At 37.7% G+C, this 72,089-nt stretch overlaps 3 protein-coding genes and 1 non-coding gene across 4 annotated transcripts; 1 reads left to right on the forward strand and 3 right to left on the reverse strand.

Moving 5' to 3' along the window:
• Window positions 1–4,908: 4,908 nt before the first annotated feature.
• LOC110913550 lies at window positions 4,909–6,351 on the reverse strand. The gene is made up of 2 exons (XM_022158371.1): window positions 5,803–6,351; window positions 4,909–5,736 (listed from the first exon to the last, which is right to left on the reverse strand). The coding sequence occupies exons 1-2, from the start codon at window positions 6,349–6,351 to the stop codon at window positions 4,909–4,911; spliced, it is 1,377 nt and encodes a 458-aa protein (XP_022014063.1).
• Window positions 6,352–15,255: 8,904 nt separating this feature from the next.
• On the reverse strand, window positions 15,256–19,047 carry LOC110911287 (phosphatidylinositol 4-kinase gamma 7). Its single transcript, XM_022155890.2, has 2 exons — window positions 18,750–19,047; window positions 15,256–17,794 (listed from the first exon to the last, which is right to left on the reverse strand). The coding sequence occupies exon 2, from the start codon at window positions 17,519–17,521 to the stop codon at window positions 15,548–15,550; it is 1,974 nt and encodes a 657-aa protein (XP_022011582.1). The 5' UTR covers window positions 17,522–17,794; window positions 18,750–19,047; the 3' UTR covers window positions 15,256–15,547.
• A 3,949-nt stretch (window positions 19,048–22,996) lies between these two features.
• LOC110913549 (protein FAR1-RELATED SEQUENCE 5-like) lies at window positions 22,997–23,707 on the reverse strand. Its single transcript, XM_022158369.2, has one exon. The coding sequence runs from the start codon at window positions 23,705–23,707 to the stop codon at window positions 22,997–22,999; it is 711 nt and encodes a 236-aa protein (XP_022014061.2).
• A 47,858-nt stretch (window positions 23,708–71,565) lies between these two features.
• Window positions 71,566–71,672, forward strand: LOC118487739. Its single transcript, XR_004882682.1, has one exon. It is a non-coding gene; the product is annotated as a small nucleolar RNA R71 (small nucleolar RNA).
• Window positions 71,673–72,089: the final 417 nt, after the last annotated feature.

Here is a 72,089-nt window from a genome sequence, read left to right on the forward strand (position 1 = left end):
ACAAAAAGGAAACTGAATCTATTGTATTCATTTCAGACGAAGGCGATGACGAAGATCAGCATCATTCCTGCCATCCAAATCTCTGATTCGTGAAACTGCTCAATGATGACGAATCTAGGCAAATGTTTTTATTGGAAGATGAACCAAAATTCAATAAAGACGACATTAAACCCGATTAGAAAGAATATTTATTTGTGCAAACGATTTTTAGGGGAGTTACGTTTCAACAAGACAAACAAGTGAAGATAAAAATGATACAGATTGGGATGTTAGGCTTGAAATGCCAAACACGTGGTAACGACCCAAAATCAAGCGAGATGAACCATGGAGGTAAACTATTTGAGCTTATCAAATCAATAGTGAACAAGGATCATATATTTTATTTACTAGATTATTAGACCCGTGTACTACACGGGTTTAAGGATATAAATTTATAAATTATTTAAATTTATATTCTCTTCAAAAATTTACATAAGTGATTTTTTTACCATAGATAACAGAATAATTGGTCATGTGTAAAAACCAATTCTTTGAGAAACACACCAACTTTACTTAGAAATTGTTCTATACTTTTATTTATCGTCATGACAAAACATAAAGCGAGAGAAAACTGTCTTTGTTTTTCAATTTAAATGGAATCCTTCTATTTCGCGGTATTAAACGAAATCTAGGGATAAACGTTCAAGTGCAAGTATTAGTTCCGGATAATATGAGTGTCTCAATAACCTGGTCACCCAGTGATAGAACCTGTAGTCGAGTTCCATTACATAAACCATTCTTTCGATCAATATTTCTTGATAACGTCACTGGAACACTGAACTTTGGTAATTATCAATGGTTTAGCAAGCTTAAAAATATAACTCCATTTAGGACATCCGGTGAGTATAGACTTGCTTCAAAATTATTACGAAGATATTCTATCCTTAAACCCGTTTATTACACGAGTCTAATAACATTAAAAGTGTTTTCAAAGCACGGAAGTAAACCGGTTTTCAAATATCGGATTAACCCATTCTTTACCATTTTTATTATTATAATATAAAATTATAATTTATTTAATAGATGTTTTAAACATATAGTAAAAAAATCATTTTAAAGAATAAGAAGATGTTATCACATTGACATTATTTGAAATTGTTTATTATATAATTTATTTAATAGATGTTTTAAGCATATAGTAAAAAAATCATTTTAAAGAATAAGAAGATGTTATCACATTGACATTATTAGAAATTGTTTATTATAAGTAGAGTTACTAATAATTAACTATATATTTTAGATAAGTCAAAAGTAAATAATCATTATCTAAGTATTTGTTAGTATTAAGTTGTTAAGGATTTTTTTTATTGTTTTGTATTAATTAATTAATTAGTAATAATAGTAGTAGTAAATTGAATGAAAGAATGCCATGTGGCATTAAGTTGCTCTTGTTTTAGTATAAGAATGCCATATGGCATTAATCATACTTTTTTATTAGTATTAGATTTGAATTTCTTTTATTTATATTATTGAGTTTATTTTTATCTTATATTAGAGCTGACAAATCATGTCTTAGCAGGTTTAACAGGTATCTGATAACGCGAACAACAAAAATTTTAAACATGAATACGACTCGTTTAACTACTTTATATCCAATATCTATAAGAAAGATGTATATTTTATGCACCTAGAAGGAGAAATAATGGATCCTAACTTTAAAATTTTTATTATTTTTAAAAACGTAAAAACTCACATGGTGTACTTTTCTGTTATCGTGTCTTAGCAGGTTACCTACAGGTTACCTATTGCCAGCCCTATCTTATATCCTAGAATGTAGGAATTTTAACTGTTATATATGTATTGGGTTTTGGGGTTTTGTAAAATGAAGTTTGAATATTTTTATCAATAAATTCTAGTGTTTAAATATTTTGAATTTTTTGAGTATGGCTAATTAGAGGTGCACAAAAAACTTGTAGTCGAAATTAGATAGATTTATAAACTTATTTTTCTTAAACTCGTAAAAACAATTAATTATTCATTTAGTTGATTATTTAAAAATCTAAAATTTGTTTTATAAAAGTTATTTTGTTAAATGATTTTTATAAAGTATGCCATAAAGATTATTCCACTTTTATTTAATTACACTATTAAATTTATTTGATTAACTAAAATTAAATAAATTTATAATTTTATATTTCTTTCCTTAAATTCTTAAAACAATTAATGAACTATTTAATTAACTAAATGCTTATATATTCCCCAACTTTATTCAAAATTGCCAAGATCCTAATTAGTCTAGAAACCTAAATACAAGTTTGCTTATTAAACCATATTCCTAAATTTCAAATAGGATAATCCTTTGGGTTTTCTCGTCTCTCCACCTACAACCCGCTTTCGTATGATTTGCTTAGCTTCTAGGTGAGTTCATAATTCCCATTTTAGTGTTTTTTTACACTTTTGGAATGTTACATGTGCTTACTATCAAAACACATACTACTACTTTTTCATACCTACTTGCACAATCCAACTTCATGGTTGTTTGTTATCTTATGTGCAATTGTGTGCTTACTTGTTAAATACCTACATACCAATGTACATTTATTAACTCCGTACAAGCCAAACCGGAGTATATGATAGATCTATTGACCTGGCACATCATTCCCAATCCTTGGCCTTTTTAGGGGGAGTTCCTCTAGGAATGATAGAAACCGATTTTGATACAAGTCAACAAAGATTTGAATGTACAATTTATTTGCTTGTCTGAGTTATACAGTTGCATTACGATACTTACTATATCATGGATTGTGATTTTACTTACAATGTGTATTTACCCTATGCGCTCACCGACTTTCAAAGTTGACCTTTAATTTGCGCATGTGATAAGAAATAATGCTTAGGGACGCTTTCAAGATTGCTGATCACTTAGGATGCTATCGGACTTAGAATAATTGCTGGATTTGTTTCGTTTATTTGAACTATTTGTCTTTTTTCGTTGTAATGAATAATTCAAGTTATTTAATGACTATTTGAATTTTAGTTTTTTTTAGAAAGGGCGGAAATTTCATATATAAAAAACCTCAAGCAAGATGCTCAAGGCATAGTACAGTACATGAAAATAAAATTATGACAGATACATTAAAGTGGGAAAGCCGAAAAATTGAAGCCCCTCCATTTTTCCCAAATTAAATCTGAATGACCAGCCCGGTTCTTGATCCATACATACGACGTTGCCTTAATGTCGGCCAACAGTTTACCAATTGAAGGGGGTTTTTGTTTGAAAATCTTATCGTTCCTCATCCTCCATATACACCAACAGGTTGCTGCCACTGCTACCAGAACTGCCCTTTTTAGCGCTTTTTGACATTTGTGAGAGGATATGAATTCCAGCAGCTGAACAATACTCAAAGCATGGAAGTGGTATTTTCAGCCACTAAAAGATCAGAATCCATGTGTTCTGAGCAACTTCACAACTTACAAGTAGATGGTTTACCGATTCTATCGCGTCATTGCATAATACACATGTCGTGGAAGGAATTTGAATCTGCCGAATCTAAAGGGCCTCCTTCATTGCGATCCGATCCTAAACGACACGCCAAAGAAAGCAATTCACCTTCTTCGGTATCCAGTGCAGCCAATTTAGAACTCTTGTCTCCCGTATAGTGATGATATGATCTAGCTCCGCCCTTAGATTACGAACAAGGAATTCTTCGTTTGAAGTACCAGCTTTCCATAACCATACATCTGCATTCAAGTTCAGCTCTATGTTTTTTAAGAGATTGGTGCATGAGGCCCAATCAACTATATGTTCAACCTGGGACAAGTTGTTCCCACTACCCCAGAACCAAATTACACTGCCCTATATTCGAGTGTAGTGTTCAGTAAGTTTGCAGCGTTTTTCACTTTCAAGCGCATACAAGTTGGGGAACAGATCCTTTAGCGTGCAGTTACCTACCCATCTGTCCAGCCAAAATAATGTTTTGTCGCCTTTTCCCACCTTAGGAACCAGTCTATCCTGAACATTAATGGTTTGGTTCTGTGATACTCGACCCATGTTAACTATTGCCTTCTATACACCCCCAATAGAACTTTTCATGGGGATATAGGAATGATTTCTCACCCCATCGTGTATCGTCATTCTTGTTCTTGCCCACAATGTTTCATTTTCGTTTTTATATTTAACACACCATTTGACCATTAGAGCTTTATTTATGGAAGCTAAACTCCCCACCCCCAAGCCACCCTCATCTTTAGGTGCTATGACCTTGTACCACAGTACCCAACACACCTTATTAACTTCCATGCAGCCACCCCATAAGAATTTACGCCTTATCCTTTCTAATTGTTTAGTCAGTTGTGATGGTGCATTAAAAAGTGAGAAGTAATACGTTGGAAGGTTACCTAGAACCGCCTCAATAAGTGTTACTCTACCACCAAAGGATAGCATGCATGCCTTCCATAAGGTTATTTTTTGCTCAAACCTTTTAATCACAGGTTTCCAACTCCTTACTAAATCCATGTTTGCGCCAACCGGGAGTCCGAGGTAATTAAACGGAAAAGTTCCACTTTTACATCTAAGGATGGAAGCCATATTTGCGATGTCTACGTTTGATACACCAACCCCAAATAATTGACTTTTTGTAAAGTTGACTTTAAGTCCGGAAGACAAATGAAAGTATCTTAAAAGTCTTGAGAGGTTGTTAAAATTCGATTCGGACCACTCTCCCACAAACAATACATCATCCGCATATAATAAATGTGATATGGTCGGTCCTCCGTTTGGCGTAGTAAACCCTTTGAAAATACCTTGTGTATTTGCACACATCGTAGCAACGTGGAGTGCTTCCATAGCAAGTATAAATAAGAGAGGGGATAACGGGTCACCTTGTCGAACACCACGCTCCATTACGAACTCACAAGTGGGAGACCCATTCACAAGAATGGATGATCTTGCCGATGATAGTATACCCATGACCCACTTCTCCATAACGCGGGAAACCCCATTTGTGAAAGAATGGAATCTAAGAACTCCCAACTAAGCGAGTCGAATGCCTTTTCAAAATCTACTTTGAACAATAGCATCTTGCCTTTTGATTTCTTCGCCCAAGACACTAGCTCGTTCACTATTAAAGATCCTTCCAAAATGCTACGCCCTTCTACGTATGTCGTTTGAGTATCAGTTTTTAAGTGGCTAATCACCTGCTTCAATCTATTGGCGAGAATTTTGGAGATACAACCGATGAGGCTGATGGGTCTGAATTCGCTGATGTGTGGAGGGTTATTGGATTTCGGTGCAAGGATAATAAAGCTCGAGTTACAACCTCTATTCAGCGTGCCGTGAACATAGAAGTAATCTAGGACAGTGACAAAATCCGGTTCGAGTGTATCCCATAAATGTTTAATGAAGCTGAAAGTAAACCCATCAGGACCCAGGGCCTTATCTCCACCACATTCCCAAACGGCCTCCTTGATTTCTTCTTTAGAAAAACATTTCACCCAAATGCTAGATTGTTCAGCAAAGAGAACCTTGAAAGCATTATTTGAGAAAAGTGGTCGGTTCTTATTAGTTTCCTTAAAGAGCCCTTCAAAGTATTGCTTTATTTCTTCCTTTAGCATGTCGGGTTGCGAGATCCAAACACCGTTAAAATTCAACCCATTAATTCGGTTATGCTTTTGATGACCTTTGATGAACCCATGAAAAAGGGCCGAGTTTTCGTCGCCTTCCGTCACCCATTTGGCCTTTGCCCACTGTTTCAAATTCTGAAAATTGGTGTCTTCCAATTCAGCCACAGTTTTCACCTAAATATCCCTGTTCCAGATTTCAACCTCTGAGAGTGCTGCAGATTCGGCTTTAAGGTCAAGTTCTTCGACTTTCTTTGATAGGTCAGCAACTATTTCACAATTCCTGCGATTGATATTTCTGCACCAAGGTTTAATCACGAGTTTGATGGCCTTCAATCGCCGACCCATCAACTTGTCTGGTGGATTGAAACCTCGAACCCCTGCATACATGTTTTTTACAATACCCGCTAGCTCCTCCTCTTTTAACCACGAGTTGAAAAAGAGAAAAGGAGGAGCAGCAAAATATTCATCAGAACAAACCAATAATAAAGGTTGATAATCAGACCTGTATCGTGGCAAACCCGTGAGTTTGGCCGTCGGCCAGTTTGATAGAAACGAATAGCAGACCAACGCTCTGTCAATTTTGCTGAATCTTTGACCGTCATCCGACCTGTGAGTAAAAGAGTAACCAAACAACGCGTACTCCAATAGACACACAGTACGGATAAATTGATTGAAGTCCTCAGCTTGTTGCGGGTTGAGTTTAGAATTTTTCCGCTCATTGGGTTCACGGACGCAATGGAAATCTCCCATAAATATCCAGCACCCCGTGTATGTGGTTATGCATTGTAATAGTTCTGACCATAAAATTCTTTTTAACTTTGAGTCTTGAGGAGCATAAATATTGACCACATTAAGCTCTATCCCCTTATTTCTGAGTTCACCTACTGTTGCGAGGAAGAACCTGTTTGAGACCAATCTTTTCTGGGTAAAAACTGTTGGGTCCCAAACATTCAATAGACCGCCTGATCTGCCACAGGCATTCACTGAATCAGATTAAAAAATTGAATTTCCCCAGAAACTGTTTACCTATATGATCGCGGAGTCTGTAAATTGGCTTTCCTGTATGCCAATGAAGCTTAAATTATTGGTCCTCATCAGCTCTCTGATGTGCTCCGCTTTCATGGAGTCACCCGCCCCTCGAATGTTTGATGATAGAAAATTCATTCTGGAACAATTGACTCCTGTTCCTCATAGACCTGCTTCCTCAGGTCGCCATCCATACCGGCCATATTGAAACCGACACACTCACCTACTTCTTTGGTCAGAATAATTTCTTTGTCTGCATCATTGTTCTCCATTTGCCTATTCACATCATTTTGAATCGGGTTCGAGTCCTCTGATGGAACACCCGATTTGTTCCTGTGTTTCGAACACTCACCGTTTCAAGTGGCCCACAGAGTGTATTTCATCTTCATCGAAGGGAACCTGAACTTGGACTTCTTCATATTACCCTTCTGATTAGCCGGTGGCGATCCCTGTTCGGCGGCCGCTGATGGTGAAATTGGGGGATTGTTTAAATCAATAGGGTTCACCCCATTTTTAACCTATTTTAATAATTCTCTTAAATTGAACGGATCTGGGGATTCCTCGAATCCCACATTCTGTAAAATGGGCTGGGACAGGGAATGTTTTCATTGGGCTCATGAGGAGGAGTCTCCCCAATACATACGTCCTCCTCAAATAATTCATTTAGGCCCAACACCGAATCTTTGGCCCAGAGTTCCATAGGTCGCACACGTGGAGGGGGAGGTGGGGTATCAAAAGGGCCCATAGAAGAATGATTCTCAACCGAAGCGGTGGCCCCCATTTTTGAACATTTACTACTAGAGGGAGATTTGCATGGGGAATGAAAACTAGCCGCCGATTTTAGTGGTGTGGAATTAATTGCACAACCCGACTGTTGGCTACCCGATGAACAGTCCACCACACCTCTGACCAGGTCCTTTGACGTTCCCGCTTCCTTCACCAGACCTTTGTCCGTTTGAACTGCCAACAGCTTATACCGAAAGTCTCCTACTTTGAAATGTTCCTATTCATAGATCCAAACCGTGTATTGGTTATTATCCCAATGAATGTTTAGTTTACAGTTTATTCTCCCCACCGTTGATGTAAGTATGCACAGATTATCATTGGAGAGATCAAAATCTTCAGGGGAGGCCGTTGAGGGAGACACCACTTTTCCCAGCAAGTTGCCAATCTGGTTAAACACCACCGGATCCCCAAGTTGTAATGGAACACCTTTAATGGATAGCCATGCCAATCTTTCGAAGGCCAAGAATTGCCCTTCCCAAGGAGTCAGTAAGAAGAACCATTCCGACCATTCATCTAACTTGTTGTTTAGAAAAACCATTGAACATTCTGGTGAGGGGAAGGTGAGTAAGGTTCTAAATCCACCCATGTAATGCATGGAGAAGCCTGTTAGACCATCCGACTCTAGTAACTCACCAAGGTGCTTTAGGTCATAGGGATTTCTTACTTCACGAACCAAGGATCTATGTCTCCAGCGCTCAGATGCCGGCTCCTCCTGCAAATGGAGTTCCAATTCAACTTCTGTGGCTTTCATAACCTGTAATTCTACCTCCCTGGCCGTAGGTTGCTGCTTTTGTTCACTTTTGCCCAACATCGGCGGATTCAATTTCACTATTCTTTTACTAGAAGCCTCCACGTTGTTTCTATTGATGTTTGTATTGGCCGCCTTCCAGACCTGAGTTGATTTTGGTTTACCTTGCCAACTTTTGTGCTTGTGCATTTCTTTCTCGAACTTGGCCAAACTCGCAAAGACTTTCCTTTTGTCCACTCTTACAGTCCCCAAAACCTTCTGCAGCGCCAAAGTGTCCCTGACCTCAGCGAATCTGATGAAGCCAAAAGTATTTCCAAACTTGTCTTTCTTCCTCGAAACATAAGCATCAGTCATTGAGCCAAAAAATTTGAAGATCTCCCAGAGAAGGAAACTGGAACACTTCTCCGGGAGATTTCCGATATAGAACGTTGTTTCATTGACCTTTCGTTTTCCTCTATCTGGTTGTCCGCCGTCACCTTTGAGTAGTCTCCTTCCTTTTTATCTTGCAATGTGCCATGGTTCTTCTTCTCTTGGTCTGGTGTCATAACCCCAGTCTTCTTCGTGTCCCCAGTTATCTTCGTATCCTCATTCCCCATCATTCCAATCTTCAAATCGCCGTCCCTCTCCTCTCCGCTGGTCCTCTCCTCTCCCCGCCATGCAACCATATTGAAAGCTAACCGAACCCCAAGAGGCGAATGGATTTGAGCAAAACCCAGTTAGTGAGAAGAGTTTAATCCAGGTTGCAACCAATATGCATACCGATAGAACTCCGCACTCTAATCAGAAGTGATGTCCCAATATTTTTGTTATTGGTCGTTGTGTTACAATATTTATTCCGCCTTGTCACTCACTATTCCCGGTGTACTGATTTTGAAAAAGAAGGGTGTCTCTACGACTCTACCAAGTACCGAAAAAGAACGCATTTAGAAAAAAAAACAAATAATAAAATATTATATACTTTTAACACCCAAAAAGGTTTCATTTGAACAATAAATAGATGCTACATGCCTTTTTTTAAATTCAGTTTTTTTTCTCTTTTCTTGGCTATGTCTCGTTGTCTTCTGCCGCTTGCGGTCGTTGCTTCTGGACGAAAAAAATTTTAGTGAAGGTTTTTACGCATATCTTTTTTTGAATGGCTTTTTAGTGGTACCAATTTGAAGGTTAGGTTTTTATGCATATCTAGTGGTACCAATTTGAAGGTTAGGTTTTCAAGGAAATAATACACCATATAAGAGCATTCACATCCGTTTCACCATTTTTATCATAAAATTATACTAAAAATCACTATAATCACTTTCAAAATTTATTTTATTCAATGAAATAATACCTTTATCATTATCATTATCTTTTTCTCCCCCCCACTCACAACCACCTTCAAAGTTTATTATAAGATTATAAAATTATAATCAGTAGCATTTTTCTATCTCCTCCACTCACATATGTTTGGTGGAAGGGACCTGCTCCCCCGTCTATAATGACATAGAATTATTATTACCGGTTTCACTAATATTAAAAAGTGTCAATTTCGTTTGGATCAAAGCAGCTTTTAACCAAGAGTGGCCAACTTTGAAATCAATCATATTTGAAAAGAAAATGCATCAAAACTTGTCCAGCCGCTATATTTGTGGTGGTGACACAATGACCGTAGGAGAGGGGTGGTGGTGGTTATGGTGGAGGTGATGGCTGTAGAGGTGGCAGAGGGGCAGCAGAAGAGGGGCGGTGACGATGATTGTCTTGGCTGCGGTGGTGGAGGAGGAGGCAAGGGTGGCGGATATAGGTTGAGCTTGCGATGCAGTGGTTGTGAGAGACGAGGTGGTGGTGGTGGGTGTTGTTTACCTACTGTAAGTTTTTAACCCATTTTTAGTTAGCAAGGTCTATAAGACAGAGTGACAAAAAGGTTTACACATATAAATTGAATAGACGCAAACTAGTTTGTTGTACAATTTAATTAGACCCAAACTGGCTCGTGGTATAATTTTAGTAGACCCAAATAAAAAGTTATCATTTTATACCCAACTCAACTAGTAAATGAGTGAGTCATAATTATCAAATGTACATTTCATCAAGTTTTCAAGATACGAGTGAGAATTATTTTTACCGGTTTTCACCTTCAAAATTAACTAAAGAATCGAACAATAATGCAAACTTAGTATCAGAATTACACACGGTATTTAACTCATGTTAAAAGACTTAAAGGTTTATAACTTTAAGAGTAAACTATCATTTTGGTCCCTGAGGTTTGGTCACTTTTGTCATCTTAGTCCAAAACTCAAATCTTTTAAATATGTGTCCCTGTGGTTTCACTTTTATTGCCATTTTGGTCCAAAAATCAAATCAGCTCATATTTCTCAAATTAATTCATGCTATTTTGTCCTTTTCCTCAAGGGCAAAATGGTCCATTTGAATTTATTATAACATAATATTAATCAAACTAATTATATTAAATCCTTTACCCTAGTCAGATAAGTTCAGCTTCCCCAAATCTTCTCCCCACACCAATCGATCCCTCTTTAAGCCTTCATCATCGCACCCGGTCATCTTTATTTGAGCGTTGCTTGAACCGTTGTCGGACTTTGACCGTCACCCAGTATACTCTCCTCCACTTCTTCTCCACCTCTACCACACTCCCCTCTCTCTGTACATTTACATATAGAGAGAGAAACACAATCTCAATCCCACACACAGTAACAATATGCAATCTGAGTTGACTTACCGGCGCCCGGAGTCCCAACCAACATCGGAATCTTATTCTCTGAAGCCAAACAAACCGTCAATCGCCTAGGTCTGAATCCAATCGGTGAAAAAACATACTATTATCGACGACCATTCTATATGAGAAATTGGAGCCATCGGTTCCCGTTGGCCGCCGATTGCTGAAATTTTGCTGCTGCATCTCTCTTTTCTTCTGGTTTGAATCTGATTATCGGCGTCACCGAGGGGTTGATTAACCTAACCTAGTCCCACACACAGTAAGATTCTGATTATCGCTGCTGCATCTCTCTTCTCTTCTGGTTTGAATCCAATCGGTGAGTTGTTTATTTTAATTTCGGTGACTTTATTCCGGTGGATCTGAAGTGGATGATGGTTGTAGTTGAAGTATAGGGGAGAAAAGGTTGATGAGACGAAGGTGGATTGTAAGAGTTTACAGATTTGTGATTTGAAGTAGATCGGCTGGCTGGATTAGGATATTAGGGTTTGTTGCTATCACACCCCAACCGATGGCGGAAACATCGGGGTGAGGCATTGAGCGAAACAGATTATCCAAGAGAAATCCATAACAACTAATATTACCAAATATTTTTAAGTCATGTCCCATACCACAATATATTCAGCAAAATAATTATTACAGACCAATTATCTCATAGACAAATAAAGGTTGTTCTGACAACTCCTACTTGATTCCCACATAGCAAGCATCCTAGCATCTCAAACACCTGTCACATATGTTAAAATAGAGGTCAATACACATAGTGTAAAGGTGAGCATACAAGTTTATTAGTAGAATAGATAGCGAAAATTGTTTTACGCATAACAAGCATGTAACATGTAGCAAAGTGAAGCTAGTAGGTTATTGACAATGAAATATGCACAGACGTGACTGCGAGTTGTAGAATGCGCAACACGTATCACCACTGTGACACGTGAAGAAAAGCCCTTAATAACCCCTGTCCACGACAGGTGCTAAGTCCAAACTATAGTACTATCGTTGCTAATTTGTCAGGCAACAATCACTGTGTAAACACAACATACAAGCATCCATCGAGTAACACGTATAACATGCAATAACGGTCAGCGTATAAAAGTGTTTGCGTTGTGTGTCGATTGTGATTTGAATAAGTAACGTATGTAACACCCAAAAGTGCGTAAAGCAAAAAGGGATCGAGTATACTCACAGATAGCGTTTAATAAATAAACACCGTCTTGGATTGAAGGGAGCGCTGGAAAGTTAGCCTGATTACAGAACGATAACATAAGCGATGAACGGCGCGTTAAACAGTGTTGAGTGACTGAGTGACGAATGGTCATCCGATCGGATGACAATCCGAACGGATGGTAATTCGATCGAATGACAATCCGGATGGATGGTCATCCGGTCGGATGGCCATTCGGTCAGATTGGTATTCGTTTGGGAAGGATGTGTTTGTGTATGATGGCTTTGAAGTTTTCGTTATAGCATTTTGAAAACAGAGAAGTATCTCTACCTTTCAGGTCGTCTGGTCGAACGGTCGTTCGATCGGATGGCGATCCTTCTAGCGAGACATTTCTCAGAGAACAAGTTCACAGCAGGATTGGTCATTCGATCGGATGGTCATCCGATCGGGTGACAATCCGTTAGAAAATGATGATCTTTGAAAATTGTAAAAATGTTTAAGTGTTGAAGATCATGGGCCATCCGATCGGATTGCCGTTCGATCGGATGGCAATCCGATCGGACGGTACTCCGTTCAGTGACTTGCTCGTTTTGAAATTTGTTAAGTTTGAAAGTTTGCGGTTTGATCGAGACGATATGACCATGTGTTAAAGAACGGGAACTCCTCCAAGTCCAAGTTATCCGATCGGACGGGAATCACCCTAGTCTGACCAGTTAACCGTTCTTGACGGTCGTTCATGTTCAACCCGCTGAGTCGGTTATCTCGTTGATAGGAATCAGATCTCAGACCGACACATCACTAGAGAATGAGTGGAAGGCCTGAATGAGCTATGATTCTATCGGTTTTGTGTGCAAGAGTGTAAAAGAGTTGAAAGAAAGTTATGAAAACATTTCTCAATCCTTATAAATCTCAAAAATATTTAGATTTATGCGAAATTAGTGTTTAAACATGTTGAAATCCTTTAGATCTGAGTTGTTCTTGGTGTAATGAGGTCAAATCTTGAAGTTTTTAAGAACCCCATGATGACATCATCCTAGAACACCTCAAATCAGCCGATTTCATGGTTGAAAGTTAAGATTTGATGGTGAAAAAGATGAAGGAGTGTGTGGATCAAAGATGTACAAGATTTGAGGTAGAAACTTACAAGAATCGCGAGAAATCGAGAGGAAAGGCGGTGCAGTGTGCGGATCGGAGGGCAGTCCGATCGGATGGCCATCCGATCGGATGGTCATCCGAACGGATGACCATTCGATCGAATGGTCATTGGGTCGAATGTCTCCGGCGAGTTTGCGTTTTGACGTTTCGTTTCGTGCGTTGAACGTTGCGATGCGTTGCGAGTAAGCGATGCGATACACAATAGTCACACAAATAACCTAGCTAACAGTCAACAACATAAATAAACTTGCGTTTCCAGTTCGCGATGAGATTACGTTGCGACAGAGTTGCGATTGCGTTTTCGATTAATCACCACAAACATATAAAAACATGCACAAGTAACACATAAATAGCACACACACGTAAAACAATATCCAGAACATGCGATTCGAGTTGCGATGCGATAGCGATGAGGTAGCGATAGGTCGATTAGCGATAAACTGCGATTATTAGCATTTACTCCACATAATACAACTAAAGTACATAAATTAAAAGATTCGATTACAAGTCAAGAAGTACAATCAATAATTAAGCAATGAGTGACAGATCGCATTTAGCAATCTTTTCTTCCTTTGACTTTGACATTGACTTGTACTTTGACTTCAAAAATGCGGGGTGTTACAGTTGCATTTGGGGAAGATGAAGGGTATTAGGGTTTGTTGCATTTGGGGAAGATGAAGTTACTCTGCTTTTAGTGAGAGAGAGAGAGAGAGAGTACAAAGTTTGTTTTCATTTAAACATTTTTCATTTATAAAATGACCATTTTGTCCCTGGTGAAAAGAACAAAATAACAGGAATTAATTTGAGAAATATTGGCTGATTTGATTTTTGGACTAAAATGGTAATAAAACTGAAATCACAAGGACCCAGTTACAAAATGTTTTAAATTTAGACTAAAATAGCAAAAGTGACTAGACCTCCTGAAACAAAATGATAGTTTACTGTAACTTTAAAGTTTCCCCTACTACTCTTTCTTCACATGGTGTTACTCGAGTATAGGTATATACAACATATAAAGAAAAAAATTTACCATATCACATGACGTGATGTTTAAGAGATACTTTGAATATTGGTATAAAAGGTAAACTCTTTCATCAAAAATCACATGTCAACATCATATAGATTTTAATGGTCAAAAGTCAAGGTTTCTCCCTAAATATTTGCGATAAAGATAAAAACTTCATTGTTCCAAATCTGTGGTAGTGTGGTGGGAGCCATATCATATGATTTACCATCATTGTGGCCCACTTATGAAAATTGAAAAACAAAATCAGTACAACCGTCCATATATTATGTTGAGATATAGGAAACCAATTCTTTCAATTTTCCATTTTTCCTATAGCATGGGTTATGGTTACAGCTTACACATTAAATGTAAGTGTCTCTTTGATGACAAACTTTCAAAATAATATATTTTATTATAAGTATTTAAATAAATTTATACCAATTTGGGGCATATTGGTTCTTTCGGTTTGTATTTCTATATAAAACCAAACCTTTTGAGTTTCTATAATAACGAAAACCGACAATCCATTAGGTTAGGTTTTCGTTTAGCTTTCGGTAGTTCTAGATTAGATATAACTTTGGCGACGTTCACATGCATTATCCTACTACTTAATCCATGCCATCGCCAACAGTCGGATTGTGTGTCGTCACTCTAAATGAGACCCGACATAATTTGATTAATTTGATTCGAGTAAAATGCCATTTTCGTTGTTCAGTCAAGTAAAGTTTATGTCATACCATTAACTATAGTTTTTAAAAACCAAGTCAAATTGTTGGGTTGCTTAATTAGTACAGCCACCAGCCAGACCTTTATAAACAGTTCAGTTTATCCTCAAGTTTATATTTTTTTCAGTTATTAGTTTCTTTAAAACATTAAAATCGATAAAATGATTCATACGTATGGTTCGCTTAAAATATAGTAATTACCTATTACAAGAACAGAAAGTATGTGTAGCAAAAGTTAAACACTTTCAAACCGTTGAGCCATGAACCGAACCATATAACTCTCAAACCATTTGTGGTTCATACTCAATTGCATAAAAATACACAACACATGTAAGATGAGAATTATCATTCACCCAGACGGTCATAAACTATTTAAATAATAGCTATATTTACAATATTTTTTTCATTTCTTTTTTTGATTTTTCATACTACAAATTATTCATTAAACAAGTCCGTAAGTAGATAAATATATAAGAACTCATTTAACAACTAAACCAGATCTCCACTCAACCTGCTCTTCATCAATATTTACAAACATACCCCTTATTCAACCTCATACTCATAACCCATAACTCATACTCATAACTCATACTCTTGAACTATATCGGTTATACCTGCAGACTCCCTTTCAAAACTGGCAAGAAGTACCCAGCCTCTGTAGCTGCTTCTGCCCTACACTAACCGACTTGCGGTTTGCAAAAGCCGGGTACACGAGCTCTTGAAACTTCTCTAGAAAAACACACCATTCGTCTTCGTTCATGTCTACAAACTTCACGAAGCTAGCACTAGCGGGAAGCTGCTCATTTGCACTCCTATGACCAGATGATGAGTTCACTCCTATGTTCCCGTTCTCGTTCCCATTTCTGTACCCGTACCCGAAGCCATATCCATACCCATTGTTTTCAGTCTTTGTCTTCAGACTCTTCAGGTTATGAGCCGTAAACGAGTTGTTCTTCGGCAACATTGACAGGTTTGACACCAAACCGGACTTTCCCGGTGCATCAAATGCAACACCGTTTTCTTCTTCTTCTCCGTCCTCTTCTTCAATGGTTTCTTGAAGTTTGGAAAGTGGGTTTCGCCCAAATCCAAAGTGGGAAGGAGGAGTCGGGCACGTAAAGTCATCCATGAAGTCAAAACCAGAATCATCACAACCGTCCATTTCGAACAGGAACGAATCTTCATGTCCTTTGGATTTAGGAGATGATGATACGAACACCCCTCTATCACTTTCCATCTCAGCAACTAGCCTTCTTGCATCCATGCATATCAACTCGAGCTCACTGGGTTCTTCTTCACCACGACGAAATTCCCGACTCATCATCTCCCCGATTTCAGCAAGCGTAAGCCCGTAAGAAGCCGCTTCTTTCAGGAAAATTGTGCAGAGAATCAACACACGGAGAGAAGCCTCCCTGATCATCGGAAGCTCGGTTTTCAGCATGTCTGCATCGCGATACGGATTAAGATCTTGAATGTATTTGAGTTCTTCTTCAGTGAACGGGATCGACGCTTGTGGCCAATGGATCCATTCGAAATACGGGTCCTCTAAATTCTCAGGTAAGCAGAGACCATGATCGATGGGTATGAGTTCCACTTGACTAAACCTATCAGCCCCATCGTCATTGATCCTTTTAACAAGCAGATTCCCCGCATGCCTATCCGTGTTGAAAATTCTTATATCTAATATACCGATACGATGAACAGCAGAGACGGGGAAACTTGACGTTCCATGATCACTAGCATCGAAGTCGTGAGCAATGAACTGCTGAAGAGAAGCAAGCTTGCTAAAATGTTTCTTCATCTTCATTGATTTGTTGTTCCCGCTTACGTTATCGTTAATATTAAAAATAGAGTGCGTAATTTTGACGAGTGCAGTGGGTGGCACATTGGCGAAGTGACCATAGTCAAGGAGGTATGCAGCAACCTCTCTGTAGCCGGTTTCACCAACCCGAACAGACCGTTTCAGCCCTGGTTGACCTAAAGCTCTACCGACAAACCCTTTAGGGTTATTCGGTGCGAATGGCTCTTCATCTGTTGGTTTCACTATTGCAACACTCTGACCTCTACTGTTTCTAAAATAATACGCACCTCCAAGTCCACTCTGAACCGGGATCGGGTCAACACCAATCTTCATCGCTTTCACAATCTCCTTAACAAGCTGTTTAGTTTTCTTGAAGCTATTAGAATGCCCCAAGATTTCAATAGGACCGCTCCAATCTCTATGTTGTATATCCCTACCGGTTGGAGAAAGACAAGGAGTTGAAGAGCTTCTGTGCATGAGGTTTCGTGTTAAAAGAAGAGGAGAATCGTTACGAACGGCACTCAGGTCGTTTTTCAGAACCGTATCTCCAAAAGTCAGAGAACTTTCTTCAACCGGGACGTTAAGTGCAACCTGTAACCTCCTTTTAACCGTGTGAGCATTGTCGCTTCGATCTAACTCCATCCCCAACACGCAACCAGATTCAGTTTGAACAAAAACGCGTCTCCTGCCTGATGGTTTCGCCACTTCCATCCCATCGTTGGCATGGTATTCCCTCCCTAAGGGACTGTTGAAAACCGCTACAGCCATTTGAGTTTTGATTGGGCTGTCTAGGTTACTTGACATTAACAAAGGGAGGCGGCAGGGGATGATGGATTGAATCCTCTTCACCCGATGACAATCAAACACAAATCTTCTCACAGTCCACTCAAAATATGGTCAAAAAACGATCATGAATCGCAAAACACGCTTCAAACTAATCTTGACACAGACAGATCGTGCGTCTAGAACACTAGATGATACGTGGAGGCAGAGGAGAAAGTAGCGCGGTTGGTATTACACTATCACTACATCAAGAGAGCCATCCGATTGGTCCAAATCAGTCTCTTTATGACTAATCTGTTCCAAAAACATGATAAACATACATAACAATCAGCTAACTGCATCAAACTTTTCAAAACATTTCATCAAACACTTAACAATCATATGAGCAAACAGATGCTTCATCTTCTTCTGGATATGATCAAAAGTCTAAATGTATAGATTCTAGCATAGACTTAGGATCTTATAAAATATAAAAACATCAGTAATTTACACTATTAAGATCAAAATCAACCATATTTATGAACAAAATATGAGAGAATATATATCAAACTCTCAGAGATCCAATGCGAATGCCAGAGAGTACAAACGATTAACATTCTCATCAAATAATTAACACATAACACACACAAAATACGACAATAGATTTCGTAAATCAATCCGTACAAGTTTATCACACAATCAAACAAATTTAAAACTTAAACGAATCGTTAAATCGAATCAATAATCAAAATCATTTTACAATTTATACTCTCAGAGATCCAGTATTAAAACTTAAACGAATCGTTAAATCGAATCAATAATCAAAATCATTTTACAATTTATACTCTCAGAGATCCAGTACCAAAAAGTACAAACGATTAACATTTTCATTTGATAATCAACACATAACACACACATAATACACCATTAGATTTCATAAATCAATCCGTACAAGTTTATCATACAATCAAACGAATCGTTAAATCAAATCAATAATCAAACGCATTCACAAATCATACTCTTAGAGATCCAGTACGAGAGAGTACAAACGATTAACATTTTCATTTGATAATCAACACATAATACGCCATTAAATTTCACAAATCAATCCGTACAACTTAATCACACAATCAAACAGATTCAAAACCAAACAATCGAGCCAAAACTCAAACGAGCCGTTAAATCGAATCAATAATCAAACAATTCAAAACCTAATTAACAATAACACGAATCACTATTGACAAACAACAAATTAAACCGGAAAACTTACCAGATCCGTAAACCAACGATCAAATCACACAATGCAGATCCGAGAAACAACACGAATAAAATATCCGAAAAACAGTTTCACCACACCAAATCGAACAATTTCTTCACCAAATTTCAAACTAAAATGCACAAATTCAGAATCACAAAACCTAATTTCTGTTCGTTCGTCTTCCTCGTATCAATTGTGCACTTTTTGGCTCGCTCTCTCTCTAGAAAAGCTCACTTTCTCTCTCTAGCTCTGTCTTTGTCTTTGCTGGGGGTGTATTGTATGTATATGTGAATAAAATCATTTTTAACTGCGGTTAATCTGCAGTAAAGAACGCGTTATGTGCATGGTTAGATAACTAACCCTGGTTATATTGAGAACTTATGGCTTTCGAAGTGTCTGGAAGATGGTCAATCGACCGTTGATTGGAGTGATGTGATGTGATCTGGACCGTTGGATTGGTGTAGGGTACGTGTAAGTAGATGCTTGACTGGTGACGTGGCAGATGGTCAGAGGCATGGGATTTTTATGTGCACTTTAATTTTGGGTCTTTTTATAGGTTCGGTGCCCTACAAATGAAACAACCAAAATAAATGGTATTTGTTTATGAATAAACTTTAAAAAAACTAATTTAATAATCTCAAAATAAAATAAAAAACTAATTTTTAATAATCTCAAACTTTGAGTTGTTCCCTGAGGGTGTACGGGGCACCCTTCGGGGACCCCTTCGGTGACAAAATACACCGCTCGGCAAAGCACCGCCATTGATGCAGAACAGGAAATCGGTGAGGTGGTTGGGGGTAAAACCGGTGGCGGCTCACCGAAGAGAGAGGGAGGAGAGAGAGAGGGGCGGTCCAATCACAGCTTTTCTTTTTTTTTTTTTTTTTTTAAAAAACCAATTCACCTAAGAGGGGAGTGCCGCTATCAAAAAGGGGTATTAGGGGAGTGTTAGAGGGGAGTTGACGTGGCTTATTCTGGTTGGTTACGTGTAAGAGGGGGGACTCACCTATTAGGTGAGCACCCCTTACACCCTGAGATTGAGATTAAGAGCATCCACAATAGGATGTATGTTGATGTTTTTAAAGAGAGGGAAAAGTGAGGTGGATGAGAGAGGGTGTGAGGTAGAGCAAAGAAGGTGTGGTGGTGTATGTAGGAAAAAACATGTATTTGAATAGAGAGAAAGGTGTTGTGAGATGGAAGGAGGAAAGATGAGAGAGGAGAAAGAGTGTTGTTTTTTGATGATAAATATGGGGCAAGAGAGATGATGTGTGTGATTGGTGGGGCAATGTCACCTTGGCACAATAAAAACATCAAAAAACACCCCTTATTGGGGATGCTCTAATTGATGCACGAGAATATCAGTATATCTTATATTTATTTAAAATTTAAATTTCTAATTTTGTTTTATCATAGTTATAAATTAGGATTTAGGGTTTATCGTTTATTCAGTTTTTGATTGATTTTGAATTGAAAGAACATTGTTCTTGGAATCATTCGGTTCGTTTTTGTCATCATTGATTACTAATTGTTCTTGAGCCATTTGATTGCACGCGGAACTGCATCATTAATCCTAACTCAAGATAGCAATCTCAACTTTAAAAATATTTTTCTACAGTGATTATATACTAATTGAAAGTTAATCAAATAGTTTTTAGATGACATGAACCGTCATATAAGTAGTCCACGTCATAAAAAAATTACCACATTAGCAGTCTATGTTATCAAAACTTCGACTTATTTGCTATATAAGTAGTCCACTTCATCAAAAATTAATTGTGTTAACTTTCAGTTGGTATAAGACCGCTCAAAGAAAATATAGTCAAAACTAAGACCATCTAGAAACATTTTTAAGTTAAGATTATTCCCGGCCAAGAGGTTTTGAACATTTCATCAACCATAATACATATGCAGGAAGAGATCAGGTACAATTAAAGGTGAACATGTGAACCATCCAGATAACCAAAGTAATTTTGTTTGCATTAGAGTAATTAGTATTGCGCTACTTTAAAATTGTAGCGTAATAATAATTATTGCATTTCAAGCATAATTACTCTAGTTATTCGTATATTAATTGAAAGTTAACCCGTTAGTTTTTACTTGGCATGGACCGCCACATAAGTAGTCCACGTCATAAAAAAATGTCATATAACCAGTCTATGTCATCAACACTTTGACGTATTTGCTACATAAGTAGTCCACTTCATAAAAAAATTAACTGTGTTAACTTTCAATTAATATGAGATCGCTGAAGGAAAATATGTTCAAAATTAGGACCTCTGTAAACATTTTTTGAGTTAGGATTATTCCCGGCTAACAGGTTTGGGATTATTAGAATCCAATTTTCTTGTTATTTTGAACATTTCATCAACTATAATAAATATAAAAGAAGAGATCTGGTACAAATAAAGGTTAACATGTGAATCGTAGTGATAACTAGAGTTATTTTGTTCGCATTAGAGTAATTAATATTTGAAATTGTAGCGTAATAATAATTATTGCAGTTCAAGCATAAAGACTCTAGGTATTTGTACGCTATGCACGTTAAAAACTATTTGTATTTGATAACTTATATACAAATAAAAACTGTAGAAATAAAATGTACATCTTTTATATATATCTTATATATATATATATATATATATATATAGAAACGGGATCAGGAGAGAACGGTGAAAAGTGTGAGAACGGATCCTGGCCCAACACATGGCAGGGGGCGCTAATTGTTATGCGGGGGTACGATTGTCCTTTTATACGTTCCCTCCTTATTCGCGTTATAAATCTCTTTCAAATTAAAACTCTAAAGATTTCTTGTTAGCTGTTGCCTCCTTTGCAAGCTTTCTCAGATCTATGGCGTCTAACGCGGATTCTGTTCAACAAAGTAAAATTCGTTGGCGTTTTCTATTTTTGTTCCAATAAATCATGCAACAGATATGGCGTTTTGTTCTTTTATGCTTGTTTCATTGTTTTTTAATAATGTGTTGTATGATTTTCAATGGCGTTATTCAATTATGCAATTTAATCGTGTTTTAATTGGTATTTAAACAATTACTAAGAACTGATAATTGGAGTTTTCAATATTAGTTTTAATTGTCGTTTACGATCTAGTATATTTCTTATGTTTTTACGATCATTGGCGTTTTACATCTATTTGATTAGTTTTGATTGTAATTTAGTAGTATTTGTAAACATCAGTTATTACTATTTCTTAATTTGTGTAAACATCAGTTTTGTTAATTATGGCGTTTTCATTATGATGTTATATTTTGTTAATTATTCATCTCATGGTGTTTTCATCATGTCGTTTTTAAATTATGTGTTTATTATGTCTGATTTATTATTCAATTAATGGCGTTTTAATCTGTAATGTTATTACAAGACATTTTCTATTTTTAGTGGCGTTTTTCTGATTTTTCTGTTCCTCACTGTGTTTTCTCAGACGAAGTTGCTTCCTCAAGTCAAAAGCTTTGCCCCAAAACTGGATTACCATTTATCATTCCTGACGTCAGTGAAGAAATAAAGCCCACAATAGACATGGTATTCTCAAGCCTCGAGGATTGTTATTCAATGTATGTCAAGTATACCAAGGAGTGTGGGTTTTTAGTCAGGAAAGGTACTACAAAGACAAACTCTAAAGGTGTGTTACATATTAAGTATTACTTGTGTACGAGATCTTGGTTATACAAGGACAAGAAGGTTGATACGTTGGACCCCAATCAAAATGAGCGATTAGTGTGACCCACTTTTCAAAGAGGACTGATTGTGGTGCACTGTTAGGTGTAACTTTTGAGGATGGATCATGGAAGGTGTATAAATTTGTCGAGGGGCACAACCATTATCTTGTTGAACGTCTTGATAAGCAATTTCTTCCAACTGAATGACACCTCACTCAGCTCCAGAAGCATGTTATACACAGCATGTCTAAGCTGAATTTGGGTCCTGTGAAGGCGCTTAATGTTATGAAGACTTGTTTTGGCGGTTTTGAAGATGTGGGTGCAAGTAAAGTTGAATTTAAGAACTATAAGAGGCAAATTAACTTGTAGTGATGATTGTCTATACCAGTGAACGGTACAAACACCATAGAGTATTTGCATATGAAAACGCCATGTGAACTGAAACAATAAGAAAACGCCATTGCATGTAAACTTATAAAACGCCATTGCATGTAAACTAATTAAACGCCATTGCATGTAAACTAATAAAACGCCATTGCATGTAAACTAATAAAACGCCAAAAAAAACAAAAGAAGTTGAATAATAAAATATTACTTGTTGGACCGATACGTGGCGTCAAACGAAATCACATCACCAAACACATGGTAATTTCCTTTGGCTTGATCATCACACCAGAAAATTCCCTTCAAACGATTCTCTTCATATGTGAAGTAATCATACGAGAAATTAGGCTGAGAATGTTTTTTTTCATTCAAATGTCTCACAACCATATCGGCGTCATATTCCCCTATAAACAAGTTAATTTGCCTTTTATAGTTCTTAAATTCAACTTTACTTGCACCCACATCTTCAAAACCGCCAAAACAAGTCTTCATAACATTAAACGCCTTCACGGGACCCAAATTCAGCTTAGACATGCTGTGTATAACATGCTTTTGGAGCTGAGTGAGGTGTCGTTCAGTTGGAAGAAATTGCTTATCAGGACGTTCAACAAGATAATGGTTGTGCCTTTCGACAAACTTATACACCTTCCATGATCTATCCTCAAAAGTTACACCTAACAGTGCACCACAATCAGTCCTCTTTGAAAAGTTGGATCGCACTAATCGCTCCTTTTGATTGGGGTCCAACGTATCAACCTTCTTGTCCTTGTATAACCCAGATCTTCTACACAAGTAATACTTAATATGTAACACACCTTTAGAGTTTGTCTTTGTAGTACCTTTGCTGATTGAAAACCTACACTCCTTGGCATACTTGACATACATTGAATAACAATCCTCGAGGCTTGAGAATACCATGTCTATTGTGGGCTTTATTTCTTCACTGACGTCAGGAATGATAAATGGTAATCCAGTTTTGGGGAGCTTTTGACTCGAGGAAGCAACTTCGTATGAGAAAACACAGTGAGGAACAGAAAAATCAGAAAAACGCCATTAAAAATAGAAAATGTCTCGTAATAACATTATATATTAAAACGCCATTAATTGAATAATAAACAAGACATAATAAACACATAATTTAAAAACGACATGATGAAAACGCCATAAGATGAATAATTAACAAAATATAACATCATAATGAAAACGCCATAATTAACAAAACTCATGTTTACACAAATTAAGAAATAGTAATAACTGATGTTTACAAATACTACTAAATAACATTCAAAACTAATCAAATAGATGTAAAACGCCAATGATCGTAAAAACATAAGAAATATACTATATCGTAACGACAATTAAAATTAATATTGAAAACTCCAATTATCAGTTCTTAGTAATTGTCTAAATACCAATTAAAACGCGATTAAATTGGATAATTGAATAACGCCATTGAAAATCATACAACACATTATAAAAAACAATGAAACAAGCATAAAAGAACAAAACGCCATATCTGTTGCATGATTTGCTGGAACAAAAATAGAAAACGCCAACGAATTTTACTTTGTCGAAAAGAATCCACGTTAGACGCCATAGATCTGAGAAAGCTCGCAAAGGAGGTAACCGCTAACAAGAAATATTTGGAGTTTTAATTTGAAAGAGATTTATAACGCGAATAAGGAGGGAACGTATAAAAGGACAATCGTACCCCTGCATAAAAATTAGCGCCCCTTGCCACGTGTTGGGTCAGGATCCGTTCTCACCGTTCTCACACTTTTCACCGTTTTCTCCTGATCCCGTTTCTATATATATATATATATATATATATATATATATATATATATATATATATATATATATATATATATATATATATATATATATATATATATATACGGGAGGGTATAAATGAGAACGCTAAATATCGCGAGAACCGTGAGAAGGAATCAAAAAACCACGAGAACTTTGTCAAAAACAAATCAAATCCAAAATTTCTTTTTACACTTCTCATTATTATTCGAATACAATATTATAAATTTCATTGATACATTTAAATTTACGTGAATTCGTAAATAAAGAAAATTTACACATGTGTAAGTTTGTTATTTACACATGTGTAAAAAATTCTAATAAAAGTGATTTTGAGAGAAAAAATGAATTTTTTGATGTTGTAAATTCTTTTTTTGATGTTGTATTTTAATTACAATGAAATTTGTATTAAAAAAATTGGTTTTGATTGGTTTTCTTATTCATTCTCACGGTTCTCGCAATATTTAGCGTTCTCAAGATAACCCTCCCCAGCATATATATACATACATACATATATATATATATATGTATGTATATATGTATATATATATAGGATAAGGATCATGTGAGAAGTAGTAGGCTAATTGAGAAACTTGAGAAGCATTCTGGGCCACACATTTTTCTAGGCCTTTCGTAATATACACATATGTATAGTTTAAAATACACTATATACATATATGTATATTGAGTTATACACATATGTATATAGTCAATTTTAAACTATACATATGTGTATATTACGAAAAGCTTAGAAAAATGTGTGGTCCAGAATGCTTCTCAAGTTTCTCAAATAGGGTGGACTTCTCTTAGGATCACTACCCTATATATATATATATATATATATATATATATATATAGGGGAGCGCTAAAATGAAAACCACATCCAGTTGTAAGAACCGCGAGAATCACTCTCAACCAATCAGATTATGCCAACATAAATGGTATTTTTGTCATTTACCCAAAATGTCAAATCTTCCCTCTCTTTTCATTTAATGTCACTGACTCTTTATATACCTCTCCCCCCTCTCCTCTTTCATCTCTCATTTACATCTCCTCTTTCATCTTGTTCAAAAATCTTCTGCAGACCCCAAATCAAAACTAAAAAATCTTATGCAAACCCCAAATCAAAACTCAAACCAACCACCACACACCACCATTGATCACCACCGTACTCCTCGCTGGCTACCACCATGGCAACAACCTTTTCCGGCTACCACCAGCCAAACCTCCCTGTTTTCCGGCCAAACCTGCCCGATTTCGGGTGACAACCACCAGCGACAACCCACCCACACCCCTCGGTTCCCCTGTTTTCGGCGACAACCACCAGCCAAACCTCTCATCTCTGATGGCGGTGGTGGTGAGTCGGAATGACGGCACAGCCCCCTTTTTCTCGTTTTTCCGATGATGGGTGAGGTTAGATGAAGGTGATGATGAATCGAGAGAGTTTGAGCAGAGAAGAAGATAGAGGGAAGCGGCGGAGCCGGCGATGGCAGCGCCACCGTGACGGCGGCGGTGGTGTTCTTGTTTACTACCAGCTTCCGGTATCACCCCCACCCGGTTCTCTTTATTTTATTTTATTATTTAAAAAAAATGATGATGGTGTTGTTGATGATGTTCACGACGACGGCGGTGGAGGTCCGGCGACCTCCCCGTTCTTCCGTCTACAGTTGCGACAGAGGTGGCGGTTATCATCTTCAACTGGCTTTGTTTTGATTTCTTTTGGGTCAGATTCAAGTTGGTTCAGCTTCAAGTTTGGCGGTGATTCGAGTTACGGTTCAGACTAGTAATCGGGTTTTACGGGTCTACAGTCAAAGTTTCGGGTTTGGTCAAACCTGGTCAAAGTCAGGTTTGACTGGTTCGGGTCAACTGGTCAACGACGGTCAAAGCCAAACCCGGTAAAAGTTTAAACGGCGCGAAATCTTATTAGTTTTAAATTATTACGATGCAAAACGAGCTTGAACAGAATAATTTGATGAATTATTAGTTAAAATTTACTTGGATTTACTAATTATTTCGTTTATATAAATTGATCATACATACATATTTGTTGAGTAATTGTTGAATTTTGAAGAATAACGACAACTTATGTTGTCGGGGCGTTCAAAAACAGAGTAAACTCTGCCTATTTTTTTGTAACGAAAAACGTAAACTTTTTTTACGTAAAACGTAAACTTTTTAACGAAAAACGTAAAATTTTTAACGTAAAACGTAAAACGTAAACTTTTTAACATAAAACGTAAACTTTTTAACGTAAAACGTAACGTAAACTTTTTAACGTAAAACGTAACGTAAACTTTTTAACGAAAAACGTACAACGTAAACTTTTTAACGGAATACGTAAAACGTAAAAAGTTTAACGTAAAACGTAAAACGTAGAACGTTTTACGTAAAACGTAAAACGTAAAAAGTTTAACGTAAAACGTAAACTTTTTTAACGTAAAAAGTAAAACGTAAACTTTTATGTAAAAACTATTTAACGTAAAACGTAAAACTTTTTCTACGTAAATTGTAAAACGTAAAAAAACCGTGTGAAAAAACGCCATGAAAAAATCAGGACGTAAAAAACGCTGCGTTAAAACGGGACGTAAAAAGCGGCGCGTTAAAAAAACGAAGCTTGAAAAAGCCGAGCGTAAAAAACGGCGTGCAAAAACGACGCGTTAAAAAACGACGCATGAAAAAGCCGGGTGTAAAAACGGTGTGCAAAAACCGGCGCGCAAAAAAAATTGTTTTGTTACAAAAATTTGAATTTAAAAATGCTTTTAATAAAAAAATTTTGTTTAAAAAATAAAAAGTAATATAATAAAACAAAAAAGTAATAAAAAATAATAAAGACGAAAAAGAGTAATTTTACTAAACTACCATTTTGGATTAAAATATTAAAGACATAATAAGACAAAATGTATTTAATATTAATTTTAGTTATTTTTAATCTCATCCAATCTTGTTGATTTAGTGGCTAGAAAGTGGTTCTCTCGGTTCTTACAACTAGAAATGGTTTTCATTTTAGTGCTCATATATATATATATATATATATATATATATATATATATATATATATATATATATAGGTAGAGGATCCTGTAAAAAGTGCTCAAAGTGTGAGAAGTGTATTATAACACTATATATAATAGTATATAACACCATATAAACACCGTATAACAATATGTAACACCATATAATACCATATAACACTATGTAACACTATATATCATTATATAACAAATATAACACTATAGGTTGTCTGATAGCATGTCTATGATAGATGTATAGTGTTATATTTGTTATATAATGTTATATAGTGTTACATAATTTTAGATGGTATTATATGGTGTTACGTATTGTTATACGGTGTTTATATGGTGTTATATAGTATTATATATAGTGTTATAATACACTTCTCACACTTCTCACACTTTAGGCCCTTTTTACAGTATCCTTACCCTATATATATATATATATATATATATATATATATATATATATATATAGGGGATGGTTCAAATGAAAACCACTTTTAACGCGAAAACTCGAAAACTAACTAAAAAAAGCCTAAAAAACACACAAAAATTTTTTTTTTTTTTTTTTCAATTTTTTTAAAAAAATCGCTAGTTTTTATATATAAAAAAAACTTTTTTTCAAAAAAAAAAAAAAAAAAAAAAATTTGTGTAGTGCACATGTGTAATAATACACATGTGTAGTACACAGACACATGTGCAGTATTACACATGTGCACTACACAAAAATTTTTTTTTTTTTTTTTTTTTTTGAATTTTTTTTTTTTTTAATAAAAAAACCTGCGAAAATTTTTTGCATGTTTTTTTGGCTTTTTTTAATTAGTTTTCGAGTTTTCGCGTTAACTAGTGGTTTTCATTTGAACCTTCCCCTATATATATATATATATATATATCTACTATAATAAAAAAACCAACTTTGGGACACGTGTCATTCATTGAATGTATTCTCAAATTTATACTCATCTTATATTAACTAAATAAATTATAAATTCATATTAAATTTTATCATACTTTAATAAAATATTATCCTCAAATCTAAATTATTAATTTAATATATTTTTAAGGGTTATTGGATTTAATCACCCTCAACTATTGGCTATTGACCGCTGTCACCCTCAACTATCACTTTGACGCCCATTACCCACTACTTAACACTTAGTGTGTTCTGTTACCACGCCGTTAACTGATCACTAACTTTTGATGTTGTTTTTATACTTTTGGAGATGTCATGGGGATCTTAGGAAGGTTTTAGGGATCTTTGGACACCCCCAAAAGTATAGTAACAAGCTCAAAAGTTAGTGATCAGTTAACGATGTGGTGACAGAACAAAGTAAGTGTTATGTTGGGGGTGGCGGGAGTCAAAGTGATAGTTGGGGGTGGCAGCGGCTAATAACTAATAGTTAGGGGTGATAAAATCCAATAACCCTATTTTTAAAACAAATTCCTCTCTTTCTTAGTTATCTTATATTAAATATATAAATAATAAATTAATATTAAATGCTATCCTAATTTATTAAAAATATAACTTTTTTATTATTTGGTATACAGATTTATATTTATTCAACTCGTGTAAAACGCAGAGTTTTTAAAAATGTTTTTTATTATTATTTACTATTCAAAGTTACATTTATATAACCCGTGTAATACACGAAGTTTTTTAAGATATAATTTTTTATCATTTGCTATGTAAAATTAGATTTATTCAACACATGTAATACACGAGGCTTTTTAAGGATATAATTTTTATTATTATTTGGTAGATTTTTCAACCCGACTATACACGAGTTTTTTAAAGATACGATGTTTTTAGTATTTAATATACAAAATTACATTTATTTAATCTGTGTAATACACATGGTTTTTAAAGATATAACTCTTTTTTAAATCTATTCAACACGTGTAATATGTGGGGTTTTTAAGGATGTAATTTTTTTTATTATTTGGTAGATTTATTCAACCCAATTATACACGGGTTTTTTAAAGATACGACGTTTTTAGTAGGGTGTACCTATCTACACACCATTTTGCCTATTTATACACCAAAAATGTGTTTTTTGTCCTTATATGCACACCCTGCAGTGTCGAACTATGGCCAAAACGCGGAGTTTTGGTCCGGTTAACCAGACAAAGACTGACGGGTGTCTGACGGGTCGACCGGACCAAAACGCCGAGCTTTGGCCGCGTTTTGGTCCTATCAACCAGACGACTGACACCCGGTCTGGTTGACAGGACCAAAACGCGGCCAAAGCTCGGCATTTTGGTTCGGTCAACAGACCCGTCAGACACCCGTCAGTCTTTGTCTGGTTAACCGGACAAAAACGTCGCGTTTTGACTACAGTCCGACACTGCAAGGTGTGCATATAAGGACAAAAAACACATTTTAAAAGTGATTATCTACACACCTGGTGTGTAGATAGTTTGGTCCTTTTAAGTATTTAGTATATAAAATTACATTTATTTAATCTGTGTAATACACATGGTTTTTAAAGATATAACTTTTTTTATTATTTGATATATAAAAATGCATTTATTTAACCCGTACAATATACGAGGTTCACAAAGATATAACTTTTTATTATTTAATATATAAAAGTACATTTATTCAACCTGTGTAATACACGGGGTTCTAATCTAGTATATATATATATATATATATATATATATATATATAGGGAAAATATCAAATAGGAAGTTTATTTTGGCTAGGAAGTGTAGGAAGCAATAGAATTATGACATGTGACAAAATTTAAAATAAAGAGGAAGGGTATTTTAGTCAATCATATCCTTTTCTTCTTCATTCTTCTTCCCAGTAACATCAAAACCCACCATCTTCAACCATTTCTTCACTTTCTATCTCAATAATCACTACATTATAGTGCGATTTTCGTCACCAATCAATGATTCAAACACCCGATCAACGTGTTCTTCAGCTTTTTTGAAGAAAACCCAGTTTAATTTCATACAAAATCTCGTTTTTTCTGGTGATTTTGAAGATAATCACTTGATTTGTTCGATTCGATCTCTGGTAAGTGTTTCAATCATTCAAATTTCGTCAATCGTTGAAGAAACCGACTTCGATCCATGTAAGAAATTCTTTAATTTCATTTTTATTATTTGGGTTTTTGATTTATTCATTGCGTTTTACGATCTTGGCGGGGGTCCGGAGGCGGCAGCCCCTGGCGGGGTCCAAGGGGCAGAGCCCCTGGCTGGGGTTGAGTTCCTACTCTCTGTTCAAACAGATTCACAGACAGGTCAGCTTGTGTCCATTGCATTTTAGAAATAAGAGAGTTTTATGTGTTTTCTGGCCATTGCGTTTTAGAAAAAACACATTTTTGAAGTGTTTTTAGTTCATTGCGTTTTAGGTAAACACATTTTTATTTGTTTTCAGTCCATTGCGTTTTAGAAAATACACTTTCTTTTGTGTTTTTAGGCTATTGCGTTTTAGAAATAAGACATTTTTATGTGTTTTTTGGCTATTGCGTTTTAGATAAACACATTTTTGAAGTGTTTTTAGTTATTGCGTTTTAGGTAAAACACATTTTTATGCTTTTTCAGTCTATTGCGTTTTAGAAAACAGTCATTTTAAGTGTTTTCTGGCCATTGTCTTTTAGAAATAAGACATTTCTTTGTGTTTTTGGGTGCATTGCGTTTTAGGTAAAACATATATTTATGTCTTTTCAGTCCATTGCGTTTTAGAAAACACACTTTCTTTTGTGTTTTTAGGCTATTGCGTTTTACAAATAAGACATTTCTTTGTGTTTTCTGGCCATTGCGTTTTACAAATAAGTCATTTTTTTGTGTTTTTGGTGCATTGCGTTTTAGAAAAATGTCATTTTTAGGTTTTTTTTTCATTGTGTTTTACGTAACTGGGGGTTTTTCTATTGCGTTTTACGCAACTGGGTTTTAAATTTTTTTTTTAAATATAGTAATAGTATACTCGTTTTAAAGATAAAAAAACGCTCGTTTTTTTGGTGCAATTTCTATAAAAAAATAATGTCGTATGAAAGAGTTATTAACGTTTAAAAAATGGGGGGGGGGGGAATTGGAGGAGAGAGAAACTATTGGCTTGGATTGACTAGAATGCCCCTAAACAAACTCACGCGCCTCTTTTCTTCCCTCCAATTTCCCTGATTTAATCTTAGCCCTTGATTAACTAAATGGATGGTCAAGATCACTTCTTAGCTTTCTAGCCAAATAAACTTTCTATTATATCTCCACCCTATATATATATATATATATAAAGGAATGTCAATAACTTTATCATTTTATAGGTCTTGCTTTGCATATGACACAATGCAAATTATCATGCCAACTTTATGAAAGTTAGGGATTAAAACGAGAAAATCGTTGTTTTGGACCAAAACATACAAAACGGTTCTAAAAAAGGGTGGAGGGTATGATTCAAATACTTTAGGGTGTTTGAGTTTTTTCTATCCAATAATCTCACGTCATGTCAACTCCCTCCTTTCACTCTCCATTTTCTACTCAAACCCTAGGAGTTATTTAAACATCCACTCAATTAAAAAAAATAAAAAAATTCATTGTTTCTCTCTATCCTCTCTCCTCTCTCTCTCCTCCCTTTGTTCTTCTTCACCTTCGGTGTATACTCACCGAAAAAACCTCCTCTCTCATACTCCTCACTCACCGATCAATCACCCGGTATCATTCTCCCCGTGACAACCCCACTCCCCCCATCCACTCCCTGCAATCACTCCGACCCCTAAACTAGACATGATGGATGGTGAAATGTTCCCGTGTTTAAATTTCACTTTCACATTTATATATGTTTTATAGATATTTTTAATATTCATCCATTTTTAAGAAAAGTTTGATTTACGAGATTAACCATCCCTGTTATTTACTTTAATAACTTTAATTCAAATATTTTCTTGAGCGTAAGGAAGAAATTTGGGCTTTGGTCACTTCCTCTCTTCTACATCGAAACCTACTCAATCTTATCTCTTTTGGATTTTTGCCTAATGTTTAAAGTAGGAGTTAATAATACATGGAATTATATTATATACTAATAAAATTATTATATTATATACTAATAAAATTAGAATTAGAAGTGAATGAATAGTGAACATATATTAATTAAATAGTGATCTAGGAAATATAAGAATATGGGGTATGGGGCGAGGGTTGTGACGTGGGTTGGGTATAAACGCCTAAGTCACCACCTCGGGTGGGCTTGGGTTTCGGCGTGGCTCCTTAGGCGGGGGTTTCAGCTCGGGCGTTGGGCGGGGCTATCAAGATGACATGGCGTGATCTCATTTGCCAAGACAAGTAGCCGTTTGGGCTAGCCGTTTGCCAACGACTATGTGTTTAAAAAAATCTATGAAATATTAGAACATGTGGTATGGGGCGGGGGTTGTGTCGTGGGTTGGGTACAAACGCCAAAGTCACCACCCCGGGTGAGCTTGGGTTTCGGCGTGGCCCCTTGGGCGGGGGTTTCAGCCCGGGCGTTGGGCGGGGCTATCAAAATGACATGGTTGGATCTCATTGGCCAAGACAAGTAGCCGTTTGGGCTAGCCGTTTGCCAACAGCTATGTGTTTAAAAAAAGATTTAGGAAATATTAGAATATGGGGTATGGGGTATGGGGCGGGGGTTGTGGCGTGGGTTGGGTACAAATGCCCAATTCACCACCCCGGGTGGGTTGGGTTTCGGCGTGGCCCCTTGGGCGGGGGTTTCAGCCCGGGCGTTGAGCGGGGCTATCAAGATGACATTGCGGGATCTCATTGGTCAAGACAAGTAGCCGTTTAGGCTAGCTGTTGGCCAACGGCTATGTGTTTAAAAAAAAGATCTAGGAAATATTAGAATATGGGGTATGGGGCGGGGGTTGTGGCGTGGGTTGGGTACAAACGCCCAAGTCACTACCCCAGGTGGGCTTGGGTTTCGTCGTGGCCCCTTAGGCGGGGGGTTTCAGCCCAAGCGTTGGGCGAGGCTATCAAGATGACATGGCGGGATCTCATTGGCCAAGACAAGTAGCCGTTTGCCAACGGCTATGTGTTTAAAAAAATCTAGGAAATATTAGAATATGGGGTATGGGGCTGGGGTTGTGTCGTGGGTTGGGTACAAACGCCCAAGTCACCACCCCGGGTGGGCTTGGGTTTCGGCGTGACCCCTTGGGCGGGGGTTGTATTTGAGGGTAAAAATCGGTGAATACCGGTGCCGAACCGGTATCGAAAATACGTGACGTTTTAGTTTGAGTTACTTTTTGTTATTTGACATGTTTTGTTATTCTTATAGAACGATTTGGTTTAGCGCGCCGCAACGCGCGCGCATGGTAAACAACTAGTTCTAGAGAAAAAAAAAATACACCAGGCCCACTGCGTTTGGTGCATGATTCGACCATAGTGGTCGTTACGAAGTTTTTGTAATTTTCTCTTGGATTTATTTAAAGATCATTATTTTGTTACTTTGACATACCTTTTGCGAACATAAAACCACAAAACACTTAGAATACATTGTAATCAAGATTATTTAGCAAGAGAGAAAGCATGCCCGACTCAAATGATCAAACAGTTGTAAGCTTTATAGATTGGTGATCCATTCTAATTTGCGATAAGTAAAAAGTATGTATGATCTCTACCTTTGAATACAAGTTTTCACTTAAGTTACACAAGATTTATGAAACGAAAAAGAATCCATCCATCCCTCTTAATTCTTACACCACCTATAACATGATGTTATGCTATAAAATTGCATCACCAATGAGACAAGTAAAGTACCTCAATGTTCAAAGAAAGTTCATTGTATCATATGATAACAAACAAAGTAAGAAGTGACATACACAAGAATTTTTTATCAGTGACATTATATTTCGGTGTTTAGATACAATCATATGATAATGGGTGAATTACATTTTTCGTCCTTTATGTTTGTAGCGGGTTGCAATGGATACCTTTAAGTTTAATAATTACAGTCACAGTCCTTTATTTGGAAAACCTATTACACCTTAGGTCCTTTGACCCTAAGCTGGTTAAAACTTTTAGTTAAGTGAGGTCATGTGCAACCCATGTGAGGGCAAAACAGTCATTTGATACAAAAAAAAGAATTTCAAAATTATAAATCTAAACCATTATCATCATCATCTCCCCTTCTCCCATGTACTCTCTCTCTCCCCCCTATATTCTCTATCTCTACATACCATCATCATCAGGCCACCACCACCAACACCACCGCCCACCAACACCGTCCAACACTGTCGAACACCATCCTCATTCACTCAATTACTCCGTCGACCATCCACCAAAACCCTAAACAACCAATTCGCAACATCGCCCATGATAATTGTTCCAATAACAATGAGGATAAACCCTACATTCAACTGACATCGTTAACCAAATCTGCGCAACAATCAGGTCAAAACCCAGATGGGAAAATACACTTTTATCAGATTCCCCCAATGCCAGTTTCTTAGATTCCACCTTTTTTAATCAAGTGTTTACACACCATAAAAATGTTTTTTTTTTTAAATTCGGCTTTGCATTGGCTCCGTTCTGAATTTGGGCATTCACCTGATCAATCAACTTGTTGTTTAATATTCAATTCACTTGTAGAACATAAAGCTGCAGATGCTGCAAAGGGTTTTCTTGAATTTACGAAATTCGTTTCGGATCGGGCTGGTATTGAATCATATGTAAGGTGTTTGTGTGAAAGTGGAATGGTTGAAGATGCACTCCAGGTGTTTGATGAAATGTTAAAGGGAGGAGTTTGCCCTTTGTTGGAGACATGGAACTGTGTTTTACAAGGTTGTGATAAAGACATGTGTACCGAAGTTGTATGGAGGTTATATGCTTGGTGTTGATGTAGATGTTCATATTGTTGATTGCTTGATACAAGCGTTTTGTTTGGAGAAGAATGTTTCGAAAGGGTATGAACTTTTTCGACAAATGTTGGATGACGGGTTTGTTCCGAACAAGGTTTGCTTCGACAAGTTGGTATTTGAGTTTACATTGGATAGAAAGTCTTCTAGAGTGTCTGCACTTCTTCAAATTATGATTGCAAAAGGTGTTTATCCTGATATTAAAGTAGACAAGGCTCTTTTGATGGTGGCGGGACTATGAGGTCAATGATGATGGTGATGATGTCGGTGGTCGACGGTGTTGGTGGGCGGTAGTGGTGATGGTGGCCTGATGATGATGGTATGTAGAGAGAGATAATACAGGGGAGAGGGAGAGAGAGAGTACATGGGAGAAGGTGTAACATGTTTTACAAATAAAGGACTGTGACTGTAATTATTAGAGTTAAAGGTCATCCATTACAACCTGCTACAAACATAAAGGACGAAAAATGTAATTTACCGTATGGTATGATAGTAAACGGTTTTCTTTAAACTTTTGTAAAGAAACTATCTTTTTTTAATTTAGTATTTAAATAATAAACATATTATTTAAATAATACTTATCATTCTAATAAACTATTTGACTAATCAAATGCCAAAATAGACATCATCTAGGTCAAACCATTGGGTGACTGAACCAAATAGCGCTCCAAGTGGCACACACCAAGTGAAGCTCGGCAGCAGGCTCACACTCGTGTGAGCTTACAAGACCGGTTCAATTGAAAAATAATAATATTATGGCAAAAGAGTAATTTAATATTTAGTTTGAAAGTAACTTTGTTTTGTTTATATACATACAATATAATAAGAGAAAACTTAGCCTGTGGTCATCATTCATGCCGGCCACAAAGGAACCAACATCACTTGCATGCTTAATAAAAGTATAGATTCTATAATACCTTTTCTTCCTAACAAAATACCAATATATTTCTTTTATAGATAGATATTTTAAGTTTGATTTTTTCAAACCTTATGTTAAACTTGAGTTTGCATCATGAGTAATTTTTTAAGCTTATAGTTAACTCAACTCAACTTTTTTTATTATATATAAATTATTATATGTTTATGTATAATTATGTTTATATTTTTCGATGTGTAACATAATATATATTATTTAGTATTTTATAATATATTTATGTATAATTACTATTATATTCTGTAATAAATATACGGTAATATTAATTATTTTATAATTAATCTAAATTCAGTAGACTGGACCTTTTTTATATATATATATGAATTAATATATGTGTATGTATAATTATGTTTATATATGTATTACTAGGTTAGTTCCCCGTGTGTTACACGGGTTGAACAATTTAAACTTTATAATAAATATTTCTTGTAAACGCAAATCCAAGACGAAGACATTTATATACCAAATTGACATAAATGAGTTAATATAAAGATGATTTATGTTGGTACTATAAAATTCATCAAAAAAAACATGTAATCAAACTGTCGTTTAAAATAATACAAAAATAAATATATTAGATAATACTCATTATTATATTTACGTATTACATTACACTTATGTAATGAGAAATAAAAGGTTACAATTATAACTCGCACATTACCGAAAGTAATTTGAATCCAAAAAATATTCACATAATTCATAAGTATCTATATATTTATTTGTACACAACATTAAATCTTTTATTCATAACTTTACCATCTCTATTGTACACAACATTAAATCTCTATCTAGAATTAGTAGTTTTACCCCGTCTCTACTTTTAATTATTAATAACTTTACCATCTCTATATATTTAGTGGTGAGCAAAAGGAAAAACCCAACCCTACCCGACCCGACCCGAGAACCGATCAAACATAAAATACAGAACCGATTCACTACCCTAAATATAGGGTCGGTTCGGTCCATAGGTCCAAGTCGGGTTTCACAATGAAAAGAACCGAGAACCGACCTGACCTGACCCGATTTTATATGAAAAATTGGAACCGATCTAAATACCTAGGTACTTGTGTTCTGGTCGGGTTGGGTATATTTTCCAGTTCGGTTCTCGGTTATTTTCGGTCCGGACCTAAACTTGCTCACCCCTATATATATTTCGATTTTTTTCTTTTCTAGATAACCTCAACGATTGTCATGTGTCTCAAATTGATTTACTTATATGTATAGATAGATTATAGTACATTTTTAATTCTCAAAAAAAAAAAAATAAAGAAAAAAAATCGAAATATATAACTTAGTAAATCAACTAAATAAAACCCAATATGAATTGAAACTTTAACTTAGTAAAATTAGTTGATAGACACTGTATAATTTTTCCGTAACATGTTATCATGATTAACAACATATCATGGTAATTGATTTTGAAAATTAAAATTTGAATAAAAATATTAAGTAGGGATTAAATTATTTTTTCGAAGATTTAAGGATTAATTGTTTTTTAATTTAGGATTAACTAATGAAACTAAAAGGATTATGTTTAAGGCGGGAAAATAGAATTCTAGATAGCCTCAATGATTGCCATGTGTCTTAAATTGGTTTACTTTATTATATGTATAGATTATTATTGTATTTTTGTGTATGTAACATAATATATATTATTCAGTTAGCTTATAATACACACATATATGTATATATATATATATGTATATTAGAGGGGTACCTGAACGAAGGTGAGAAGACGAACGTTGGTAATCACGTAACATATTATTTTTTAAATTTTTAAAAAACTATAGCAATATCATATTCAAACTAAAAAAAAAAAATCCCCGTTTTTATGGTATATTTTTATTAATATTAATGTATAAAAAAGTTATAGCCCTTTAAAAATTTTGGGTAATTGATTTAAAAGTCAACAATATGTTTAAAAGCATTTACCATATCTTTTATATGGTTGTATTACTTAAACTTTTAAAAATGTGTAAAATTGCATTTTTACCCTCATTGTATGTATTATAATATAGTGGATGTGTGTACACAGAGGATCACGAGAAAACTCTTTCTTCGTGAGATAACTCTTTCTTCGTCGTTATTTGAGGTAAATGGCGTTTTTGTTATCACCTATGCTAATAGTTATGTGATTTGCATGATTTTTTACCTAATGGCATTTTGAGTTTATGGTGTTTTTCTCACTTTCAATAATGGCGTGCTTATTTTATGTTTTTGTACTATAGGTTATGTTCCGGAAACTTGATTGTACCAGTTATTGTTCTTGCAGACGTTTTGAGCAGTTTAGTTTTTATGCAGGCACATCTTTTATGTTTTAAGAAGCATGGACATAAGGGTATTTCCAAAACAATATATTGAGAATAGATGACGTAAAGATGATGCCCTAAATGTATTACTAATTTTTCAATGAGCCGTGATTTATATGTGATGTTGATCCTGATGTTCAAGGGAATTTCCACAACTGTCACTATTTCCATTTCCTCACCATAATGCCAACTTGTGATAGTTTCTTTAACAAAATGATCTTCAACATTTTCTGGAAATTTTCTTCTTAATCTTCTTATAACGGTTTGTGTTTTTTACACAAGTTATTAAGAGGAACCCCAAGATCGAGTATTCCTCTTTGAGCATCTTCAAGCATATTCATTATGGCGTTTATGGTCCTGACCATTACTTATCTTTTGTCATCAAATATTATTACGAATCTACTGACCGATGCTTCGAACATCCATGAAACGATGTTTGCCATTACTGTTTGTTAAAGTGGGTATTTTCTGTATGGCGTTTTCCTCAGCTATGTGCGTTGAGTATGATAATGATTTTTAGGAGTGTTCTTAATCACTTTTGGCAGGAAATAAACCTAACTGCAAAAGAATTCTGACAACTCTTGCGTTTTAGAACCTTCAGCATTTATGTTTCTGGAAACAACATTTATGTTTATTAATGTTTTTGGTGGTTTCAATAGTTTTCTGGCGTTTTGTCTTTTTCTATTGTCAAATGACTCTTTTACCCTTAATCACCATCCCCGCTTTTTTGGAAAATCTAGATATTTGCAAATACGCCACTACGTCAATCTTGTCCCTAGATTGGTTTGATGATCCAGTGAATTAAAATTGTTCCTACCGTTTTTAGAGTTTTGACCATTTCTAGAAAATCCTGCCCTACATATATTATTATCTATAGCTGACTTTTAGTATGCACATGATGATAAAGTTTGGATAGTTGAGAGCTTCGGGTGATGGTAGTGGCAATTGTGGAAGTTTAATCGGCAAGAGACTAGCATTCAATACTATCTTGTTATGTTTTCTTTGAGACAGTTAGACGATGGTTGTATTTGACTTTAATATTTGGACTGTATGAATTTCAGCCGCGAATGATCTAGTCTGTCAGTTTTAAAAACTATTTGCTATATAGTAAATCGGCAAGAGACTAGCATTCAATACTATCTTGTTATGTTTTCTTTGAGACAGTTAGACGATGGTTGTATTTGACTTTAATATTTGGACTGTATGAATTTCAGCCGCGAATGATCTAGTCTGTCAGTTTTAAGAACTATTTGCTATATAGTAAATCCAATAAATGAGATCCCCGAGTTTTCAGGGATTTCACACAGGTTAGTGTTTTGGGTTATAAATGTGTCTGTGTTATTAACGAGTCGACTCAGTAATGCCACAATTAAAAACATGTCTAATTGGCTCAACCCACTTAATATAATTATGACACGCATAACATATTTAAGTTGTCATATTTGATAAGTTAACAGCTCACTGCTACATGTGTATGACCCGTTAAACCAAATGATATACTCTCATATATTTTTTTTATAAATAGCTAAACATATTATAATTAAAAACATGGATCGTAGTTTTTGGTAACTTTGGTTTTAACATATTAACTTTGTCCTATTATTTCTTAATCATGTGTAGTGAGTCGTGTTAATAATGATGTTTAACATGTCATTTCATTTTTGTTATTGTACTTCTTATATTTAGTTGTGTTTAGCATGTCATGTACCTACTTATTAAACATGTCCATGTTAATATTTGTGGGGATGACATTTTTAGCTATATGTGTCGTGTTCTGTTTTGTTTTAATAGCCATGTATGTTGATCAGTTCTATTTAAACATAATGGACAACATATAAATAATACTTGTGATTGCAGAACAGGCCAACAGAGAATCTAGATGAAGGCGCAACAATAGAGTTTGGCATGATTGTGAGCTTGATCTGGTTCCTCCTTAGGGTGTAAACTAATGATGGTGATGAAGAACCGAAAAGGGTATTCGGTTATGGGAGGAGTCCGATTGATGTTATTGAGTAACTAGGTTGTCTTGATGTCTAACCCTTTAACCTCTAAATTAGTCTCCTTATATATGCACCCAATAGGAAACCTACTTAGTTAATAAGGGTAATATGGTCCATCAACAATTACCAACTAATTATTTAATAGGTTGTTATATATTTTGATCTATATAATGTAAATGATTAAAATGGCTACTAGATTAAATACAACATCATAACGTATTTAATCTTACATTCTCCCACTTAGCCGAGTAATCATTTACTTTGAGTATTAGATAAGTCTGATCATGAGTTAACACTAATTTTCGCCTTAAACCAAGAACTGTAGCAGAGAAATACAACCGTTGAATCATTATGCGACTCAGGACCTCCCATTAGTCATACTACAACCTCAATTTAAAACCTAATCGTTATGATCAAAATACGCATAAGCCCTTTGTTTGATTTGTAACTTTATTTGTCTATATGCTATTATACCGGTTGAGCATATTCTTAGAGACATACAAAATCAAACTAATGAGGAAAATTAACTAATAGTTAGTCATTCATAGTACGATATGCAGTTGCGCACGACCATCAATTAAACCGGGTCTCTTTTCTGAGCTCTCTTAATAAGACTTATAGGTAACAGCCCTTTAGTTATAGGATCCTTAAGCATATCGTGAATGTTTTTGATACAAAGATTTAGTTTCCTCAATTCGTTCATAAACGAATAATTAACTGTGTATCAAAATTTAATACAGCACCTCTCGAACTGTTACTGTTCAAGGAGACGTGGTAGCTGACTTTATCATAATAAGTCTTCAATATATTAATTATATGGAGATAACAAACTTATGAGTCCACTGATAAATTTCCAATAACATTTAGTGACTATATTATGTCGTTATAACTTAGGTTATTGTTATCAGTATATCATGACTCCTCTATGAGATAGGTTTTGTCTGCTGACATAAAGATATACCCGAAATTACATTTTGTCATCTTTGAATATTACAAAGTTAGAGTAATCAACCGGTTTGAGTTCTCACTTCTTCTTTAAATCATAGCCTCTCGTTTCTTTTAAAGATATTGTAATACTCTATTAGATGCTTCACATTAATCTAGACATATCTAGTGTGTTGCAATGTGAGTAATATCTAAACGAGTATAGACTTGAACTTACATAAGGCTTCTAATTAATGAAGCGTAAGTAAATAATCTCATTATCCTATTATCTTCTAAGGAGAGCAGTATTTTTGTTACATATGTAAGGACTCATTTAAGGTTAAACTTATGGAACAGAACTAATATTCCATTGGGTCTATCTCGGTATGTTATTATGATGTCTATTACGTAAGAGATATCTCTGAGATCTATTATATCAAAGTTTATGTTAACAATGCTTTGACTTATGTAACATATATTTCTATATAGACAAGTTTATTTTAGTTGCTCCCACTCATTTTGAGGTAGGTACATTAATCCATTTGGTTCTTGATGAAAATAATTACGTTAAGTTTTCATCACATTATGATGTTTGCATTAACCCATACATGGATTTTATTGGCTTATAGATAAACTGTTCTTTAACCTTAAGTATAGAACTTTCAGGTGGTTTTATGAACATGTAAATGTGTCAGCCAATTGTTAGGGAAAATTGTTTTAATGTTCATCCAATGTAGCTTAAAACTATTATAAGCTACTAGAACAGTGATGATCCTCAAAGAAATCTTCTGTAAGATAGGTAAGAAAGACTCTTTGATAATTTATCTCTTCCTGAGTATAACCTTTGACAATCAATCATGCTTCTTTGTGTCTTAATGTTTATATCAGGATTTGGTTTAGTTATGAACACTCTTAGATAATTCAATCAAATCCCAAACATTATACGAACACATAAAATCAGTTTTACTAGAAAACAGTTTTATTCCATTTAGAAGATTGATTGACGCTAATGGCTTAATTTAAAGAGATAGGATCAGTAAACTTTTCTAAATTTAGTAGGTTTTTAAACCTAGATGGCCTCCTGAGTTGATTATTGGGCTTGTTAGAAGTTTCAGTTTTATGAATTAGCTCTTGGTTTGGTTGCTATCATTCTCAGGATTCTAAGTTTGTAAGAGTTGATGCAGTATGGTGTACAAGAGGTGTAATCAGAGTTAAATTCGGAGTAATATTTAATGACTCTCTTCCCCCCGCCTCTTGTATTCCTTATAAATCATGATAAGGACTTTGACTGCTTCCACTGACCTTAGAAATCTTTAGGAACTCAACATGCTTAGGGTCAATATTTAACGACCAACATATTCTAATAGAGAAACAAATTAATGACATTAGTCGTTGTAGTTTCTCTTATTGAGGATTAAGTTAGTTGAGGTAAGAAATCTAAGTGTGCCTACAATTAAGCAACAATGAAACTTTTATAAGAGTGGCATTATATTTTAAGGAGACAAGTTTTGATAGAATAGTGTCGAGATGGAGCAGTGTCTTGTACAAGAGGTATAAATTGAAGTAATATGAAGTTTTCACTCTTCCACCTCTTGCAACTATTGCAAGTTATTATTAAGACACTTAATGCTCCCACTAATCTTTAATTCGGTTCAAGTTGAAGAACCCTAGATCTTTCCCCAAATTTTTGATGTTAAACTACATGCAAATGATTAATCTAACTAACTATGATGATAGAATCATACCTTGACATTGTTGAACGGTGGAAGAACGTGAAAATCTGCAGAGATTCGCGGTGGAACCAGAGAGTTTTCGGGGAAACGGGTCATGTTGAAGTGAACAAATGAAAAGAAAAGGGGTTTTATCCCCGTCAGTAGCCGGCCACGGCCCCGTGTCCAGCTGGGCACGACCTCGTGGGCGGGTAAATTTAAATATTTTTTTATAATGCACGTGTGAGTGACCTGTTTCCCAAAACTTGGATTTAGAAATCTTACCGATTTAGAGGCTTTCCCCACGTTCGTTACTTACAAGATATGATGCTGATGTTCAAACCTTCGTTTATTTGTCGGCCACTAGTAGCGAGACCTCCTCCTCTTCATCCTTAATGAATCCTTGATAAAGCTTAAGCCGTTGGCCATTGACTTTGAATGGAATTCCATTCCAAGATTTAATTTCGATTGCACCGTGCGGAAAAATATGGGTGATAGAAAAAGGTCCCGACTACCTAGACTTTAATTTACCGGGAAATAATCGAAGTCGAGAATTAAACAATAGAACTTGGTCTCCTATCCGAAATTCATTAGGTTTAATGTGTTTATCATGTAAAATTTTCATTCTTTCCTTATAAATTTCTGAGTTAGAGTATGCGTGATTCCTCAATTCGTCTACTTCATTTAATTGACAAAATCGATTTTTATAGGCAATTTCTATGTCTAAGTTTACATTTTTAATTGCCAAGTAAGCTTTGAGAACAATTTCTACTGGCAAATGACAACTTTTTCCATAGACAAGCTTATATGGGGTGGTACCTATTGTTGTTTTATATGCGGTTCGAAAAGTCCATAAAGCGTCATCTAATTTATCGGCCCATTCCTTTTTATTTAACCATACGGTTTTTTTCAATTATTCTTTTTAAACATCGATTAGTCACTTCGGCTTGTCCATTTTTTTGAGGGTGATATGCTGTTGAGATCCGGTGATAGACCCCATATCTCATTAAAAATTTTTCAAGTTGATGATTACAAAAATGGGTACCCCTATCACTTATTAATGCTTTTGGAGTTCCAAAATGAGAAAATAATCGTTTTAGGAATCTTACCACAACCCTTCCATCATTTGTTGGAAAACCTTCGGCCTCGGCCCATTTTGACAAGTAATCTACTGCCATAAGTATATATTTGTTTTCTTTTGAAGGTGGGAAAGGTCCCATAAAGTCGAGTCCCCACACATCAAAAATTTCACAAACAAGAATGCCATTTTTGTGGCATTTTGTTTTTTGGAAGAAATATTACCTGATCATTGGCATGCATCACATGTTTTGATAAGACCCTGGGCGTCTTTGTAAGTGGTCAACCAATAAAATCCTGAATCAAATACCTTTCGTGCGGTACTAGCGGCACCATGATATCCTCTGTACGGACCTTCATGACAATGACGGAGAATTCTTCTTACTTCACTACCATGTACGCATCGGCGGACAAGTTGGTCGGCACACATTTTGAAAAGATAAGGATCTTCCCAAAAAAAAAATGTTTTACATCGGCAAAGATTTTTTTTCTTTGATGATGCGACCATCCTTTTGCGACTATTCCGATAGCTAAATAGTTAGCATAGTCGGCGTACCATGGCTCTTCTCGGTACTCCACTATTTCTAGGGACTCCGTTGGGAATTTTTCATTGATTAGCTCGTCCCTAGTTGCCTCCAAAGCTGGATCTTCCAAGCGAGAAAGATGATCTGCAGCGGTGTTTTCTGCTCCTCTTTTGTCTTTTATTTTAATGTCAAATTCTTGAAGGAGTAGAATCCATCTAATTAAATGTGGTTTAGCATCCTGTTTCTTAAAGAGATAACGAATGGCTGCATGGTCTGTATAAACTATCGTTTTAGAAAGAACAAGATAAGAACGAAATTTATCAAAAGCAAATACTACAGCTAGTAATTCTTTTTCAGTTGTTGTGTAATTTTCTTATGCATCGTTAAGTGTTTTACTAGCGTAATATATTGGGTGAAAATGCTTATCTTTTATTTGTCCCAAGACGGCTCCAACTGCAAAGTCACTTGCATCGCACATGATTTCAAAAGGTAATTTCTAATCAGGCGCTATCATGATAGGTGCATTGATTAGCATTTCTTTTAGTGTTAGAAATGCTTGATTTCAATCCTTGTCAAAGATGAAAGGAGCATCTTTTTCAAGTAATTTTTTAGAGGTCTTGAGATTTTAGAAAAGTCCTTGATAAATCGTCGATAAAATCCGACATGCCCAAGGAAACTTCTGATGTCTCTAACGGAGGATGGGGGTGGTAATCGAGAAATAGTGTCTATTTTAGCCCGATCAACCTCCATTCCTTTGCTTGAGATTTTATGATCGAGTACTATTCCCTCTGTTACCATGAAATGGCATTTTTCACAATTAAGGGCGGGGTTAGTTTCCTCACATCGGGATAGCATTTGTTCAAGGTTATCGAGGCATTGAATGGTTGTTTAACTAAGTTATCTAATTTAAACATAATCATACTATTATCTTGTTTCACGAACACCCTAAACATGTTATCTATCAGATATATCACGAAAGCACTTAATCAATTTTCCAATTTCAAGACAGTTAGTCATCCGCTAGGAGTTTTCTAACATGATGATTCTTCGGAAAGTTAACGCGATAAACACACGTTAACCACCTAAAATCATTCTTTAGCGAGCTATTGATATTCATTCATGTAAACCTTCAAAGATAGCTTAGTCATCCAATAGGAGTTTTCTAACTTCACTTATCAAAGAAAGCAATACCGATGGTCATAATACAACCACGAGGATAAGCATTTAAGTAGATCATATAACAACATATTTCACCTTTACAAGTCTTGAACACAAATCTACCATGTCAGCAATTTCAGACCAAAACTACTAAACAAGGATCATAAACCGTATGCAAGAACATGTAATCAACACCATATAATTTGTTAGAACCCTTACATGAGCATGCAAATCGCAATATTATTGTGGGTGCACACATAATAATAATGTGGGGTGCATATGAGTCCCCGTGAGACTTAACGAGTGAAAAGGGGGTGCTGATCCGTTATTCGATCAATGAGAAACATAACAAACCTATAGGGGTCATAGCAGTGATTGTCTCCTACTCAAACGTGATCTTTTCACTCCTCTCTGAACCCTTACGAATCTCGAAGCTATCGAGAATTACTTGAACACCCATCTGAACGCCTAACGAATTGTGTAGAATGTTAGGTGCTAGTACGAACGCCCCTGAGTTGGATGTCGCAGCGTCGAATGATTGGTCTATACCTTTCTCACTCCTCTTCGTTTGCTGGAACTCAATGTATTGACGCCTTAGATTCCGAAGTGCGATCACTTCTGCAACACTCTAGCAGCGTACCGTGTATTACTCAATCGACTAGCAAATTCCTAATCAAAATAAGATATATCTTAGATAAAACCAATACCCCTCTCGAGTCTCATGGTGTAAACAAGTCTACAAACAAGTGATTAATCAAGAAATAGTTACCATCCCACTAACCACAGATTCATTATCCAAGATAATCAAACATAATCAGGAACTCAACATCAATGAAACGTTCATTATATAATCATGAAGATTCAAGCATGAAAAAGTACTTAAGTTCCATATAAACAAGATTACAACATAAAGATTATTCAAGAAACAAGTACATTACTACTATTACATAAACTACATTAAACATAAACTAACATCAGCTCATAACTTGCAAAATGATCAGAATACATGTTCAAGAAGAAGGAATCGAACCATAAACAAACAAGGAATTGATAGGTTGGATCGGTTATGCTTTCACTCGATCTTTAAGCTTCAAATGGGTCTGATCAGGACTGCTTCGGAATCCAGAAATCGCCCAGAAACATGGAGAAAAACCCAACACCTGAACCAGTAGCGAATGCTGCTATTTATAGATGATTTTGTGATCGGCACGGTCATGCGACAGGTGTTGTCGGGTGACGTCAGTTTCTCCGATCCCAAGTCAGCCAAGTGGACTAGTGGACAGTCATCAGATCGACACGGTAGTGCCGCTGGTCACACGGTAGTGCCGCGTCATCAGATTGGTGATCAGAAATGTTGGTCAAGCCTTGGCACGGTCATGATTCGGGTGGCATGGTAGTGCGGCCTGAGAAAAGGTTGGCACTCCTGGTTACACTGGCAGTGCTTCCGAGATCGCTCGATCGGCACGGTAGTGCCGATGGATGGCATGGTCGTGCCATACCTGGCAGTCATCAGATTTTTGCCATTTTCATCAGAAATGCATCAGATTTTGTCTGTTTTCATCAGAATTTTCCTTTATGCTCTGTTTAAGACCTGAATATATAAAAGTACCAAATGTGGCACCTAAATGTCGTGTTTTCAGTCAAAAACGCTTAAAACAGAAGTGTTTTGGGGTGTAAAAATATGTATAATTTAATGTATATCAAACATCCCCACACTTGAACTTTGCTTGTCCTCAAGCAAACTTAAAATAAAATACGGAATCAAATCTGCAGATTTACAAGGTTCACTAATTTGTTTGGTGGTCAAATTGGTTTTCAAAAAGTCATCATCAAAGATTTAAAACAAACAAGCTTGGTTAGATGTATGAAAGGATAATTATAAAGCAATGATTTAACTTTCGAATGACTTAGCATGCGAATTCTTATATTTCTCACAATGTTCACACACACTCGGCTAAATTTCTGAATCATACATATAATGTGTATGTAAAACACCCGATGCCTAGTCGATGAATCATGCAATATCATAAGCTTGTCAAAAGATCTAATCTCCACCAATTAATATGTGAAAAGCATAAATCAAGAGGTCTTTGATGGGTTGTAACGTTAGGCTAAGGTTTAGGGTATGGAATGGATATTTGAAAGTGGCAAGAAAGGTTAAAACTTGGCCAAAAACTTGGTACTTTATTTTCTAGGATTTTGAACATGTTGCTAAGCTACTTGTGCAGGTCTTCAGAGTTTATTCTATTTATACATCAACTCTCTATTTTTCTTTCTTGATAGTCTTTCCTTAATTTCCCTAGAGAGTTTTGACAAACGTTTTTTTTTTCAATGAAAAAGTACTAAAGTGAAACTTATATTAATCTAGAAAGCTTATGGACAACGAAAATAATGGTAAATGAGAAAAGGTTATATTTGGGTTAGTAGGTTTAAAATTTGGGTAAAGAAAAATACGGAAAATAGGCTCAACATGGCGAACTAATGGATAATGATGGGTGCGGGATTTAAACAAAGAAAAAGGCTGACAAAGGGGTATCCTAGATGCCTATATCATTTCTATGTAATTTCATATATTCATGGTTTTGAAAAGTATACAAATGACAAGTTCTAAATTACATAAGACATCCGGCTCACTCATTTTTCCGCAAAAACAAAGAAGCATTTGACAAGAAAGCTGTAAAGGCTCAAAAATATGCTCACGCAAACGGAAGGAATGGGTATAAATATAAAGATAGACATGCAAGTCTTTCGTTTTGTTTTATCACGCTTTTTAGTTATCTTTTTCAAAAATTATTTTGGCTTGTCGATTCTTATCAAATTTGATGCTTTCTAAAGAACACAAATTGACCATTTTTGTTTTTGTTTTATTTTTCGAAAATATATACAAAGATGAGAGAAATTAAGGATAAACAAAGTTTCAAAGCTTTTAAACCCATCCCTACACTTGTACTTCACATTGTCCCCAATGTGAAATATTAGTTAAGCAATTATGAAGAGCTAAACTAATAATGTGAAAAGGGAAAGAGGTACTCCCTTAGAGTTGGAGTTGACTTGTTTGAGTAGACTTTGATTGAAGTCGTCTCAACTCTGTGTGCATTTCTTTACGAATCTGCCAAGTATGTTACTTGCTAAAGCAGTCAACATTTCCATTGATCAAAATGTTAGATAACCAAACCATAACCATTATTAAACAAAGCAAACATATTACTTAACTACTTAAAACAGACATAAAGTTTTAAAAAAATATCCCAAACAAAGTACTGAATAGAAATAAAATAAACATTAGTTTCTGAACTGCTTTACCCTACCTCCTCCTACTCCTCATCATCATCACCATCATGGTGGCGTGTTCTAGATGAACCCGCCCCATAGGTACCTGTGCCTCCAAACGGAAACTGTGGAGGGTTGCCGAAGTGGCTAGGATATACGCTTTGTAGCCCTCCAAAGATGTAGGAAAAACCTGCATACATTTCCTCCCGCATGGTGTGTTGAGATGCCAACATAGCTAACTGGTCGGCTCTCGTAGCGTCTTGAGTTGCTCGCATAGCCTCCTGCTCGGTTCTCATGGTGTCTTGAGAGACCTGCATATGCTGGAACTGCTGGTACAACTCAGGGTAGGAAGGTATACCTGGAGGCCAGTTTTGCTGGTGTTGATACTTTTGCTGGTGCTCTTCATGATGTGGCTGATCGTGTGGTGGTGGCTCGAGTACCTGATGCTCCTCCATGTTGACGTCTTCGTCCTGTGGTGGCAGTGGTAGTGGATCCCATATTTCCCCATTTAGACCCCTCAGTCTCGAGCCATTATCTGTATCTACTACTAGCCCCATCGCTCTTAAAGACCTCATATCTACGTCTCCTCATGCGTGAACCATCGTGAGACCGTTAACTACTTCATCTGTCAGAATCCCCAAGTTGTATGCCAACTGAGTCACATATTCACCACCATGGATTTCACTGCTTGTAGTTCTCCCCGCACTGTTTAAGAAAAATTCTGCCATTCTAGCTGTGAGGTTGACGTGCACTCCAGTCACTAAGGAATATAAGAACAGAAGATCCGGATTGGGACAGTTTCCTGCACTGTCCATGCGCCCTCAAATGGTGTGACTCATGACCTGATGAATGACCCTCAGAAGCGGGTCTCGTAGTCGTGAAGCTTTAGCTTTCCTAGCTTCATAGGGTGGTTCAACTGCCACTTGTGCCCAAAAGTTAGCCCGTTGCTGATCATTATCAAACTTGTAGATATTGGTGAAAAGTTCTGAATTGATGTCTTCAGATGACTATATGCCTAATCTTCTTCCAAGTCTAGCAACTGACCACTTATGCCACTTTCTTCCCAATCTGAACTGTATTTCTCTCCCTGTTTCTAAAGTCTGGATTTTCGCTTCTTGGTTTTTCATAAGTGTATGAAACAAAGAATTCCAATGTTAGCTCAAGATAAACGGGTCGTGCAATGTTGAACAACCTTGACATTGGACGTGACATCATGTTGGATAGCCTTTCTTCTTGGTTTAGGGTTGTCAAAGTTTCCCAGTTGATCCTTCTTGGTTCACCGATTTGTCCCCGTCTATTCCATAAGGCTTGTAATCTTGCAATACAGGGCTGTTCTTTTGCTTTGTTCTCGCTGAACTGGAGGAATCTGCGATTCATCTGCATACATGAATACAACAAAATAACAGCAGAATATAAAAATTTCCTTGCTGCCACCGGAACAGACTGTTTACGAGGTTCTGTTTCTGTTTCAGCAGTCGCACGGTCGTGCATCTGGTGGCACTGCCGTGCCATTCGTGGTCGGTCAACAGCTTGTTTCCGGGAAATCATGTTGCACTGCCGTGCCAAATCGGCACTGCCGTGCGACTCGGCGTTGCAGCTTTGAATCGATGATCTGTACTTGATTTCCGACTGGCACTGTCATGCCGTTTCAACGGCGTGACCGTGCAACAGTATATTTCATCAGAAAACAGTCTATTTCACTGATTTTAACTTATATCTTTCAAATTTTTACTTGTAATCAGTGAATAGACTTCAAATCAAGTACCAGAACTACCGATTAATCAACAAACACTCAAGAACAAGGGTTTATTTGACTTTTATGAAGAAAACCCCAAAATTTCTTAATTCAAAAATCAGATCTATGTCAGAAACTAAGTTTAATCTACAAAACAAGTAGGAAACATACCTTGGAAGATGATTGAAGCGAAATCTAGGCATAAATTAGATGATTTTTGGGTGGAGGCGACCTGGAACTCCCGTGCAGCGCTTAGGGTTTCGTAAAAATGACATGTTTTTACTGCAGAATCGCTTAAATACCCTACTTTTTACTACGCGGATTTCGAGTCGCCCGGTCGTGCGACTGGTGGCACGGTCGTGCCATCCCAGATCGGTTCCTGGTTCGACTTGTGTCATCGGGTTGCATGGTAGTGCAGTGGTCGCACGGTAGTGCGATCCGATGAGCTTCCGATGCACGAGTAGTTGGTCTGTTTTGACTAAGGATTGCATGACCGTGCCGATTTGGCACGACCGTGCAACACTTGGGCATTTTTGGGTTACTTTTCACAGTAAGTTTTTAACTCTGAATTTTTACCCAAATTTTCCATTTTTGCACTATTTCATATATTTTAACAATTAATCAACTTCAAATTTTCAAAAGTTATGGTTCAAGCTCGTATGTACCTACGTTTAGGACCGAAAAATTAACGAATTACGAAATAAAAATTAAAAACTAATATTTACAAAATTACCCTTAGTGTGTGAAAACACGCTCGCTAAATTTGTCAGCGAGTCGTTAGCTGGACTCATTCTCCCCACACTTGTTTTAAGTGTGTGGGATGTGGAGTTCGAGAATTTCCTCCACCGGGTCAACCGGTCCGTTGATGTAACTTTTGAGTCTATGACCGTTGACCTTGAATGTTTCCCCGCTTAAATTTTCGATGATGACGGCTCCGCATGGAAATAATTTTTGACCATGTATGGTCCCGTCCATCGAGATCTTAACTTCCTAGGGAATAAACGCAGTCGTGAGGAGTACAACAAGACGAGATCTCCAACGCGGAAATCTTTATGTTCTCTCAATCTTTTGTCATGAAAACTCTTGATTCGTTCCTTGTGTCTGCTAGAACTTTCATAGGCATGATTCCTTAACTCCTCGAGCTCGTGGATTTGCAGAAAGCGGGCTTCACCTCCGCTCTTCAAATCCATATTCGTCGTCTTCACGGCCCAGAATGCCCTATGTTCTAGCTCGACGGGTAGATGACAAGCTTTTCCGTAAACCAACCTTAAGGGAGTGGTCCTGATAGGTGTTTTGAATGCTGTTCTAAAAGCCCACAGAGCGTCATCTAACTTATCTGACCAATCCTTGCGGTTATTTTTAATGGACCGCTCAAGGATTCTTTTCAAACTCCGATTCGTAACCTCGACTTGCCCGCTCGTTTGAGGGTGATATGGCGTAGCCAATCTATGATGAACACCATAACGGGACAAGGCTCGTTCTAACTGTGCATTACAGAAGTGCGTCCCACGGTCACTGATAAGTGCTTTCGGAGCACCAAATCGGGCAAATAAACTTTTTAAGAACCTCACGGCTACCCTAGCATCATTTGTAGGCAAAGCTTGAGCTTCGGCCTATTTTGAGACATAGTCTACAACAACTAGGATAAATTTGTTACCTCGTGAGGCTGGAAATGGTCCCATGAAGTCGATACACCATATATCAAAGACTTCACAGACTTGCATAGGATATTGAGGCATTTCATTGCGTGCGGAGATATTCGTTGCCCTCTGGCAAGCATCACACGCTCTAACCCATTCATGTGCATCACGAAAGATTGTGGGCCAGTAAAACCCAGAGTCTAACACTTTCTTTGCAGTGTAGTTTGCTCCATGATGACCTCCGGTTGGCCCCTCGTGACAGGGGCTCAGAATGCTAGCTGCCTCTTCTCCGAACACACATCTTCGGATCACCTGATCGGCTCCGATTCTAAACAAGTATGGTTCGTCCCAAATGTAATACTTCAAATCTACAAAGAACTTCCTCTTTTGCTGATATGACAATCCTTTGATAAGGATTCCACGTGCGAGGTAGTTTGCAAAGTCGGCGAACCATGGTGACTCATCATTCATCTCGATACTTAAAAGAAATTCGTGGGGGAAATTGTCGTTTATTGGTTCCTCCAACGAATTTTCGGAACTTCCATGCTCAAGTCTCGAGAGATGGTTGGCTGCAACATTTAAGGCTCCCTTTTTGTCTTGGATCTCAATGTCAAACTCTTGTAGTAACAAGATCCATCTGATAAGACACGGTTTTGCGTCCTGTTTGTTAAAAAGGTATTTGATTGCTGCATGATCCGTATACACAATTGTTTTGGACAACACAAGGTACAACCTGAATTTGTCGAAAGCATATACTACTGCCAAAAGCTCTTTCTCTGTAGTCGTATAATTTTCTTGAGCATCGTGTAAAGTTTTGCTAGCATAATAAATAGGATGAAAATGCTTTTCCCTTCATTGTCCTAAGACTACTCCTATTGCGTAATCACTGGCGTCGCACATTATCTCAAATGGCAATGCCCAATCTGGTGCAACTAAAATAGGGGCTTCGATAAGCCTTTGTTTAAGCTGCTTGAATGCTTTCATGCACCCGTCTGAGAACACAAATGGAGCATCTTTTTCTAATAAACGGGTCATAGGTCTTGTGATTTTTGAAAAGTCTTTTATGAATCGCCTATAAAACCCTGCATGACCTAGGAAACTTCTAATCGCTCTGACCGAGGTTAGGGGAGGAAGTTTAGAAATGATATCCACTTTTGCTGGATCGACTTCCAACCCGGCTTCAGAGATTTTGTGTCCAAGAACTACCCCTTCTTTCACCATGAAGTGGCATTTCTCCCAGTTAAGCACAAGATTAGTTTCCTCACATCTCATTAACATTCTTTTCAGATTTCCAAGACATTGATCGAAAGAACTCCCAAAAACAAAGAAATCATCCATGAATACTTCCATGGAGTCTTCAATCATGTCGTGAAAAATGGCTACCATGCAACGCTGAAATGTGGCTGGTGCATTACACAGCCCAAAAGGCATACGCCGGTAGGCGAATGTGCCGAAAGGACATGTGAAAGTAGTCTTTTCCTGGTCCTCAGGAGCGATAGGAATTTGAAAGTATCCAGAGAACCCATCCAGAAAACAGAAAAATGACTTCCCCGATAGACGTTCCAACATTTGGTCGATGAATGGTAGGGCTGTAAACGAGCCGAGTCGAGCCGAGCTAGACGCAGCTCGAGCTCGGCACGAACTCGATTCAAGCTGGCTCGGCTCGAGCTCGAATTTCAAATCGAGCTGAGATTTGAGGCTCGAGCTCGGCTCGATTAGAATTGGAGCTATCTCGGCTCGGCTCGATCTAGCTCGAACTAACAAAAAACCACAAAATTTACTACTTAAAAAACCCATAAAAATAAATTTTCTTCATAGACTAAGAACCATAATTGACATTTAATTTAACCATATGGCTATTATGCAAATATAAATAGTTAATTCATTTTGTCCAATGTTTTTACCTTCTTTTATAGGAGAGTTATTCTCTTAGTTTTTATTTTCTAAGCGATGTGGGACAAAAAATGGAGGACGTAAACCTTATCGAGCCAGCTCACGAGCTCACGAGCCGAGCCAGGCCAAGCTCGAGCTCGGCTCGTTTACAAACCGAGCCTAGCCGAGCTGGCTCGTTTACAACCGAGCCAATTTCGATCCGAGCTTTCTTCGAGCTTTTTTCGAGCGAGTTTCGAGCGAACTGCGAGCCACGAGTTTTTTGAACACCCCTAATGAATGGAAGCGGGAAGTGGTCCTTGCGGGTGGCATCATTGAGTTTGCGGTAATCGATGCAAACTCGTCATCCGGTGACGGTACGGGTAGGAATAAGTTCATTTCTATCATTTAGAACTACAGTAATACCACCTTTCTTGGGTACTACTTGCACTGGACTTACCCAAACAGAATCAGATATAGGATAAATCAACCCTGTATCTAACAACTTAATTACTTCTTTCTTCACCACCTCTTGCATGTTAGGATTCAAGCGCCTTTGATGTTGTGCACTAGGCTTGTAATCGTCTTCCATTAGAATCTTATGAGTACAAAAAGAAGGATTAATGCCTTTGATATCCATAATTTTCCACGCCATGGCTTTCTTGGGGAGCGTTAGTGTCACACCCCCATTTCCACGTGTCACCGGTGGGCCCGGTGTGGGGTACAGTGACGTAGTTGGCATCGTCATAGACAATCAACACAATATAATAATGCACAGCGGAAGCAGAATAGAAACATTTCAACTTTTAAACAAAGTGTAATAATAAATATCACAGTAGTTGAAATGGATCCACAGGCGGATCAAATAAAAAAAGAAATAAATAGTTCAACAGATAATGTCGTCCGAGTTTGCGAGACTATTGTGGACGCTCTCTAGGAAACAGCCAGCCTATTTCCGTATAGTACCTGCACTTAATCTTTTGGGAAAAATACGTCAGTTTACACTGGTAAATACAATTCAACCGACTCATTTTGAAAATGATTTAAAATTTATTTAAATGCACAAGGCATAAATATTTTATTAACTTGGGATAATCATTTAATATGAACTTGTGAACGAATTACATGCACTTATATCTCTGGTGGCCCGGGATCTACTGTCCGGGCTAGAGATTTAATTGACACACCACATCAAAGAGTTATACACGACGGGTGTACGCCTACACCCCGTGCTCTGGTCGTGGCCATCTCGTAAGAAAATGCCAAGGATATCCGGGACACGGTCAACAACCCCCCAAAGCCTTTTAAGTAAGACAAAACTGTTTAAACGAAGTCGCACAAGCTATTCAAGACTGAACACCTATAAGGAGCAGGACTTGTGCGCCCGATCAAGCGGTATTTTAAATACCGTACCCCAAGCCCGTATAGGGAAAATAAGTCAAAATGTATTTACCTGAGCAAGTATAAGTCACAAACGATAAGTGGTGGTAGCTTTTACCGGGCTTCCTAATCTGGAACAAAGGTTTATAATTAACCTATTAGATTCCTAACGGCCTTTTATTTAAGCTTAAGCTTTGACCGGTTAGTTTTAGGAATGATGCGGTTTACGCACGATTAAACGAAAGACCGGATAGAATGTGATTTAGACCCGACAAGTTTGAATACTTGTATAATATGGGTATACTAAATACATTCTGGATTTTGAAATAAAAATGATATCGTTTGACCCGTTTCGGTCAATTTACGCAAACTAGTTATGTAAACCGAACCGAACGCGAAAAGGGCGATACGGGTAGCCAAATGATTCAAATGCAAGTTCCCTGAGATAATATGCTTAAAATATGATATTATATCAGTAAGTTATGTTCTATATTGCCCGGGATAATTTTAAACTCAATTTATGCCTTAGAAGGGCATTTTGGTCATTAAAAAGATAATAAAAGGGTAAAATTAGAAATCTGAGTTTCGGGTCTGGTTCATACAGTAAATATACTTAATATAACATATTATATCAGTAGGGTATGACCCATATACCAAATATATCATTTAAAACCAAACTATGCACCGTAGGGGTAACTTAGTAATTTCACAAGGGCTAAAAATGCCAAAACTGGAAACCTGAGTTCAAAATATTATACTTACTGTTATTATATGAAAATATGTAATATACATCAGTAGGTATAAGTCTTATAGGTTTAAAACAAGTATAACGCTTACTATGCTCTTAAAACGCTAAATATGCGATTCAAGGGCGTTTTCGGGTTTTCAAATAAATTCTGAGATTTTTATATTTCCAGAATACTTAAAATAATTTATTCATCATATAAAATCAGTAGAAAAAGGTTTCGGGTCAAAAGGAGGTGTAAAACTCATTTTATGGCTAAAACGGTCAAAACCGACATAAGCCGAAATGACTAGGAGAACTAGGATCCGTTCAGCCAAAAATTAATTAAAAATCATCAAAATTCCCAGAATATTATATATAATCAGTTGGTAAAAAGTTTTGTACCAAAACGTGGCCAGAAACGGGTTCTACGCAAAAAGGACCGTTTATGTAAATTTATAATATAGTTTTACGCTAATGGCCATAACTCACAATCTGGACCACCAACTGATCCGAAACTTTCGGTGCAAGTTTATATAATAAAAATAAAGATCTCTACTCTTTTACTTTTCCAAAAATCCCATTTTAAATCAAAAAGGGCAAAATAGTCAACTTTATGCATAAACCGGAAACATGCATTCGAATAGGCTAAGCATAGACTCAATCAAAGAAAATTCCAGAAAGTTCAACTAAAATAAAATTAGTCAAAAATACTTTCCAATACAGATCTCGAACATGCATGTACGAATCCGAATCGATAGTCTACGAAATAATCGTTTTACAAGACTTTCGGTTCCGATTCGTGGCTATACTATAGATTGTCGAGTTGATGATGATTAAAACACATTTATATATATATTACAAGTTATTTTCAATGATCAATCAGGTTGCATGTCATCTATATCATTAGTCATGTCATTTTTCACAAAAATCACTTCTGTTGACTTTTTAGAAATAGGTTTGACTCGACATTAAGCATGCATGTAGTGGGAATCAGTTAGTAACCTTTAGAGGGTTTGTTTCCCACATAAATACCAATCTATAACAAGTTTCAATTCGAGAAATTACTGAAAGAAATCCGTTTAATCAGAAAGTCAAAGGTTATGAACACCCAGTTTGACTTTTAGCAATAATCACTATAAAAACGGATTAAAGAACGAATTGAAGGCTTACAATGGTCCTAAAGATGTTTAGTGGACACTAGAAGTCGGCCTTGTTGCTCAGATTTCCTCCAGAAAGCTTGCCTTGAGAGTTCTTGAGAGCTCTTGAGAGAATGTGTTCTTGATCAATTGCAAATGTCCAAGAAATGTGATCAAAACTTGATTTAAATCAGAATTTTCGAGGTTACTGTAGTGGTAGGCATGCATGGCATGTTATTGGGCTAAATGGAGGCAAGTTACGACTGTATCCAACTCAAATTCGGACTCAAATAGACCCAAAATCGAATTTCTGTCGCTGGCAGTCCCACGCGGCCCGCCTGGGCATGTCCAGGCGGGTCGCCTGACCCTCCTGATCAGCCAACAACTTTCATATATTGACAGAAATGGTCCCTGAGCTTGCACGTGATGTTTCGGCTATTTTTCTCGACCCGTAAACCCCCAAACTTGGTTTTTAAGAACCTTAGGACTTTTACCAACATGGTAATGCTCTCGGATAACTTTGCGCTCAACCGAAAAGCCTTGAAATTCGACGTTGACGCTTTTAGTCCCTTAAGTACGGTTTTGGTCATAACTTTCTCATACGTTGACGAAACTTCATGAAATTTTTACCACATATTCCAGTGAGTATATTTTAGCTATACAAAGCTTCGGGTCTGCCAAAAGTTCACTCAGAGGTATAAATTAAACATGTTGACACTTTTGGCCCCTATAGTTTACAATACTTCACTTTTGTGCAATTTCCGCGTCGTATGATCCATGAACCATCCGTTAAAGGTTATAAACATTATGTGGGGTTATCATAGAGCCTATTTATCCATTGTTGACACTTTGGACCCTTACGTTCCATAGTTTTCACTGTTTGTCACTTTTAGTCCCTCTAAAGTATGTTTTCACATAACGGAACCTTATGACACGTGTCAAGACATTATTGGACGAAATTTTTCGAGGTGTTACATCCTCACCCCCTTAAAAGAAATCTCGACCCCGAGATTTATTCAAACAAATGGGGATATTTTTCTTTCATCGTGGATTCCACTTCCCACGTGTATTCGGGACCTCTACGGGCATCCCACTTGACCTTAACAATAGGCACGTGCTTCCTTCGAAGCTTCTTTACCTGTCGATCCTCAATCGACAAAGGTTTTTCCACAAATTTTAGACTTTCGTCTATGTGTATATCTGTATGCGGTATAACCAGTGAATCGTCAGCGAAACACTTCTTCAAATTACAGATGTGAAACACATTATGAATGGCACTAAGCTCTTCAGGCAAGTTTAACTTGTAAGCGACTGCCCCGACACGTTCGATTATCTCGAAAGGTCCTATATATCTCGGGCTTAGCTTGCCTTTCTTTCCAAATCGCATTACACCTTTCCAAGGTGATACCTTAAGCAACACTTTTTCACCCACATCAAAGTGAAAATCTTTGCGCTTAGGATCCGCATAACTTTTCTGCCTATCCCTGGCAGCTTTCAAACGATCACGGATCTGAACGATCTTATCTGTCGTCTCAAAGACGATATCTGGTCCAGACAACTGGACATCTCCAACTTCTGCCCAACAAATGGGCGATCTACACTTTCTACCGTATAGGGCCTCAAAAGGCGCAGCCTTTATGCTGGAATGGTAGCTATTGTTGTAGGAGAATTCAATCAGTGGTAGGTGCTTATCCCAACTACCACCCAAGTCGATCGCACATGCACGAAGCATGTCTTCCAAAGATTGAATAGTACGCTCACTCTGACCATCAGTCTGAGGATGGTAAGCCGTACTAAAATTCAAACGAGTGCCCAACGATTGTTGGAAACTCTTCCAAAAATGTGACGTATATCTAGTATCTCTATCCGAGATAATAGATATAGGTATACCATGTAGCGCTACTATCTTATCGACGTATAATTGAGCTAACATATCTGAGCTATACGTCTCTTTGATGGGTAGAAAATGAGCTGACTTAGTCAGTCTGTCTACTATGACCCATATGGTATCATTTCCCTTTTTCGTCTTTGGCAACTTGGTGATAAAATCCATTGTCACCATTTCCCATTTCCACTTGGGAATTTCAGGTTGCTGAAGCAAACCTGACGGCTTCTGATGCTCGGCCTTGACTTGCGCACAAGTCAAACATTTGGCCACATACTCGGCCACGGACTTTTTCAAACCAATCCACCAGTAGTTTGATTTCAAATCCTGGTACATCTTATCAGCTCCAGGATGAACGGAATATTTAGAGCTGTGGGCTTCCTGGAGGATAACATCCCGAAGTCCTCCATAAACTGGAACCCATATTCGTCCGTTTAGGCGTAGCATTCCATCTTTGTCGTGGGATAACTGCTCCTCAGTTACTCCCAACTTTTCTGCAGGATAGTTAGCTTCCAGCACAGCTTCCTTCTGTGCAGCTAACACCCTTTCATTCAAACTATTCCTTATCTCAATGCGCTTGGCATTGATTCTGATTGGCTTCACCCTTTCCTTTCTACTTAAGGCGTCGGCAACCACATTTGCCTTGCCTGGATGGTATCGTATCTCGCAATCATAGTCATTGAGAGTTTCCATCCATCGCCTTTGACGCATGTTCAATTCCTTCTGATTGAACAAGTGTTGAAGACTCTTGTGATCCGAATAGATTATGCACTTGGTTCCATACAAGTAATGTCTCCATAAATTTAAAGCAAATACAACTGCACCCAATTCCAAATCGTGGGTGGTGTAGTTCTTCTCGTGCACCTTGAGCTGTCGAGAAGCGTAGGCAATGACTTTGCCTTTCTGCATGAGTACACAGCCCATGCCAGTATGTGATGCATCACAATACACCACAAACTCATCTATACCATCGGGCAACGTCAACGCTGGCGCATTGCTCAGCTTCTGCTTCAGAATGTCAAAGGATTCCTGCTGCTTAGGGCCCCAATCAAACTTAATCTTCTTACGGGTCAATGAAGTTAGGGGCGCAGCAATCCTTGAGAAGTTCTCGATGAATCTTCTATAATATCCTGCCAATCCGAGGAAACTGCGAATCTCGGTAGGAGTCTTCGGCTCCTGCCAATTCATGACTGCTTCGACTTTAGCGGGATCTACTTGGATACCACGCTCGCTTACAACATGTCCAAGGAATTGGACTTCTCGAAGCCAAAATTCACACTTCGAAAATTTGGCATAAAGCTTCTCTTGATTCAAAAGTTTGAGAATACAACGAAGGTGTTTCTCATGGTCAGCTTGGCTCTTCGAGTAGATAAGAATGTCGTCAATAAAGACAATGACGAACTTATCTAAATAAGGTTTGCAGACGCGATTCATGAGATCCATGAACGCGGCTGGTGCGTTAGTGAGCCCAAACGGCATCACTAGGAACTCGTAATGTCCATAACGAGTCCTAAACGCGGTCTTGTGTACATCTTCCTCCTTGACCTTCAACTGATGATAACCTGACCTCAGGTCAATCTTGGAGAAGTAACTTGCTCCTTGCAACTGGTCGAACAGATCGTCGATCCTGGGTAACGGATACCTATTCTTGATAGTGACCTTGTTAAGCTCACGATAATCGATGCACAGACGCATCGAACCATCCTTTTTCTTAACGAACAAGATTGGCGCTCCCCAAGGAGACGAGCTAGGTCTAATAAAACCTTTGGCTAAAAGCTCATCCAACTGCGTCCTCAACTCCTTCATCTCCGTTGGTGCCAATCTGTATGGTGCTCTTGCTACAGGTGCTGCACCTGGTATGATATCTATCCGAAACTCTACTTGTCTATCCGGTGGCAGCCCGGGTAGTTCTTCTGGGAATACTTCAGGATATTCCGAGATAACAGGAATATCTTCAATCTTCGGCTTCGGCTCATCTATGGTAACTTGTGCCATATAAATGACACATCCTTTCTGCAGGCATCTGGATGCCTTGAGCATGGACACTTGCTCCGGCAATCCATGCTGGGTATCTCCTTGAATAGTAAGTGACTCACCGGACGGAGTCTTAACTATTACTTGCTTTCTGTTGCACAGAATCTGGGCTTGGTTACTCGACAACCAATCCATGCCTATCACTATGTCGAATCCAGCTAGCTTAAAGGGAAGCAAGGATAACGGGAAGGAATGATTCCTAATGGATATAACACATCCATCTAAAACAGTCGAGGCGGTTTCTAAGGTTCCATCGGCTAATTCCACCTCATATTTCACGCTTAAGGTTTTAACAGGAAGGTTCAACAGTTTACAAAACTTATCATCTACAAACGACTTATCAGCCCCCGAATCAAACAAGACTCTAGCAAAAACATCATTTACAAGAAACGTACCGGTAATGACGTTATCGTCAAGGACTGCTTCCTTTGCGTCCATTTTGAAGACTCTCGCATTAGTCTTCTTTCCTTCCTCGGCCTTCTTTGCAAACTTTGGGCAGTTGGGCCGAATATGACCTTTTTCGTTGCAACCAAAACATGTTGCATCCTTCATCTTCTTGCAATCCACAGCTTTATGATCTGTGGACTTGCAGATCCCACAACGTTTCTCTGAAGACTGGGATTTTGTTTCAAACCGACACCTCCCAAAGTGGTGTCTCCTACAAATCTTGCATCTGGGTTTCTCACCTGACTGATGATCATTTTTCCTAGACCCCGACCCTTTCCTGTGGTTGTTGTTCCCTCTATGTCGCTTTTCGGATCTTCGTGAGGTGTCATCCTCACGTTTCCGTTTGTTCTCCTCAGAGCTCTTCATAGCTCTCAATCTAACCACGTCCTGAGTGAGGGAGAGGGATAGATCTGCTACGGATCTAAATGTAGTAGGTCTCGAAGCTTTGACGCTGGCTTTAATCTCCGGTGCCAGACCCCCAATGAATCGAGCAATCCTACGCGGCTCCGGGGTCACCAAGTAAGGCACTAAACGAGACAGCGTGTTGAACGTAGTAAGATACGCTTGACAATCGAGGTTCTTCATAACTAAGGATACAAAATCCGATTCAATTCGCTCGACCTCGTGCTGCGGACAGAAGTTCTCTTTAATCAGGGCCACAAACTGTTCCCATGACAAACCGTACAGTGTGGCCTTACCGGCAGCTTGTAGAAGTGACTTCCACCACGCTAGCGCATCTCCTTTGAACGACTGGGACACGTATTTCACGACGTCCCTATCAGCACACCCGCTGATATCAACTACAGTGTCTATCTCGTCAATCCACGTCATGCAGTCGACGGCTCCTTTTTCCCCAGTGAAATCTCTGGGCTTGCAGGATACAAAGTACTTGTACGTACAGGACCTGCTGTACGTGTCACGTTTCAGTTCAATCTCCTGCTTTGGGACGCTGCTGTGGTTGGAGGAATGATTATCATCCTCAACTTTCTTTGGCTCACTCTTTTTAGATGGCGGCTTACTATGAGCCCCAGAATGAGTCTTAGCCTTGACATGCGTCACTGAGCGGGTTCTACTCTGAGTACCACTAGATTCTTTGAACTGCCTATCCATAGCCTTGGCGACAGCATTATCTATCAGTGCTTGCAATTCTGCACCGGTAACGTGAATCTTTGCATTATCTGAGCGTTCCCTAGAATGACTGTTGGTTTCTTCCGATTTGGCCATTGTAGCTTTAAGCTACAATAAAGGACAAGGTCTTATTTAGAACCTAACAGTATTATCGTTCTAGACGATTTATTAACCATGGTATCAAAAACCTTAGCAGTTAATTTAATAAATTTCATTCAGGCTCTTATTAGCAATCAGGGAATGAAATTATATATATTGGCACCATAGGCCTAGTCACATGGACAATTACTAAATTATAAATCTAGATTTTTATAGGACTATAAATTGTATAATTAAACAAATAATCCTTTACTAGACAGAGAGTCATAAACCACAACTGTCATTATATAACATAGTTATAACCCGTAGGTATCAAGCCATTAATAGACTTGTGTACAGATAAAATCTGTAGATATTTTCTTTACTAGGCAGGGAGTCATAGACCACAACTGCCACTATATGACATAGTCATAACCCGTAGGTATCAAGTCATTAATAGACTTGTATACAGATATAATCTGTAGATAATTTATTAAAAGGTGGGTCGTGTGATTCTACAGATCACGCTTAGCCCAGAATGTTAACATGTTTTCAGATGTTAACAGGGAGTTGAATCCTTTCAACCAGGTTTTACCATCAAGGCCAGGCCTGTTAATAAGGCATTCAAGCTAGGTTATACCTTACTAAGATTCTTATAAAATGGCAAATCAAATAAAAATTGATATTTTCCATTATTTTAATATTATTCATGCATATAAATATAATGATAAATTCAAATTAACCATTTAAATTTCCAATAAAATACCAGTACATATTTGCCCTAAACGGGACTTTGAAATAACATGGATAACATGAATAACAGGCCCGCGCAGGGGCTAAACAAGTAACAACAATAACAAAACAAAATAAAGCAAACCCACGCAGGGGTCAACAGAATAGCATACCCACGTAGGGGTAGAATAAGATAGATATACCCACGCAGGGGTAGAGTACTGGAATAAATGTCCACGCAGGGACATGAGTACATGAAATGATAATCGAAGGATTCAACGATCCTTCTTGCTCTTACCCTTGAGCAAATCGAATACCTTCTGGAACATGCCACGGTTGTGACGGCGATCATTTTGCATCTCCCGTCGCATGCTATCAATCCCATGCAGGATCTCCTGAACCTGCGGCGGCGACATCATAGGCGCCGGTGGTGGTGGCTGGTAGTGCTGCGGCTGCGGCGGCTGGTAAGGCTGCGGCTGCGGTGGCTGCTGGTAATCCGGAGGGTAACCAAAAGTAGACTGCCCAGCAGTCCAAGTGTCTCCCAATGGACCACTAGGAGGGAGTGAGCTGTAGTTCACAGCTTGCCAATAAGGGTCTCCCGTGTAATCATAACCCTGAGGAAATACATGCTCGAACGGGTTGAACTGAGCGGCACTAGCATAAGCCGGAATCGGCTCTCCAAAATTCTGCGGCGGCAGAGGCGGGATCGGAACAGAAGTAACCTCCGATACGGGATGCTGAGACTCCCCTGTCTCAGACTCCCCGGGTAGAGACGTGTAGCGGCTGCTACTAACACGTGGAGGGGTGCCTATGCGAATCCCTCCGCGCGTAGACATGCGCGCATTCCTCCTAGGCCTCTGGGGCGGAGGAGGTAAAACTGGCGGCGGCGGTGGTGACGGAGTGATCACGTCACGCCACAGGGCCTCAGATAGGTCCTGCGGTAATGGCGGCTGCTGCTGGAGCTGCTGCTGCTGCGAGTGGTGCTGTGAGTGCACCGGCGAACCATGGAGCGATTGGAGCATCGGAGTACCATGGAGTGATTGAAGCATAGGAGAGTTGTGGCTAGGGGTGAAATACCAATCATGCTGTTTGAATCTCTCCTGAAAGCTGTCCCCACCATTGTAGGGTGATCCCCTAAATGGCGACCCATCCGATATCTCAATCGGATGGTTAGGCGTACCTGATGGTGGTAGCGACGGGTCCGTATCCTCGTCTACGTCCATCTCGTGCTCTCCCGGAAAATGGTCATCCGGCCCGAGTGGGTTGTGGCCCACTGGCTCCTCCACATAAGCATTAGGGTTATATAAACCCTGGTAGGCTGGCGCTGGATACTGCTGCGGTGACTGGTGCAATGGTATGTACGATCCATGCGAACCATGGGGCCCGTTCTCCGAGTGGGGCCCAAACGAGTGGGGTAATGACGGAGAAGTGCTGGCGGAAACCGAATGCCTAGCAGGCTCGGCAAAAGACCTCCAAAGGTCGTTGGCGACTGTGTTGTGTGTGGCGGATGGTGCTCGCCTATGTGAGGGCCCTGCCTCATGGTCGTGGGTAGTAGCAAATCCTCCTCGACCTCTCATTCTTGGCGGCATAGTGATCCTGTCAAAAATCAAACAAGTTGCACAACAATATATATAAGGCAATGCAATAATAAATAGAATGAAAATAAACGAAATGTTGAACATTTCCTAAGTTCTTTGTCTAGACTCGAAAATCGAGGAATGTGCAATTGTGTAACTGAGATTAAACACATTAGGATAGTGTTTAATTCACTCAGCGTTGGCTCTGATACCAACCTGTCACACCCCCATTTCCACGTGTCACCGGTGGGCCCGGTGTGGGGTACAGTGACGTAGTTGGCATCGTCATAGACAATCAACACAATATAATAATGCACAGCGGAAGCAGAATAGAAACATTTCAACTTTTAAACAAAGTGTAATAATAAATATCACAGTAGTTGAAATGGATCCACAGGCGGATCAAATAAAAAAAGAAATAAATAGTTCAACAGATAATGTCGTCCGAGTTTGCGAGACTATTGTGGACGCTCTCTAGGAAACAGCCAGCCTATTTCCGTATAGTACCTGCACTTAATCTTTTGGGAAAAATACGTCAGTTTACACTGGTAAATACAATTCAACCGACTCATTTTGAAAATGATTTAAAATTTATTTAAATGCACAAGGCATAAATATTTTATTAACTTGGGATAATCATTTAATATGAACTTGTGAACGAATTACATGCACTTATATCTCTGGTGGCCCGGGATCTACTGTCCGGGCTAGAGATTTAATTGACACACCACATCAAAGAGTTATACACGACGGGTGTACGCCTACACCCCGTGCTCTGGTCGTGGCCATCTCGTAAGAAAATGCCAAGGATATCCGGGACACGGTCAACAACCCCCCAAAGCCTTTTAAGTAAGACAAAACTGTTTAAACGAAGTCGCACAAGCTATTCAAGACTGAACACCTATAAGGAGCAGGACTTGTGCGCCCGATCAAGCGGTATTTTAAATACCGTACCCCAAGCCCGTATAGGGAAAATAAGTCAAAATGTATTTACCTGAGCAAGTATAAGTCACAAACGATAAGTGGTGGTAGCTTTTACCGGGCTTCCTAATCTGGAACAAAGGTTTATAATTAACCTATTAGATTCCTAACGGCCTTTTATTTAAGCTTAAGCTTTGACCGGTTAGTTTTAGGAATGATGCGGTTTACGCACGATTAAACGAAAGACCGGATAGAATGTGATTTAGACCCGACAAGTTTGAATACTTGTATAATATGGGTATATTAAATACATTCTGGATTTTGAAATAAAAATGATATCGTTTGACCCGTTTCGGTCAATTTACGCAAACTAGTTATGTAAACCGAACCGAACGCGAAAAGGGCGATACGGGTAGCCAAATGATTCAAATGCAAGTTCCCTGAGATAATATGCTTAAAATATGATATTATATCAGTAAGTTATGTTCTATATTGCCCGGGATAATTTTAAACTCAATTTATGCCTTAGAAGGGCATTTTGGTCATTAAAAAGATAATAAAAGGGTAAAATTAGAAATCTGAGTTTCGGGTCTGGTTCATACAGTAAATATACTTAATATAACATATTATATCAGTAGGGTATGACCCATATACCAAATATATCATTTAAAACCAAACTATGCACCGTAGGGGTAACTTAGTAATTTCACAAGGGCTAAAAATGCCAAAACTGGAAACCTGAGTTCAAAATATTATACTTACTGTTATTATATGAAAATATGTAATATACATCAGTAGGTATAAGTCTTATAGGTTTAAAACAAGTATAACGCTTACTATGCTCTTAAAACGCTAAATATGCGATTCAAGGGCGTTTTCGGGTTTTCAAATAAATTCTGAGATTTTTATATTTCCAGAATACTTAAAATAATTTATTCATCATATAAAATCAGTAGAAAAAGGTTTCGGGTCAAAAGGAGGTGTAAAACTCATTTTATGGCTAAAACGGTCAAAACCGACATAAGCCGAAATGACTAGGAGAACTAGGATCCGTTCAGCCAAAAATTAATTAAAAATCATCAAAATTCCCAGAATATTATATATAATCAGTTGGTAAAAAGTTTTGTACCAAAACGTGGCCAGAAACGGGTTCTACGCAAAAAGGACCGTTTATGTAAATTTATAATATAGTTTTACGCTAATGGCCATAACTCACAATCTGGACCACCAACTGATCCGAAACTTTCGGTGCAAGTTTATATAATAAAAATAAAGATCTCTACTCTTTTACTTTTCCAAAAATCCCATTTTAAATCAAAAAGGGCAAAATAGTCAACTTTATGCATAAACCGGAAACATGCATTCGAATAGGCTAAGCATAGACTCAATCAAAGAAAATTCCAGAAAGTTCAACTAAAATAAAATTAGTCAAAAATACTTTCCAATACAGATCTCGAACATGCATGTACGAATCCGAATCGATAGTCTACGAAATAATCGTTTTACAAGACTTTCGGTTCCGATTCGTGGCTATACTATAGATTGTCGAGTTGATGATGATTAAAACACATTTATATATATATTACAAGTTATTTTCAATGATCAATCAGGTTGCATGTCATCTATATCATTAGTCATGTCATTTTTCACAAAAATCACTTCTGTTGACTTTTTAGAAATAGGTTTGACTCGACATTAAGCATGCATGTAGTGGGAATCAGTTAGTAACCTTTAGAGGGTTTGTTTCCCACATAAATACCAATCTATAACAAGTTTCAATTCGAGAAATTACTGAAAGAAATCCGTTTAATCAGAAAGTCAAAGGTTATGAACACCCAGTTTGACTTTTAGCAATAATCACTATAAAAACGGATTAAAGAACGAATTGAAGGCTTACAATGGTCCTAAAGATGTTTAGTGGACACTAGAAGTCGGCCTTGTTGCTCAGATTTCCTCCAGAAAGCTTGCCTTGAGAGTTCTTGAGAGCTCTTGAGAGAATGTGTTCTTGATCAATTGCAAATGTCCAAGAAATGTGATCAAAACTTGATTTAAATCAGAATTTTCGAGGTTACTGTAGTGGTAGGCATGCATGGCATGTTATTGGGCTAAATGGAGGCAAGTTACGACTGTATCCAACTCAAATTCGGACTCAAATAGACCCAAAATCGAATTTCTGTCGCTGGCAGTCCCACGCGGCCCGCCTGGGCATGTCCAGGCGGGTCGCCTGACCCTCCTGATCAGCCAACAACTTTCATATATTGACAGAAATGGTCCCTGAGCTTGCACGTGATGTTTCGGCTATTTTTCTCGACCCGTAAACCCCCAAACTTGGTTTTTAAGAACCTTAGGACTTTTACCAACATGGTAATGCTCTCGGATAACTTTGCGCTCAACCGAAAAGCCTTGAAATTCGACGTTGACGCTTTTAGTCCCTTAAGTACGGTTTTGGTCATAACTTTCTCATACGTTGACGAAACTTCATGAAATTTTTACCACATATTCCAGTGAGTATATTTTAGCTATACAAAGCTTCGGGTCTGCCAAAAGTTCACTCAGAGGTATAAATTAAACATGTTGACACTTTTGGCCCCTATAGTTTACAATACTTCACTTTTGTGCAATTTCCGCGTCGTATGATCCATGAACCATCCGTTAAAGGTTATAAACATTATGTGGGGTTATCATAGAGCCTATTTATCCATTGTTGACACTTTGGACCCTTACGTTCCATAGTTTTCACTGTTTGTCACTTTTAGTCCCTCTAAAGTATGTTTTCACATAACGGAACCTTATGACACGTGTCAAGACATTATTGGACGAAATTTTTCGAGGTGTTACAGTTAGAACTTCGAGAAGCTGTCTCTTTTCCTCTTTTTCTAAGGATGCTGAAATGATGATTTGCAAGTGACACTCCTCGTCTAGAAATGCGTATTCGAGATGCGGTGGGAGTTCTTTTAACTCCAAAGACGGTGGATCTTCAACCGAAGGTTTTGACTTTTCTTCAACTTCACGGTCAATTTCCACAAATTGATCTGGACTTTGGGAACCATCATCACTGATTTGGAAAATGGGCTGCTCAGCTTCGTAGTCCTCCTGCGAAATGCCCTCTTGATTCTCACACAACAGATGTGTCTGTATCAATTTCTTTAATCGTGCCTTGAAAATAAGAGCTTACACAAGTATCGACAATGTCGACATAGTAAAGCATGTCGTCGTGACTTTGCGGATGTTGCATTGATCTTTTAATATCAAAAGTCAAGTGCTCGTCATTTACTCTGAGCGTGATTTGGCCAGCTGCCACATCAACAATCGTCCTCGCAGTATTGAGGAACGGTCGTCTAAGTATTAATGGCACTTTTGAATCTTCGTCCATTTCTAAAATAACAAAATCCACGGGAAAAACAAATTTATCGATTTTAACAAGCATGTTTTCAACGAATCCACGCGGATATTTGATTGAACGATCTGCAAGTCGAATGCTCATTCTAGTGGGTGAAGGCTCATCCAGATCTAATTTAGCAAAGACCTTATATGGCAGGTTTATGCTAGCTCCTAAATCGGCTAATGCGTGACTGACAGACATGCTGCGACAGACATGCTGCCAATGAGACAGGGAAGAGTAAAACTGCCCGGATCTCCTATCTTTTCAGGTAGACGGCTTTGGAGAAGGGCTGAACAGTTTTCATTCATCAACACACAAGACAAGCTTTTGAGTTTCTGCTTGTTTGTGAGGATGTCTTTTAAGAACCTTGCGTATTTAGGCATTTGAGCCAAAGCCTCAACAAATGGTATGTTTATGTGTAATTGTTTAAACATTTCTAAAAACTTACCATGTTGTTCATCGTTCTTCTGCTTCTTCAATCTGCTCGGATATGGAATAGGAGGAATGAAATCTTTAATTGGCTCCTGGAACTGTGCTGTACTTGCTGGGACTCGCCTAGCGTGCACCTCGTCTGAAGCGTCAGTTTGGACCGTATCAGTGATCGGTGGTGAGTCCGATTTGTCAGGTCCTGTGACTCTACCACTCCTCGTCATTACTGCATTAACGTGCCCTCTTGGGTTTGGTTCTGTGTTACGTGGAAGACCACCTTGGGGTCTTTCAGACAACATTTTGGCCAATTGGTCGACTTGATTCTCAATGGTTTGTATTGAAGCCTTCTAGCTCCGCATTTCCCCTTCCTGTGCCATGAAACGCTCCTCATGCTGCTGGTATCGCTTTTCAGATATTTGGTTTGCATTGTTGGAGTTGTTTAACAGCTGTGCCATTATCTCTTCTAGTTTCGAGTTGGTTTGAGAGGTTTGTGGCTGGGAATTGCTTCCTGAGCCTAAATTATTGTAACGTGGTTGGAAGGTTTGCCCTGCTGGCTGAAAAGATTGTCCTTGGGGCTGAAAGGATTGCCCCTGGGTTTGTTGTGGCGCAGGAGCGCGTTAAGCATATCCGAGTGGGTTTTGGTTACTGTAATTAGCTTTCCACCCGAAGTTTGGGTGATTCCTCCAACCCGGATTGTACTTGTTGCTGTAGGGGTTATTCTGGAGCCTAATTTGATTGCCCAAATAGTCCACCTCTTCGTGGCCTGTAAACATAACACCCTGCTCACATGTACCTGGCTCGTGTGACACTCTACACAACTCACATGATGATTGTACTTGCGAAACGTTCTGAGCTTGATCAAATCTTGCTGCCAAAGCTCCAATCTATGCTGCAAGAGTCGTATATGTATCCACTTGATGAACTCCAAGAATAGATGATGCTTTGTTTCGCACTCCACCGTGATAAGAACTCGACTTCAAGGTAGCTTTTTCTATGATTGCGTAGGCTTTGTTGGGTGTTTTTGTTCCAAGATCGCCTCCTGCATATACATCTAAACGTTCTTGTGAGTCGTAGTTAAGTCCTTGGTAAAAGTTCAGCACAAGTTGCCTTTTGGACAACCCATGATGTGGAACATCGATCAAAAGACCTTTGAACCTCTCCCAAGCTGCGTGTAGAGATTCTCCTTCGTCCTGTTTAAATGTCATAATATGATTCTTAAGCTTAGCTGTCTTTTCCGGCGGGAAATATTTTTGCATATAAAGATCGGCCATCTCGTTCCAAGTCGTGATGGACCCTGCTGGAAGTGACAAAAGCCAAGATCGGGCTTTGTCTCACAAAGAAAATGGAAAGAGTCGAAAATGAATTGCGTCTTCAGAAATGTCTCTAATTTTGAAGGTCGAGCACACTTCGAGAAATGATGCGATGTGCCGACCTGGATCTTTGTGATCCTTCCCATCAAACTGCACAAAATTTTGTAACATGTTAACAATACTAGATTTAATTTCAAAACTCGGTGCTGCTATCGTAGGTTGGGCAATGCTCGGTAGCAAGCCCTCTCCTCCTGGACGGCTGGTCTCATTCAAAGGCTGGGCATCCTCTGCCATAATGTTTCCTGTGTCGTCCTCTGAACTCTCACTGTT

Source organism: Helianthus annuus, chromosome 15 (assembly GCF_002127325.2).
Source record: "Helianthus annuus cultivar XRQ/B chromosome 15, HanXRQr2.0-SUNRISE, whole genome shotgun sequence".
Lineage (NCBI taxonomy): Eukaryota > Viridiplantae > Streptophyta > Magnoliopsida > Asterales > Asteraceae > Helianthus > Helianthus annuus.

Bases quoted from the DNA above. Each gene is read 5' to 3' on its own strand.
- LOC110911287 (XM_022155890.2), bottom strand. From the start codon at position 17,521: ATGTCAAGTAACCTAGACAGCCCAATCAAAACTCAAATGGCTGTAGCG.
- LOC110913549 (XM_022158369.2), bottom strand. From the start codon at position 23,707: ATGGTATTCTCAAGCCTCGAGGATTGTTATTCAATGTATGTCAAGTAT.
- LOC110913550 (XM_022158371.1), bottom strand. From the start codon at position 6,351: ATGGGAGATTTCCATTGCGTCCGTGAACCCAATGAGCGGAAAAATTCT. The intron at 5,737-5,802 runs GTTGAAATCTGG...ACCAATTTTCAG, and splicing joins AATCTGCAGCACTCTCAGAG to AATTTGAAACAGTGGGCAAA.